Source organism: Arachis ipaensis, chromosome B7 (assembly GCF_059453495.1).
Source record: "Arachis ipaensis isolate K30076 ecotype BB chromosome B7, ASM5945349v1, whole genome shotgun sequence".
NCBI classification, from domain to species: domain Eukaryota; kingdom Viridiplantae; phylum Streptophyta; class Magnoliopsida; order Fabales; family Fabaceae; genus Arachis; species Arachis ipaensis.
Window position 1 is genome coordinate 136,270,765 of NC_142442.1, and position 70,253 is coordinate 136,341,017.

General features: G+C 32.1%; 10 protein-coding genes and 3 pseudogenes across 10 annotated transcripts in view; 2 read left to right on the plus strand and 11 right to left on the minus strand.

Moving 5' to 3' along the window:
- Window positions 1–15,334: 15,334 nt before the first annotated feature.
- LOC110264394 (ferredoxin-dependent glutamate synthase, chloroplastic-like) lies at window positions 15,335–16,083 on the plus strand. Its single transcript, XM_088492698.1, has 3 exons — window positions 15,335–15,460; window positions 15,765–15,823; window positions 15,963–16,083. Exons 1-3 carry the CDS (start codon window positions 15,401–15,403, stop codon window positions 16,081–16,083), a joined length of 240 nt encoding a protein of 79 aa, XP_088348824.1. The 5' UTR covers window positions 15,335–15,400.
- Window positions 16,084–18,686: 2,603 nt separating this feature from the next.
- LOC148554287 (uncharacterized) lies at window positions 18,687–23,709 on the minus strand (annotated as a pseudogene).
- LOC107607829 (putative serine carboxypeptidase-like 52) lies at window positions 22,508–25,258 on the minus strand. The gene is made up of 5 exons (XM_021107974.2): window positions 25,149–25,258; window positions 25,001–25,046; window positions 24,871–24,920; window positions 24,447–24,758; window positions 22,508–22,532 (listed from the first exon to the last, which is right to left on the minus strand). The coding sequence occupies exons 1-4, from the start codon at window positions 25,247–25,249 to the stop codon at window positions 24,599–24,601; spliced, it is 357 nt and encodes a 118-aa protein (XP_020963633.2). The 5' UTR covers window positions 25,250–25,258; the 3' UTR covers window positions 22,508–22,532; window positions 24,447–24,598.
- A 250-nt stretch (window positions 25,259–25,508) lies between these two features.
- LOC148554288 (serine carboxypeptidase-like 9) lies at window positions 25,509–26,462 on the minus strand. Its single transcript, XM_088495078.1, has 5 exons — window positions 26,319–26,462; window positions 26,141–26,225; window positions 26,009–26,043; window positions 25,754–25,828; window positions 25,509–25,622 (listed from the first exon to the last, which is right to left on the minus strand). The coding sequence occupies exons 1-5, from the start codon at window positions 26,460–26,462 to the stop codon at window positions 25,509–25,511; spliced, it is 453 nt and encodes a 150-aa protein (XP_088351204.1).
- Window positions 26,463–27,571: 1,109 nt separating this feature from the next.
- On the plus strand, window positions 27,572–28,127 carry LOC148554289 (kinesin-like protein KIN-14R pseudogene; annotated as a pseudogene).
- A 651-nt stretch (window positions 28,128–28,778) lies between these two features.
- On the minus strand, window positions 28,779–31,618 carry LOC107607830 (WAT1-related protein At4g08290-like). The gene is made up of 6 exons (XM_016309731.3): window positions 31,481–31,618; window positions 31,266–31,328; window positions 30,420–30,536; window positions 29,914–30,322; window positions 29,575–29,726; window positions 28,779–29,376 (listed from the first exon to the last, which is right to left on the minus strand). Exons 1-6 carry the CDS (start codon window positions 31,603–31,605, stop codon window positions 29,208–29,210), a joined length of 1,035 nt encoding a protein of 344 aa, XP_016165217.2. The 5' UTR covers window positions 31,606–31,618; the 3' UTR covers window positions 28,779–29,207.
- Window positions 31,619–33,040: 1,422 nt separating this feature from the next.
- LOC107606073 (WAT1-related protein At4g08290-like) lies at window positions 33,041–37,086 on the minus strand. The gene is made up of 7 exons (XM_016308037.3): window positions 36,792–37,086; window positions 36,283–36,345; window positions 35,923–36,039; window positions 34,237–34,483; window positions 33,886–34,044; window positions 33,513–33,664; window positions 33,041–33,415 (listed from the first exon to the last, which is right to left on the minus strand). The coding sequence occupies exons 1-7, from the start codon at window positions 36,977–36,979 to the stop codon at window positions 33,241–33,243; spliced, it is 1,101 nt and encodes a 366-aa protein (XP_016163523.1). The 5' UTR covers window positions 36,980–37,086; the 3' UTR covers window positions 33,041–33,240.
- An 11,881-nt stretch (window positions 37,087–48,967) lies between these two features.
- On the minus strand, window positions 48,968–50,745 carry LOC148554290 (uric acid degradation bifunctional protein TTL-like). Its single transcript, XM_088495079.1, has 4 exons — window positions 50,587–50,745; window positions 50,395–50,496; window positions 49,322–49,415; window positions 48,968–49,221 (listed from the first exon to the last, which is right to left on the minus strand). Exons 1-4 carry the CDS (start codon window positions 50,743–50,745, stop codon window positions 48,968–48,970), a joined length of 609 nt encoding a protein of 202 aa, XP_088351205.1.
- Window positions 50,746–53,077: 2,332 nt separating this feature from the next.
- LOC107607831 (uncharacterized) lies at window positions 53,078–54,676 on the minus strand. Its single transcript, XM_016309732.1, has one exon. It carries the CDS (start codon window positions 54,674–54,676, stop codon window positions 53,078–53,080), a length of 1,599 nt encoding a protein of 532 aa, XP_016165218.1.
- A 6,394-nt stretch (window positions 54,677–61,070) lies between these two features.
- Window positions 61,071–61,508, minus strand: LOC107607832 (uncharacterized). The gene has a single exon (XM_016309733.1). The coding sequence runs from the start codon at window positions 61,506–61,508 to the stop codon at window positions 61,071–61,073; it is 438 nt and encodes a 145-aa protein (XP_016165219.1).
- A 1,349-nt stretch (window positions 61,509–62,857) lies between these two features.
- Window positions 62,858–63,649, minus strand: LOC148554291 (uncharacterized; annotated as a pseudogene).
- Window positions 63,650–66,953: 3,304 nt separating this feature from the next.
- Window positions 66,954–69,191, minus strand: LOC107607833 (Thioredoxin superfamily protein). Its single transcript, XM_016309734.3, has 3 exons — window positions 68,865–69,191; window positions 68,688–68,777; window positions 66,954–67,178 (listed from the first exon to the last, which is right to left on the minus strand). The coding sequence occupies exons 1-3, from the start codon at window positions 69,126–69,128 to the stop codon at window positions 67,101–67,103; spliced, it is 432 nt and encodes a 143-aa protein (XP_016165220.2). The 5' UTR covers window positions 69,129–69,191; the 3' UTR covers window positions 66,954–67,100.
- Window positions 69,192–69,615: 424 nt separating this feature from the next.
- LOC107606074 (transmembrane emp24 domain-containing protein p24delta3) overlaps window positions 69,616–70,253 on the minus strand; it is a 1,982-nt gene continuing 1,344 nt past the window's right edge. Inside the window, exon 4 of the mRNA XM_016308038.3 lies at window positions 69,616–70,088. Coding sequence (XP_016163524.1) covers window positions 69,944–70,088 — 145 coding nt within the window. The 3' untranslated portion in view covers window positions 69,616–69,943. The remainder of the gene's footprint in view (window positions 70,089–70,253) is intronic.

A 70,253-nucleotide genomic window follows, 5' to 3' on the forward strand; every position in this document is an offset into this window, starting at 1 on the left:
CAAAATGTAACAAGTTGTGTTCACAACTTCAACCCAAAGAAATTTAGGAATATCATTTTCACAAAGTATTGCCCTAGCCATTTCTTGAAGGCTTCTATTTCATCTTTCAACAAGCCCATTTTGTTGAGGTGTTCTAGGACATAAAAAGTTATGTGAAATAAAAATTCATCACAAAATACTTCAAAATCTTGATTTTCAAACTCTTTTCCATGATCGTTTCTCATTGAAACTATTTTCAAATCCTTTTCATTTTAGATATTTTTGCATAGAGTTGAAAAAGCAATGAAAGCATCATTCTTATGAGCTAAGAAAAGAACTCATCCAAACCTAGTATAGTCATAAACTATCACTAGGCCATAGTGCTTACCACCAAGACTTTGAGTCCTTGTAGGACCAAAAAGATCAATATGTAGCATTTTCAATAGTCTTTTGGTTGAGATGTCATCCTTGGGTTTGAAAGAATTTTTAGTTTGTTTACCCAATTGACAAGCATCGCAAGTGATGTTTTTGTTAAATTTTATTTTAGGAAGACCTCTAACCAAATTCCTTTTCACAAGCTTAGAAATTTAAAACATGCTTGCATGTCTCAATTTCTTATGCCATAACCATTTTCTAGATTCTATGGAAGTAAAACAAGCTACATTTTATTCTTTTAGTTCCTCTAAGGTTAGTCCATATACATTATTGCATCTTTTAGTTTCAAACAAAATTTTACCAGATTTTTTACACACAACCAAGTATTCTAATTTCTTGAAAATAACCAAATAACCTAAACCACACAATTGGCTAATGCTTAGAAGATTATGTTTCAAACCATCAACGAGAAATACATCATTGATGAAAGATGATAAACTCTTACCAACCTTACCTACGACCACAATTTTTTCTTTACCATTGTCACCGAAAGTCACAAAGACTCCATCATATTTGTCAAGCTTGATGAAGAATGTGGACTTTTCGGTCATGTGCCTAGAGCATCCACTATCCAAATACCACATGCCATTCTTTTTCTTGGATGCTAGGCAAAACTGCACAAAGCTTTTAAGTGACCTAAGGTATCCAAATCTTTTTGGATCCTTTAATGTTAAACCATCTTCGTTGACCAAGAGCATTATATTTTTCAACTATTTTGTAATTTCCATCACTAATTTTTCTTTCAAAAATGAAACATTGAATAGGAAAATAATCATCTCTATTGCATATATATGTGACAAAATTTATTTTTTAAGAGGATTTGGGTTTTGAAATCTTTTATCTTTGGAAGTGGAAGCTTCATTTTCAAATTGTAAATTTTTTAAAACAGATTCTGATTTTTCACAATAACCCAATCCATCCTTTTCAAAAAGAGGTCTTTGACTTGCCAACAATTTATCTAAATTTTTAGAACTTTGAGCAAATTTGGCTATGTCTAATTTTAAATTCTTAACCTCTTTATACAACCTTATATTCTCTTCAAAGCAATATAAGTATGCAATAACATAGTGCTGTCTATCACAACTATCGAGTTCAGCCTTAAGCCATTTGTTTTCTTCAACAAGATCAATAGTGATTTCGGCTTTCCTCAATTTTTCTTTGAAAAAGGCATTTTCAGCTTTTAATATGTCATTTTCATATTCAAGTTCATGACATTGGTTCAGAAAATTTCTTAATTTTTCAGTGAGATGATCAATCATAAGATGAAGGTCTTCATTAGAAGATTCAATAAAGATTACTTATTATTTTGGCTGTGGTCGGCCATAAGGTAGGCTTGAGAATTGTTGTCTGAATCTTCATCTTCTTCAGAGTTATTTTCTAAATCTTTCCAAGATGCCATAAGTCCATTCTTCTTGTCTTTTCAAGACTTGTCATCTTTCTTCAGCTTAGGACAGTCATATTCGTAGTGTCCAGCTTCTTTACAGTTGTGACAAATGACCTTACTTAGATCCTTATTTGGTCCCTTTGAGCTGTTTTTCTTGCTTCTTCCTCTTATCTCATCATCCTTCTGAATTTTCTAGCAAAAAATACAAACTTGTCATCTAATAAACAATCACTGGACTTATCATCCAATGATTCAGTACAAGATTTAAGAGTCATTTCTTTCTTTTTTGTATCATTTTTTATGTGAGTGATTTCATGTGCTAGCAACTTTCCTCTCAGCTCATCATAGGTCATTTGACTAAGGTTACTGCTTTTAGAGATAACAGTAGCCTTGGTTTCCCACTCTTTAGTCAGAATTCTCAAGACTTTCATCACCATTACTTATTCGGAATGAGTAATCCCCATAGCATCTAAGCTATTAATGATGATAGAGAACCTTTCGAACATATCATCAATTGATTCTCCTTCCTTCATAGAGAACATCTCATACTCTTTACCCAGCATGTCAATTCTGGTTTCTTTCACTTGTGTGGTGCCCTCATGTGTGACCTGGAGCTTATCCCAGATTTTCTGTGCTGTTTTGCATCTTAAAATCTTTCATTATTCTTCGAAACTGATTGCACAGTTCAGTATGTTGACAACTTTGGCATTGAGTTCCACCTTCTTCCTATCATCTTCATTCCATTCTACTTCGGTTTTGGGAGTGACAGCACCATCAGCACTAGTTTTGGTAGAGATTTGAGGATCGTTCATAATTATCTTTCACAGGTTGTAATTCACTGACTAAACAAAGATCTTTATTCTTTCTTTTCAGTAGTTGCAGTTTTTCCATTGAAAAATGGAGGTTTGTTGTTGGATTGTGCTTCTGTCAGTGTATAAGCCACTGTGTTGGAGCCAATATTATTTGCCATCAGGATCTTTCCTGCAAGCTGCAAAGCTTGATCTCTTTGAGACCAAGTTCTGATACCAATTGATGATAATCAGTGGCTAAGAGAAGGAAGGGTTGAATCTTTGCCTTCTTTTAATTTTACTTGTAACCTTGCATTCTGTTGATGGAATACATGAGAGATTTTAATTTTGTCTCCTGACGTGGTAGGAGCTAGAATAGTATCACTTGCAAGGAGTGTTGTGATGAAATGAAGCTTCGTGAATAATTCAGGAGATACTTTGTTTTTGTCTCCTTTAGTGCAGAACCAGATATAGCGAAGAGAGTAGAGAATGACACACAGATATATCCTTGAGTCATTGTTTCTTGGGCCAGTTTTAGTATATATTATTTTTTGTACACTAAACAAAATTAATCACACAAATAATTGATAATTAACCCAATAATATTTATTCATCATCTTAATCATGATTTAGTTTACTAAACTCAACAATAATAATCTAAATATTCTAATAAAAGTTTAGAACAAGGAAGCTTCTGGGGTGGTGAAAGTATTTTAAGGTCCTTAAAGGACCAGGATATGTTAAGGAATTGTGAAAAATTTAGGGGTTGATTTATAAATATGACAATTTAGCATTAGCCTCCGTTATTGTTGATGTGGACCAAAAATTATAGCCTTAATTCCAATTAACATTAATGTGACCAGAAATATTAAAATCAATGAAAGCAATAAGCAGCGTTATTTCGTTTTAGTTTCAATTGCAATGCTCGCGGTTTAGCCACCGCAGAGCTAAGGACCCAGAGTAGTAAATCAGCTTTACCCACTTCCACTTCCGATCAACAGTGAAAGCCGATAAAGGATCTCCTCTTTAAACGAAAAACAACCCAATCAATGGCAGTGTTTAACGACACACTAACGCTCTCATTTTTCATCCCTTACCAACAACAAATGATGAGATTGGTAAAAGTCTTCTTCGTTAATTTTTGTAGGATATTGGGATCAGAAGTTTGAGGCAGCAAACGGAAAGGCGGAAATATAGCTGGAAAAGAAAGCGAGGCCGGTCAACTTAATGGAGTCCTAAATTGAAGAACGGCCCAGAGGAAGTCATCATCATACCAGCAGAGAAAATTTCTCTCAACCAAAACTCAAAGCGACCTCCTTTCGAGGTCATCAACAGGAGAGGATGGAAGGAAGATGTATTTGAATTTATTCTCCTTCTGTTAGTAGTTAGAGTTTAGGTGAGAGAAGTAAAGTATTATGTTGAGATAATTGCTTTGGGTGTAGTGTTCTTTTTTTGTGTTCTTCGAAAGTATGGTATTCTGGGTTTAGTTGGCGTGGTGCACTCCAATCCAAAAAAAAAAAAAACTTTTAATCCAAGTAGCATTAACCATAAATTATGGTAAAAAAAAAATCATGCCCAGCGCAATTTTTAACAATTGTTGGAAAATAAATTTAAAATAATTCTATATATGTACGGCTTGCTTCTCATCCACTTATATAGCATCTTTTACTTTGGACCTTAAAGGTCCAACTTTTACTTTTGCCTATCATCGACAATTTCTTAGAATAAAGGGGAGTTCTATGATGTGAATGGGATTAAACATCCACACATGTGGATATTATGTGGACACCTTATTCGATGAACACGTTTTGGTTGTTCATGCTCACAGGTTCGGCTCATGGAAAAGCATGTCGGGGAGTAGCAGTGGTTTTGCAGATGTACTACACAATGTAGAAAAATTAATAAGTGTAATGAGATGCTAATTATTTTTTGATAAGTTGGGGCTAATGGGCAAGTTGTATTTTTTTTTTTTTTTTGGTATGTGGCTATGACTGAATTTTGGACTTGGGTCACCATTTTTATGCAACTGTGCAGAAATAAGTTTTCTTGTGGTTAAAAACAAGTCAAAGATAGCATTAAAAAGGAAATGGGCTAATATGTTTTTGGATTTGTTTGGGTAATCTGATTTTTTAATTTTTAGAAAATGTGGCTAAGCTTCTCTAACTTTTTTTTTGTCATGGTGTTTTCATATAATGAAAGGAATTGTATATTGTTAAATGAATAAAGAAAATAAAAGGATGCAGTGCATTATTTTGATATTTAACATAAATAAATAAATAAATATGTGATGTATGTTACTAATAAGACAGAAAAATAATATTTAAGACAAAAAAAATATTTTTATTATTTTTTTAATGTTATCCGTTATTATATTGTTATTGGTAGTTATTTATATAGGTTAAATTTTCCTAATTTCAGTGAACTATAAAAGTAGAAAATTCTTTTTAAACATTAGATATGTCATATTAATAATGTAAATCAAATCTTTATGAGTACGAAATTTATTATAATATTTATGAAAGACGTTAAAAAAATAAATAAAGATATTTAACACTTTTTTTATTTATATTTTTATTCATCTGAATAAAGATATTAGTTTGTATATTATTTTGTATGTTATTGTTCTTATTTTTATTAATATTTTTAATATTTACAATTACTATATTATTGTGTACAGAAGTGGACATTCACATGAGATGTGGGTGCAATTCGTGCGAATGTGGAGATGTATCTTACAGGGATGGTATATAAAATGGCTTTATAATGAATTAGGGTCAGATGTGAGAGAAGATATTAGTGGTATCAGTGTTGCTTCCTCCCCTCTTCTTCGAATATACATTTTTTTTTCTGGAAGCTTAGCCACATTCTCTGGAAATTAAAAAACCAGATTACCCAAACAAATCCAAAAATACATTAGCTCATTTCTTTTTTAATACTATCTTTGACTTGTTTTTAACCACAAGAAAACTTATTTCTGCAGAGTTGCATAAAAATGGTGGCTCAAACCCAAAATTCAGTTATGGTTACGTACAAAAAAAAAATACAACTTGTTCATTAGTCCCAACTTGCCAAAAAATAATTAGCATCTCATTACACTTATTAATTTTTTTTACATTGTGCAGTACATCTGCAAAACCACTACTACTCCCTGCTTTTCCATCAGCTGAACCTGTGAGCATGGACAACAAAAACGTGTTCATCGAACAAGGTGTACACATAATATCCACAGGTGTGGATGTTTAATAGGACTCCCTTTTCCCTAGAACAAATGCATAAGTTGTTTCTTAAATACTAGGGGTGCACATGAGTCGGGTGAAGTCGAGTTTGATGTGACCCAAACTCGACCCGAAATATACACCAGTTCTATTTATTAGACCCAAATCCGACCCTAAACCCGATGAAACCAATACACTTTCGGGCCACAATTATACCTGGTGAAAATCGGGTCGTTAACATTACATTACATTGATACCTTCTTGTAAGCTAGCATGTAAAAATATCTAAATTTCCAAGACTCCAACCATTATTTGACATGGTAAAATTCACTTAGAAAAATATAACAAGAACCAACCCTTCTTTAAAATTAAAGCATAACCACAATCAATATTAAAGCATAACCACAATCAATATTAATATATTCTAATAACACTAAATATTTAAATCAATACAAATAACAAAATATTATGCATTAGTCTAAAGTCTTATGCATTCTAAACATAAAACATTAACTTATAGTCTTATAATGACTAATAACACAAAATATTAAAGTTTACAATATTTAAATTCCACATAAGAATAGCCATGATCCATCACTAATAACACAAAATATTAATTGTATATAATAACCGGACCACCGGGCCGAGTTCGGGTGATCCGAGCTATGGCCCGAACCCGACCCAAAATAATGACCGGGTCTATTTTTAAGACCCTTTCCCGACCGTAAACCCGGTAAAATCATACCAAATTAACTCCTAAAGTGTTCGGAGCCGGGTCGGATCTTCGGGTCGGGCGGTCCATGTGTGCCCCTATTAAATACAAAAGTTATTGGTAATTTATAAAAATATGATCTTTTTGTTTCTTATATTTGTTTTCTCTTGGTAGAGAATCGGCAATCTTGCAAGCCCATGAAATCGGGCTTCAAATCCAAATTTTCTACATCTTCAATAATATATTTGTCTGGCTTCTTTCTTTTTATTGGGATAGAACTTTTGTCCAATACAAGATGGTCAAACCAGAGTTTGTAAGGGCCCAACCATAGTATGTATTCAATGTTATTTGACTTATGTCTTTTTAATGTTTTCTTTTTTCTTTTTCTTTTTCTGTTTTACTTTTTTTCTCTTTTATTTTATATACGTATGATCATATAAAAAAATACTTTAGTTGTTATAATAACACCTAATTGGATTTTAAAAAATGATTTCTATCAAGAATACATAAAAACTAAATTATTTTAAAATTTATTCATTTTAAAATAATAAGATATTAAGCAAATTTATTAAAGTGGGTATGTGTGTATATCTTAGAGAAACTTATATATATTATTATAGTATTGTTATGCTATATTTTTTATAATATGATAAAAGGATAAAAGTAGATATTTACTCTAAAGGAAAACCAAAAAAAGAATAACTTTGATATAAATAGAGGGTTTTAAAAGTATTTTTTAAGTTATGAATAATACTAAAATTATAAAACTATTATTTTTAAGAAAATATTTCTATTCTGATAGTGCAATTGTTAACATTTTTTTAATAAAAAGACAAATCATTATATTTTTTAATGATTGTATTTTAAAAGATTTTTTAAAAAAATAAAAGTAATGTGATGTTTGGATCTTTTATATAAAAATATTTTTTATTTATTAATTATATTTGAATATAATTATTATATTAAAATATTATTTCTCTAAAAAAATCTTTTTAAAAAAATTAGAGTTGTATATTTTTCAAAAGATATTTTTATTTTTACTTAAAAAATTTACTAAATACACTAAATTAAAAAAAAATAAAAAAATTCTTACCACTTAATAACATACAAGCACACACAAATTTCAATTTTTTTTATTAAACTCAAGGACAATCACACACACACACACACATATATATATATAGAGAATAGAAAAATGTTAAATGATTAATTTATTTATTAATTTTTACTTTGTATTTGAAGCAACACTAATCATTCTCTATTATTTTATGTTAAAAATATTGACTCCTCGCATTCTCCTATAAAATATATAAAAGATTTAATTTTTAGACAAATATATAAAAGATTTCATTAGTTAGCTGATAAGTCAAATTAGCTAAAGATAGTTGTAGATATTTTTAGAAAGCTGTTAAGTTGGTTGAGAGTGAACACTTAGCTCATGCACGTATATATATAACAGGAAAACTTTTAAGTGTACTATTTATTTTATTGGTATTATTCTGGTGAGATATCTTTTTTTTTTTTTGGTCCAGAATTGAGCCATTTTGGTAAGCGTGTGATTGTTTATTGGACTCAAAAAGTTCACTTGATGACCCTTTTAGCATGCAGTCCGGTTAGTTGTTGGATCTTTTAATCCGGTTGAAAAAAAATTTGCATTCTTGGTTTGTTGAAAGACGTGAAAAAATAAAAAAGATCATATTTATAAATTATTGTTTAATTTTGACATTAAAAAGGGGTAATATTTTAAATAACTAGTGAAGAAACAAAATTAACTATCCTAGCATTTTTATTAGTTTAAAAATTTATGGTTGGATTTTTATGGTAAATAAAAAATTTGTAATTAAATTTGTACTAGTTATTTTTTTAGCAAAATACAAAATATTAAAAAATTTACCCTATAGAATATTTTATAATAAGTTTTACATCAAATACAAAAATAAAATTTTTAAAATATTTGTATTTTTTAATAAAAAATAGCTTGAAGAAACTTAATTTATAATTTTTATCTAAGGTAAAGTAATAAATTAGTCCTCTATGTTTGGACCTAATCATGTTTTAATATATAAAGTTTAAAGGGTCCTATTTGAATACAAAAAAGTTTCATTTAACTTCAATTTAGTCCTACCATAAAGTTAATGTTAAATAATTAATGAAACATTAGATTTCAAATATGAAAACTTATATAACCAAATTTTTTGAGGGGTTCCCTGCGGTAGAGGTGATAATAGCCTTGTTCTTATTCCCCGCGAAAAGCGAGTTCTCGACAATATTCTCCATGTGCTTGACCCAAGACTAGTGGCTCGTAGTGATATATCTTATTCTGATCCTATGCCTCTCAAGTTTGTACCTCTTCTTCACGAAAGAAGAAATTAAGGTTTGGTAGAACGGTGAGGTTAATTATTTAACATTAACTTCGCAGTAGGACATTGAAGCTAAATGAAATTTTTTGGGATTCAAATAGGACACTTTAAATTTTAGGGACCAAAACAGAATTAGACCCAAATGTAAGAGACCAATTTAGTATTTTATCTTTTTATCTAATATAAAAATTCAATTATAAATTTTTAAATTATAAAAATTTAATTAAACATTTAATAAAAATATAACAACAAACAGAATAATAAAACCATACACTAAAGTTAAAATAAAAATACTGTAAATTTTTGAAAAAATTAATAGCAATTACTAATTACAGATTAAAAATTTGGTCCCTCTAATATTAAGTTCTGGAATCAGGTCCATTTGTTGTGTGTGGAATCATTTTGCTCGTCCATAATATAACTAAAATAACAAAATAAAATAAAGGATAATACACATTAATAAATCAACATTCATCTAATTTTACGCGAATCATCTAAAATAAAAAACGTATTGTGAATCACCCCAATCACATCTCTATACAAATCGAATATGCCAGATTAGATTTTGCTTTCTATATAAATCGAAAAAATCTGGTTCAATTTATACATATTTGCATGTTGTATTAATAAATCTAATCAGGCTGTTTCAATTTATGCATGCATGCTATTTTAGTAAATCTAAATAGAGTAATTAGATTTACAAGGACAACATGCATACATACATAAATCGAAATAGGGTGATTAGATTTACATAGAGAGCTAAATCTGGTTTGACTCATTCGATTTACATAGAGAAGTGATTGGGGAGATCGATGCAACGTTTTTTAATAACCATAATTTTTTATTCATTTGATAATTTAAATAATTATCAATAACTATACACTACTCACATACGATTTCTACCTACTTCAATTCTCCATATTTATGGTGGCACTAAATTCTCGTATTCATTTTTTTTCGTTTTAGTTAAATTTAAAATTTTAAACATTATTATAGATTAGTAGTGTATACGAACGAAAAATTACTAATTTCTAAAAAAAAATGATGTGATTTAAAATTGTTTATTTGAAACTAACACATTATTTTTATAAAAACCAACACATTTAAATTAGTATTCAAACAAAAAAATTAGTATTCAAAAAGAATAAAAACTTATAAAAAAATTAAAAATTTTGATAAATTTTATTTGAACATATATAATTAAAAATTCAAATGTGTTGGTTTATAGAAATATAATGAGCTGGTTTTAAATGGATAATTTTAAATTGCTACTTTTACGTAAATTTATATATTTTTCTAAAAATTAGTGATTTTTTACGTGTACGCTAGTAATTTAAAACTAATCATCTATCTCTACTGTTATTTGAAACTATCTATTTTAAATAGTTCAGTACAAACAAACATAAAAAAGTTATTAATTTAAAATTTTAAATATAGATGAGATATAATTTAATTAAAGTCGATTTAGTAACAAAATATATCAATTTTTTTAAATTGGTCTAAATTAAATTATTAATATTATTTTATTATTTTCAAAAATTATTTTTATTTTTATAAAAATTATATTTTTATATTTATAACTTTATATATCTCGTTATGTGTATTTTTTTTTTAAATTTTATTATCTCGTTTGCAAACGAGATAATGCCAAATAAAATAGTATCTTATCTTGTTTACCATGTAAACAAGATATAAGTAATTTTAATATGTTTACACGGTAAACGGAATATGTAAAAAAAAAAAAAATTGGTAAATATGTTACAAATTATCTATATTCGTAAATAAAATATTTATTTAAAAAATCCTAATGTATGTCTTTGTATAGTGTATCGATATTTTAAAGAAATCATTTTTATACTTAATTTCATAAATTAAATGATAATTTTGTTGATATAGTATTTTAATTATTTTTCTCAAATTACATATTGTAGATCGAAACAGTCTGGTTCGATTTATACATATTTATATGATTTCCTAATAAATCTAAATTAGATTTAAGGGTATGATATTAAATTAGTTAAATGAAAAATATTAGTGACTTCAACAACTGACATATAAATCTATCAAATAATGAAAAATAATACATATAAAACTACTAAATTATACAATATTTTTTTATTTCTTTGAGCACATATCTTATGCATAAATATAGTTCTTTAAGATTTGGGGGTGGGAAGGGAGTCGAAGGCTCGAAGCCACTATTCGTCCCCTTCTAAGTTCGTCCCTGCCACCTTGAGTATTATTTTCTCCAAGAGAACCCTAATTATTTTATTTAATGGGATCGAATATTACTTTGGTTTTCAATGTTTTGGCCAAATTCTAATTTGATCCTAACATTTCAAATGTCATACTTCAATCCAAAAAAAAAAAAAATTAAATCTCCTATTTCAATCCCAAAAAATATTTAAGTAGGTTTAATGTTGTACCACAATTAAATTTGATATAAGCAATTCGCATATTGAATAGCTAATAACATTCGATTTTAGTATGTAAATAATATCGATCACTAAATAAAAATTTTTCTTTTGATCTTTGAAGCGTTCATGATTGATTTTTAGGATTTAAGTACAAAAAAATGAAAAAAAATGTTATAAAAATATTTTAACTATATTTTTTTAATATATAAAAAAAGTCAAAAAGATATGACTTAGTAACGTTATTAAAAATAGTATTTAAGAAGGAAGTCTCTTTTGTTCTCGTGAGATTCTTTCATATGGGCCTAGCCCTTTCTCTTTGTCTGACATCTGACCCAAAAACAAAAGCAAATGAAAATGATACACAACAAAATTTCCCCCCCAAAAAAAAAAAAAGAATGAGACAATGGAGAAACTTAAGAAAAACCTAACGTTTACAAATTGGTTTATCATCCTATTCATGAACCATGCATAACAGAAGAAAAGGGTTTATAATTCTTCGAGTAAAGTATCGTTTTTGTCCCTAATATTTGAATCGTCCTATTTAAGTCCTTAATGTTTTAAAATTAATTCAATGTTGTCCTGCCGTTAGGAATCTATTAACAGAATTGACGGCAAGACAAAATTGAGACGATTTAGAGACTTAAATAGAACAAAAAGTTGGGGACAAAAATGATACATAAAAATAAATTTTAATGTTATCTTTCACTAACATTAATCTTTTATGGTACATAGTTATTCAATTATTTTTAATCTCATTTAAATAAATTACACTTAATCACATTATTTTGATTCTAAATAAATTTATTTTTTTTATAATTTTATTCTTAAAGATTTTTACACATCATGAAATGTTTATAAAATAACTAGAATCACATTACTTTATTGTATATTTATCATTTTTTTCTCCACAAGTTTATGTACTAGTCATTCTACAAATATTTTATGATGAGTAAAAATTTTTAATAATAAAATTATAAGAAAATAAATTTATTTAGAATAACATTAATGTGATTAAGTATAATTTACTTATATGTGATTAAAAAATAATTGAATAATTATGTATCGTAAAAAATTAATATTATTGAAGGATAAAATTTAAATTTATTTCTATGTAGCGTTTTTGTCCCCAATGTGTTCATTCTATTTAAGTCCCAAACGTTTCAAAATCGTCTCAATTTTGTCCTGTCGTTAATTTCGTTAACAGATTCTTAACGGCAGGACAACATTGAGTCAATTTTGAAACGTAAGGACTTAAATAGAACGATTCAAATGTTAGAAACAACTTTAAAACTTACCTCAAACGTTGAGAACAAAAACGATATTTTACTCGTAATACTTGATATTTTCCTAAAAGAAGGCATTCAACACAAGTTACAAGACAATTGAAAATTTGGGATATTTAGACATGGACCTAGCATGCAACTAGCTAATAATACAATTTGCTAATAATATATGATATTATAGATCGAATATAGAAAGTCTAAATATGGTGTTTGAGTTAAAGTAATTCTATAGACCAAACCAAAAATTATTATTAAGGTGTTTGTTTCGGTATGTTTGATAAATTTATACGTATCGATATATTTAAAATATAGACAAATAATAATTAATCATATAAAATTTATTTTTAACATTAGCATTTATTTTTTTTAAATATATATTATATCACCACTTTTACTATAATACTAGGGGTGAGCACGAATTGAATTGATTCAGGTTTAGGGTGAAATTAGAACCGAACCAATTGAATTGTAATTGGTTCGGTTTAGTTTGAATTTACATTTTTTGGTGTATGTATCCGAACTAAACCAAATCGATTAAAAACGAATTAGTTCGATTCGGGTAATTGGGTACCCGATGAAACAAAAATTCATACAAAAAAAACGAGGTAAAAATTCTGTAAGTACAATAAACGTAAAATTAATAAAAATAATCTAAACATATTAAACACCAAACACATTAAAAATTAAACACATTAAAATCCAAACATATTAAATAATAAACACATTAAAAGCTAAATACAAAAGTGCAATAGAGAGAAACTCAAAATCATTAAAAGACATATATATTTTAAATTTATTTTTGTTTAATTAATAAATGATCGGATCTATAGGTTAGTTCGGATTCCGCACCTCTAAAACCATAATATTTGGTTATTATTATTATTATTATTATTATTATTATTATTAAGTTCATATACTATATAAAAAAATTAATCATCCTCATCATTATATAATGCTTATTTTTATTGTTGTCAAATAATCAAATATTACGTGAGAAAAGGTGTATTGAAGAATTAGCGAATTTAAGAATTTAACGATTACATAGTAATAAAATTAGAAGAGTACATAAAAATATACAAAAATAAAAAATATTATTATGCATTTTTAATTAAAAAATTATAAAAAAAAAGTTTAAATATATAGATTTAAATTATAATTAAATTTGTGTATTTTATTGAACCAAACTTATGGATTCTGTTGAACTAAAAATAAAACGAAAAGAATATTGAAAGTGCAAGAAATTAAATCAACACGTCACTTCTATAGTTTGAAAACCACAGATGATCGTAGCTTGTTAAATAAATTATTATTAGTAAGTTCATATACTATATATAAAAATTAACCATCATAATTATATATTCTACTGTTATCAAATAACTGATAACAAAAGATGCATTTACAGATTGCTAATTATTATTATTAAGTTTATATACTATATAAAAAAATTTAATCATTGTCATTATATAATATTTATGTTTACTGTTGTTAAATAACCAAATAATACGTAAGAGAAAATGTTGCATTAAAGAATTAGCGGCGAAAAAATGAAAATTTTTTAAGAATTCAATTATCATACAATAATAAAATTAAAAGAGTACGTAAAGAATACATGAAAAATATATAAAAATAAAAAATATTATGTATTTTTTATTAAAAAATTATAAAAATAAAATGTATAAACTAAAATTATAACTATTTTACTAAATTAAATTTATAAATCGTAAAATTTTTTTATTATTATTATCATAAACTAAAATAAATAATAATAATAATAATAATAATAATAACTAAATTTACAAATTTAGTTATTATTATTATTATTATTAGGTTTATATACTATATAAAAAATTAATTATCATTCGTGGTGGTGTCAAAAGCTAAAGTTGAAAACGTTAAGGAGGCCTGGGATGTACTGCAAGCTGGGAGCAAAGCTAGAGAGCAGTGGAAAGTAATAATGTTAATAAGCAAAGCATAATAATAATAATAATAATAATAATAATAATAATAATAATAATAATAATAAAAAAGTGGTGCAAAAAAGGTATAAATTTGCTGTTACCATTTTCCAGCGAGACCGGAGTTGATCTGAGTAACTATCATAGGACAGTTACAGTTACTGTTGAATAGTGTATAAATGTGGAGTAACTGTGTGTAACTGAATATCTAAGGTGATGCATTGTATCTGATGCTTTTTGTTTTGGTCATCATAAGATTATACTATTCTCTCTTTGAGCTACTGTTTGTTCTAAAGCAGAGGGTTTCATTCATGTAGCTGATATTCACTTCCACAGACATTCATCAGTTTCTAATACCAATTAGAAACAACTGAGTACATTAGCATTGGGTCTTGTTGGACGGCTCTGACTAGATATGATTACATATAGTTGTAAATGGCACTTCTTCATTCTGGAAATGAAGATATGTAAGCAGATATGATTAAGTCTCCTGTTTTCATATTGTTTTTTTTTTTTTATCTTAAATTGGACTAGTGTTCTATTATCTATTTTTCATTTTTTGTCTTAGCTTATTAGTTTGCCAATTATAACACAGTTGTATTCTCACCCTTGTCAAGAAGCCAATTCTCATTTAAACTGGAACAAAACTGAGTTTTTGGTTTTCCCATGAACCACTGTTTGCAGGTGTGACTATAGATAGATCCACTTTGCGTGAGTTGTTGGCAGCAGTGGAAACTGTGAACCATTTCGCTTGCCTCTATCTTATTGAGCACTTCATGATGTTTCTAATTTCATTTTTTAGTGCTGTCTGTCCATACTTGGCATTGGAGACATGTCGACAGTGGCGTTTGAGTAACAAAACTGTAGACCTGATGAGGAATGGAAAGATGCCTACTGTCTCAATTGAGCAGGCCCAGAATAATTACACCAAAGTTATTGATCATCTTCAAACTGAAAGACTACTTAAGATATGATGTGGGTTGATACAATATTGTCCTAATACACTTATATATACCAATAATCTAGGTCAAGTATAGTACCAACTGCCATTAGCCAGTCAAGGCTGCTAACATAATGAGTCTCAAAAAACAAGAATATCAAAATTCTAACCTTGATGTTTAAGAGAAGAAATTTTCTTCTGCTTCATGGTGACATTTCCTTCTTTCTGTTAATTAGTTCTTAATAAAAGAATGTGATCTCTGATAGCAAATTATCTTGCATTTGTATGAATTTTAGGCTGTAAAAGCGGGTCTTCTTAAAATCCTTTCCAAAATGGGGATCTCATTGCTTTCAAGGTATGTGATTTATGTTAAAGAGCTGAAGGGTCAAAAGAAAATAGTATTTTCTTGTGTTTTTATTCTTTTCCTTCTTTAAGGATGTCATGCTTATGCTTTTTTTGACAAGTCAATTTGTTAATTACTTCCATGTATGCAGTTACTGCGGTGCACAGATTTTTGAAATCTATGGATTAGGAAAGGAAGTTGTCGATCTTGCATTCAGAGGAAGTATGTCAAAAATTGGGAGATTAAATGGCACTTCTTCATTCTGGAAATGAAGATATGTAGGCAGATAGCTATTGAAGATACAAAAGCTAACTTTGCTCCGTTGAAAGGCTTTATATTCTATATTCTGTGAAAAACATGGTTTCCTCAAGATCTATGTTTAACGCAATGCCATATACTAACATCATTAGGCACCCTTTTAAGAGTTACAGTGAAAAAATAAATAAATTGCTCGAGTGGTTTTCAGCTTTGTTCATCGAAGTTCCTCTGCTACATAATTACATAATTTTTGTATCGTGGCACTATTTCTATCCAATATACACTGCCTAGTTTCATAACAATTGGGTAAATCCTATGCCACAATTGTGTGATATCTATGTACTTATGCCATAGCTCGTGGTTGTCATAATCGTCGGGCTTTGAAGATGGAGAAGACAAGAACACAGAACTGAGGAGAAGAGAACAAAGTGAGCATTATGGCCTTCAAATTTGGGGATTAGGATTTTAACTTCAACTGAGAGACCAAATTGATGCGGGAGAGTTTTCTTTGCCACATCAGCTAGCCGTTGTAAAGCCCACGTGTCACGAAGGCTGCCAGCTCAGTTTCCAGTTGCGTCAGGTGTCCAGAAATTGTCGGAAGGACAACTTTGAGTCCCAGAGTGCAAGTTCGGGGATGACTTTGAGGAACTTTTAAGTTCAGGGACTACTATGAGGCTCGAGTACAACTTCAGAGACTACATTAAGACTTATCTCGGTTTATAGAGGAGTATAAACATGATTAATTGTACATGAATGATCAATCAGATATTCTTTTATTTTAAAATTATTTAAATTTATAAATATAAGTTAGCTCAATTTTAAAATTTGATTAATTTAAAGAGATACATTTTGTCCAATATAAAAAAAGATATAAGTCTTTTTATAAAATTAAATAAAAAATATTTTTTATTTTTATTTAATTAAAAAGGTATTATAATAAAAAAAGTGATATAATATATATTATTAAAAAAAATTAAATGCTGATGTGGAAAATAAATTTCACATAATTAGTTATTATTTGTTTATATTTTAAATATATCGGTACATATAAATTTATTATCGTACTGAAGTAAACACTTAAAATCAAACATTAATATAAAATACATATTAAAAATAGATTAAATTATAGGTATATTTATATGTAAATACATCATAAATTCATAACCGATTTCAGTAGTTGATTTCAATATAAAAATAGCATTTTTATTTACGTATATACCAACGTGCGACGGCTTTAGACAAGCTAATTAGCAAACCTCCACAACTTGTTTAAGTTTAGTTACACTCACTTAGCTTCTCCATTGACATTACGTAAATTATACTTAGCACCCATTCTAGTTTTCATATTTACATAAACTGTTTAATGGCTTAGTTTTATATTTACATACAAAGTTAGCGTCCGAATGTGCAAAACAAAAAAAAAATTATATGTATATTAAAAATCCACTATTATATATTTATATATATTTATAAATATAAATTTATAGTTTTTAATTAAATAATTAGTCAATAAAATAATTAAATTTATCATATAATATAGAAGAATATTCAAATTTGTAATAAGTAACTAATCAATTTTTTACAATAGCATAATAAAAAAAATTATAAATTACTAAATATGTATTTTTATAGAGGATTTGTGTTGAAATTCAGACGAGAGTTGAAATTTGGAAGGATTTGGTTTTGAAACTAAGAGAAATTAAGGCATTTCGGAAAAAAAATTAAGAAAAACAGAGAATTGAAAAAGAGAGTGAAAGCATACCTTCTCTTCTTCCTCCAAACCTCAAACCTTCTTCTTTCCACCAGTGGTGCGCTTCTTGTGCAAAGAATTCCTAGAAATATCTGAAACACAACAAATAAATGCATTAGATACGGTATTGCAATTGAATTATGTGAAAGCATCAAAAAATTTGGCAGGTGCAGTGGAAGCTCCACTAGAAAAGGGCTTCTTCTTCCTCTTTCACAAATAACAGGTTATTAGTATACAAAGGTGAGTATAAATATCACATCTCAATTGTTATTAGTATCTATTACAAAGAATATAATAAAAATCAAACAGTTGTAAAAAAGATTAACCAAAGAATTGTTTAGATTAGCATTCTTTCAATGTACTGTTCTTGCAACCAAATATGGCACCACCAAGTTGATTCTTCCTTAGATTTCGACAGAATGGAAAACTGGCCTCTTATTCTGGTGGGCAATAGGCTGTGTTTTCCTACTAGGAGGAGAAAAGATTTTTTCCACTAACAAGAATCAATGGCATAATCAAGTGCACAAAAGATATGTATCATTCAAATGAACAAAAGTTCAAACACCTTCAGTGCATTATGTAAGTGTAAGTTATCAATTATCAATAATCATCTTGTGGCTGTTGACCACTTTGTGATTGTTCCATCTTTAACATACAACAAAAAAAAATTATGGACAAAATTAACTCAGGAAAAAATATTGAACAGAATCATTCAGCAACTCACAACTCAGATATTCAATAAACCACTAAATTCAGTATTATTATTAACAAAACTACACAGTATTATACTATTTCAATATCGAGCTAATCAGCAACTCAATTATTAACAACAGTAAAACCAGCAAAAATAATTTCAGGTCACAGTGTTTACCGGCGGCGAAGAGGAAGGGAAGTGACGGCGATGACAGAAGAGACGGCGACGACAGAGGAGACGGCGACACCGGCAAACACAGAGAAAGCCAGCTCGAACAGAGGAGAACGAAGCTTCCACACAGAGAGATAGCTCGAATACCGCAGAACAGTGCTTACCGACGGAGCTTCCACCCGCGACGGAGCTTCCAACGCGATGGAGCTTCCACACGCGACGCCTATACCCAGCCGGGAAGAGTTCGGTGATGACAACGAAGCGTGGTTGCGGGGCTAGGGTGGTTATTATAATTAAAATATAATTAATTTGAAAAAGAGAAAAAACAAAAATTAATTTAAATTAAATATTTATGTACACTATATAATTAATAATTGTCACACATAGTGGTAAGAATAGCAATGACCAAGTGGCAAGGGGTGGTTGCTTTTGTTCAGAGGTTCTTGGTGGAGACATTTTAAAAGATTTTTCAAGCAGATCGATTTGCACCGGTTCTTGTCGGTTTGATCCGATTCTTACCGGTCCACACCGATTTTTTTGAACGGTCCAAAGAATAAATCGAACTAAATTAGGATCCGGTCACCGGTTTTTTCAAGACCTGGTAGAGACATTTTAAAAAAATTTTAAACAGATCGATTCGATTAGACCGATTTGTACCAGTTCTTGTCGGTTTGATCCGGTTCTTACCGATCCACACCGATTTTTCTTAAACAATCCAAAGAATAAATCCAACCAAATTAGAATCCGTTCACCGATTTTTTTTGGCAAATCAACCGGTCCGGTTCGATTTTTATAACTATGATTCAAACTTTAGTGGAAGATTAGTATATATTATTTATAAATTGAATATTTAATAGGAAATTTTGATTTATTCTCTCCACCCCCATCCAAAAAAATAAGGTGTTTGTTTAGGTATGATAATAAATTTATACGTATCGATACGATAAAAATATAAATAAATTATGTCATCATTTAAATTTTTTTAAAAAAATATATACCATATCATTATTTTTATTAAAACATCCTTATAATTTAAAAAAAATAAAAAAAAATTTATATAATTATACAAAAAAATTTAAATACCCTTCTTTTTATATTGGACATGAGCTATCTTTAAATTAATTAAAATTTAAAATTCAATTAACTTTAATTTATATTTTTAAATTTTAAATAATTTATAAAAACAAAACAAAAACATATGAAAAAGATAAAAAAAGAAGTTCATCTAGGTTCGTGTTCTTTGTCTCTTCCCTCCTCTTTCTTCTCTCTGCTAAAGGAGAAGAAGAAAAAGAAGCCCTCTAACCCTAAACTTTTTTTTTTCGAGCTCCAATCATCACTGTTTCTGTTGGATTTGATAAAGACGGCGACGCCGGGCTCTTCTGCTTCCTCTCTTTTGTCAGAGCTGCTCACCATCTCCTCTCTTTTGCCAAAAATCTGTAATATAGTGAACTTTTTGGGTTCATGGATGCTTACCTTTTGTCATATTTTAATAAGTATTTATGTGCTTAGAAGAGCAATTGACCCTGTGGTTGCAATTCGGATTGTTGGTGGAAGGAACACAAATTGGTGCTGGTTTTTTAGTTGTTGGTGGACTAGCCTAGCTTGCTGGATTGATTAATTAATTAATAGAAGAGAGTGGTGTCATAATCTGTATTGACTCTGAAACAAGAAGTGATGTCTCGGTTTCTTCAGTTTCTTGTATGGTTGGCGAACTAAGATGAAAACGATTCTTTAGAAGGCCATTTTATTGTTCTGTACTAATTACTAGAGATTGCTTTTACTTATTTTGGGTTCATGGCTTGATGTTTTGAACTCATGAAAAAAAAAAAAACTTATAAGAGGTTTGCTTCTAAATATCTTTCTTTTGTTCTATGATTTTAAAATGTTATGATAAAATTTTCAAGTGGTACAAGGCTTTTAATTAAAACATTATGATAAATTTTATGATAAACTCCCATCCTTTTCGATTATTGGTATTGTTAGTTCTACAATACAAAATTTCAATGTTGCAGTTATCATGAAAGGTTTTTTCTGTTTTGAATAAATGATTGGAAAAGTAGAGCTTCTATAGTTTTATGTAAGTAGTAATTTTTTTATCAAGTCTCTGGTTCAAGTAGGACAGGTTAACTAGTGAGTAAAGGTAGAGGTGAGTACGGGTAGCGGGTACTCAATTACCCGTTCGAACTCGAACCAAACCAATTAAATTGGTTTTGGAAATGGAACCAACGGGTAAGTGGGTCTAACCCGAACTAAACTGATGATCTTTGTTAGTGATTGGTTCAGGTATCGGTTTTGGGGATGCGGAACCCGAACTAACTCGCGAACCCGATCATATATTAATTAAATAAAAAAATAAAAAATATATATGACATTTTCATTAGACAAAAATTATTCACTATTAGTATGTTTAGATTTTAATGAGTTTAGTTTTTAATGTATTTGATATTTAACATGTTTGGATTATTTCTATTGATGTTACATGTTTATTGTACTTGTTGAATTTTTTTTTTTTATGAATTTCAAAGTCATCGGGTATCCAATTACCCAAACCAAACCAATCCGTTCTTAATCGGCTTGATTTGGTTCGGATACATATACAAAAAAACATTTATTCGAACCAAACCAAATCAATTACATTTTGATCGGTTCGGTTCTAATTTTACTATAAACCCGAACCAAAGTGACCCGTGCCCACCCCTAAGTAAAGGTAAAAATCTCTTTGAATGTCATTTTAAGGTTTATTGTTAATCCGTCAAGCTCCCCCGTCCTAATTAGCCAGGTTGCGATTTTAACCATTATCGCTTATAGATTTTGTAAATTGTATTCAAGAATAACGAGGAAGATTCGTTCCTGCTCATTTTTTAGAAAGTGCCATTTAAAGTGATATATAGAGATAATTAGATGAAGTTTCTCTCTTCACCATACATTATTTTATATTTTTCAACATTATAGTCTGATTGTATTTCGATCATTTTGCACATATGTATTACACGTATATCCAAAACATTTAGTTTCATTTCATATTGGAATTATATATTTTGAGAACATTACACCAAATACAAGGCATATTTAATTTCATTCCAAGTTTAATTATTCTTTGTGAAATGTGAAGAACGGCAAAGGAAAGAAAATGATAAAGCAGTACTTAAACCCCCTGTTTTGAGGAAATAACAAATTTAGTAAAAATTTTGAAGAGTAAACAAAATTTCTAAAATAATTTCGTCCCAAATAAGATTCTTCTTGATTCTTAAATAAAAGTTATGCATTTTCGTGTTACAAAATCCCTTGTAGGAACCAAAACTTGGAGTGTCATCAAATTTAAAATTTCATTACTAAGACTATAGAGCAATTATAGAATTACACATGTAATGTAACCAAATTAAAAGTCTCAAATAAAATAAAACCATAACTATCGAAATTACGATAGGTCAAATGAAATCCTCATGCAAGATTTCTTCTTATCTTTGATTTCCAGTTTTCTTGAATCCAAAGGCATGGTCTCTAATGTAACAAGTCCCTTCTATCTTTAATTCTGAGTTATCTTGGCCTCAACCAAGATTAGGAAACTATTCACTTTTTCTTAACTTGTTAACATTGTTGGATTTCAAGCAAAAAATCATTATAAATGCATACTCATTATAGCCATTGTTACTGCTTCATGGTTTCCTGCTAGAATCAAAGCTTCAAGCTAAGATCAAAGGCCGTGGCATCTTGCTTCGCGTCGCACGTGATGTGATCCAGGTGTATCCTTGCCCCACTTCTGGATCCTTAACTTCTAAGAAGTTATAGAAAGGCTTATTGTCTGATGCATTTGATCCTGAACGATGGTTTGAGTCCTCGGTAGTATCCTATAAAGTTTCGAAATCAAATGTATAGTTAGATATGCAAACTATAATTAAGAAAAATTGTCCTTATTATTCTAAACCTTTGGATAGATAGAAAATGTACAAATTTTATCTTATGCGAGGATCATTTGTTTAATTATTTGCTTTATTCCTAAAAAAGATTGATACAGTTACTAAACGGAACCAAAGAGTTAAGAATATTGACCTTCTGAAATTTCTTGCAACTTACTTTCATGACTTGGTTGTAAGTTAGCATAGTGTCCTTGGAAAGAACACCTTGAAACAAATGAATAGATGGTGGTGGTGGATGAACATCACGATGAGTTGCAAATGATGGAAAATTTGTTTGGCCATGTACGTCAATGTCAAAATTGAACAAGTTAAATCCCAAAGTAGTCCCTGAGATTTACGAAATGCACTGATTTGATCCCTGACTTTCCAATTGCACTATTTATGTCCTCGAGATTGGAAAAAATGCACCTATTTGGTCCCTTTCCGTTTTTCCGTCCAAACTGCTCCCCGACGGCAGTGATATGTGACAATGGATTACCACGCTAGTACTCAATGACGCCGTTCTTTTCAAACTACTAAATTCATTCAAAGCAGCCTCCACCAGATTGCATTGTTTCCATCAACAAAAGCAGCAATATCTTCAAAGAAAGAAGAAGAAGAACGGTTACTCTTTTTTCTCATGGCCTTCATGTTCCTCTGCTGATTTTCAGAGTGCTTTCTTCTTGTTTCCAACCTCCTCATCGTCTGCAACTCCTTCCTCTTCCTCCACTCCTCCTCCTGTCTCCGTTGGAAGGGAACATGTTCTTATCAGATTTGTTGTGCAAGGCATTGGTATGTTATTAGAGTAACCCCCAATATCTTAATTATTATTATTGCTGTTGTTATTATCTTCATCTCTGATGAGGGGGCTTTGAGAATGAGAATTTGGGTATTGATGTTGTTCTCTTGATCTTCTTCGCTGTTGGGTCCACATCAAAACGACCATTCATTGAAAGACCAAGGCTCAGCTCAATCTCTTGTTCTGCATCTCCATCATCATGGTGATGTTGTTGTTGTTGTAGCTCATATGGTGATGATGGTTCACGGACATGAACCTTTTTAGCAGATCTCTTGGGAAATCACTCATGCGAGTTCTGCTATTTTCTCTTTCCTCAACAACTTGTGCCATTGAAGAATTTGAGATTGAAACAACAAAAAAGAAGAAAAAAGATTACCTAAGCTTTTTCAGGGAAGTAAGAATACCCAGATGGCTCATAATTCACGAGGACTTGAAAATTGAAATTTGTTTTTGGTAGGTAACCAAAGATTGGTGATGAACCAGAAGAGAAACAAGGTCGAACCAAATGATTTTTGTACCCATGCAGTGAGTGAAAACGAACAGGGAAGAAAACAAACAGAGAAGAAGAAGAAGAAAAAGTTCTGCGGTTAGGGTTAAAAAGGGGTTTAGGGACCACATTGGGTTAAACACTTTCAATTGACACTCTAGCATGGCAATTTATTGCCACATCACTGCCGCCGGGAAGCAGTCTGGACGGAAAAACGGGAAGGGACTAAATAGGTGCATTTTTTCCAATCTCGAGGACATAAATAGTGCAATTGGAAAGTCAGGGATCAAATCGGTACATTTCGTGAATTTCAGGGACTACTTTGGGGTTTAACTCAAATTGAACCTTTTGTTGTTGAGATCCAACAAAAAAAATCAATAGCCAAGAACTAAATCAATAGCTCGACAAAGAAATTTGCCAGCAAATTCTTTTTGAAAAATCAATAGCTAAGCTGAATCAATCATTGATCATAATAGCATCAAGGCATCACCTATAACAAATCAAATGCCTATATGAAATTAAAGTATAATATGCCTTACAAAACCTACTCAACCAGAAGAAAAAGTCAAGAAAGCATTACATGTGTGTTTGTAATAAGAACTTTTGTTTGAACGGAGTTCTATATGATTGTGCAGTCCAAGTGGCAATGATCCTGAAGAGTCAAGGATACCACCTCTAAGAAATTGATTCATCTGCAAGCATAGGTTTAAATTACACATGATACTTTCAAGTTTAATAGAGTAGCAAATAACTAGGAAAGCTTTCAAAGGATTTGGTGAAATGGAAAAAGAATATGCCAAGATATATAGGTATGATCTGCACTTTTGTCCATGAGTGTGGCCTCAAGACCAAATTTGGCAGGCTTCCATTGAATTCCTCAATGTAATTGGACCTGAAACACTCAAAATATAATTAACATTTAAATCATAGGACAAAGAATGAGTACGGATTTGACTTCTCAAAAGTGCCTAAGTTGGTAAAGCGATAAAGAGATTAATTGATACATGTGAAGGCATTCTTCAAGCTTGTATTCTGGTGCTGTGTGTCCTCCACCCTGCAACCATATCCGTCATTATAAAACAAGTAACTCATCTTATCACCATTTGTGTCCAAAAAGAGAGATATAGATCTTGCCTTGACAGTTGCAAATGTCATTGCATTGGAGTAAGTCCTTGTGTATCTGCTTAAGTGGGAAAAGATTTAAATAAACAATAAATGTAAAAGAGAAAAGAAAAAGCATCAACTGCATAATATAGCTTTCTAGAGTTAAAGGAATGAATACCCTGCAACTTGGCCATTAGTATACCATGGCCTCCAATCGTCGACAATGGAGTAGTTTAACGATCTTATCCATGCTTGAGTTGCCAAGAAAGGAACAACCATGTCATGATCCCCACTGTTATCAATACAACAAATTTATTTTCCATTAAAATGTGGGCCATATTGATATCTGATGTGATCTGCAGATACGGTTTTCAGGCTATAAATCAAGCTAATGAAAAATTAAAAGAAGATAATAGGGGCAATAAAACGAAAATTGATTTGCATACCTCATAATAGGACTCTAGATATCTTGAACACAAAATATTTCTTACAACACTCATGCATAGACACTCTTACAACACCAGAGTATGAATCTTTGCTATCCAATACCTTTTAAAATTTCGTGAGCAATTATAGGAATAAGAATACCAGAGTATGAATCACCACCAATGTAAACTTTGTTTTTGAGAAATGCTGGATGATCCATTAACCACTACAAAGATATTTATACATAATATTAACATTTTAACGGATTGATCAAAATAACTGCAAACAAAGGAGCCAATTCATGAATGTAAAGTTGAGTATACCTTCCTAAAAAATTCATAGGCTTGATTGACTGACAAGTGAAGCATATTCTGTTCTAGCATATGAAAAGCCAGTATTAACAGGCAAATCTACAAATATAATGCTACTTTCCTGCCACAAAAATTGCAACAAATAACCTTTAGAAACACAAGAAACTAACTATTAACCCTAAAGCTAAAGGAATCTAAAAGGATCTGATGAAATGAATAAAATCAAAGCTATAATTATACATTTAAACCAACAAAAATGTAGATAATTGTCTCCACCTTAGTCCATGAGTATGGCCTATACCCCATCATATTCATCAACTTGAAATGCAAGTGGTCCTGCAATGCATCATAAGATAGACTATCTTAAGGATTAAAAGAATGGTTCTTATTTGTACTTTCTGATATTGAGCAATGATGCTAAATTGCCACTAACCTATTTCATCCTCTCTTGGATTGTTCTCTGACTCAATGAAATAGTAGAAACTCTGTACATCATCATTTTCCCCTACTCTATGTACCTATCAAAACATATGATAATATCATTATCATGCATGAATGCAAAATGGCACAAAAGTAAGAAAGCATAGGCCATAGGCCATAGAATATGTTACTGACCCAGTTTCAAGCACAAAAGGAAGGTACTTCACTATGTTGCCACAGTTTGCATGTTGAGCTGAAAACTGTACTGATAATAAAAGAATGTGAAGTAGCATCCCATGGCAAATGTGACAACTTGAATAAGTAAACCTTGCCATTTTCAATGGCCTCTCCACTGTATCTGCTATGCCTTTTGGTTGGATCTTCTTATACTCCTTATGATTTCTTTAACCACTGACCTAATAACAGTAATAGAAGAATGGAATCATATGAAGTCACTTGGCTTAATGGTCTCTCTTTGCTGTTTGAGTACGTCAGTGTCACTCTAATTGGAGCTTCCAAATCCAAGTACTCGTGATACCCGTCCGGAATTGTATTGAATAATTATACTAGACTAATGGTTGCAATTAAAAAAACACTAGTAATTAATTAATATAATAAGCACGTTTTATAGATGTGATTTGCCTAATCGAAAAATGGTGTGCTCTATATATCATATCATATTAGTCTTGGGTTGCAACTTGCATCTTGCATGTGGAAGGTCACATAATTTGAATGATTCACAAAGTTTATCTTTTTTCTTAATCAATTAAATCACCGAAAAGGAAGAAAAGGTATTTTTCCTACGAATTTAGTTTGTATTGAATATATGCTACACTGGAATTTATTGTCACTTATGATTACTCAGCATTCTCTTTCCCGGGTATGTAACGGGATTCTTATGTTCATTATTCAGATCAAGGAGCTCGAGAGAAAAGTAAAAGAGCAGGAACAGAGCTCAGCTTTGCTTCGTCAACAGGTAATTTTTATCTGTTAGTGTACTTGAGGTTTATAATGAACAAAGCAGAGGCTTATTGGCTACAGGATCAACATCAAAAAGGTAAATTAACTGCTCTATAATAATGCTTTGCAAGTATGATAAACTGCCATAACATTGAAAACTGTTTCTCCTGAATTGGTGTTCAGGTTGGAGATAAAATAAGCCTCTAAAGGATCTCATCACATTCTTGGTGGTGTCGTAGAAGCTAAAGTTGAAAACGTTAAAGAGGCCTGGGATGTACTGCAAGCTGGAAGCAAAGCTAGAGCAGTGGGAAGTAATAATATTAATCAGCATAGTAGTAGATCTCATTGGTACCAAGCTTTTGCATTCTATAAGAAGCTCTCTAGTATATATGTCTTCTCTTCATCAAAATGAAATTTCTTCTTTGAATACTTTAATGATTGCTTGTTTCTTACTTCCTTTTCCAGCATACTTTGTATAATGGTAATGGCTAAAAATTTGCTAAATGGTGAGTGTACCAAGAGCAAGCTTTGGCTTGTGGATTTGGCAGGTAGTGAGAGACTTACAAGGACTAATGTGCAAAGGGAGCGGCTTAAGGAAGCACAAAATATCAACCGATTTCTTTCGGCTCTTGGCATTGTTATATCTGCTTTAGCAGCCAAGAGTAGTTACATTCCTGTAGGTATAACATCATTATTCTTAATAAATATTTAGTGATATTTTCTTTTGGGATTTTCAAGAACTCAAAATTGACACATTTATTTAAGACTCTTTAAGTATGTCTACTTCTTTTCATTTTGTTTTTTACATGAGAACACCCAACTTCTGCAGGCATGTATTGATAATGCTCTTCCCTAACATGTAGGGGGTGACGCTAAAACTGATGTTCGTGCAAATCAGTCCATCGGACAAGGACTTGGATGAAACTCTTAGCTCACTTAATTTCGCAACTAGAGTCAGGGGTGTTGTGTTGGTTCCGTTACGATGCAAGTTGACACAAGTGAACTTCAAAAGACAAAAGCAATGTAAGTTGCTGGTGTAATACATCAAAAATAATTTATTATTTCACGGTTATATGCAAATAATGTTTTCTTTCTTGCTTTTACACTTTGGTATAGCTTGAAGACCAGATTGAGTTGAAGACATCCATGCAAAACCAGTCAGAAAAACAAATTTTTCAGTTGTCGGAAAAATTGAAAATAAAAGAAGAGACCAAATTAAGATTTATCCCAAATACAAAAGACCAAAATACTACTTTATGAAAAAAGGAGAGTGTAGCAAGGTTCTTTACTATTTTATGTTAATAGATATGTAAAGCTTAGTTTCATTTATTGTCTGCGGGTCAAGTTTCTCAGCCCAAAGCATGAACCAAAAACTAATAAAAAAGGATGTCAAATTTAATAATTTAGTTCCACAGTTTGTAATCCCATAAAATAATGATGGTAAAAAATCATACAAAAATGATGCACCCAAAAATCATTCATTACCCTAAAATTAATACAAGAAAAATTATGCATCAAAAAGGTCCATTAGTCGTGCAATAAGAGAAGCAATCAAACCAAAACAAAAGGTTATGACAAAAAAACAAAAACTAAAGGTAAGCCATCCAAGGAACCAGCGACCAAGCCACCAAGGGAATTGTGCCAAGGGATAGCAGGATGTAATCTTCAATTCTTCATACAATCATATCTCGTGGAACGCAAAATTTGGTACACACCTCATGATGCTCTTCGTTATAAATACATGTTACATAAAAAATCTCATCCATCCATATTTTTAAATTAACATTTTAACGGATTTAATATACACCAGTGTGCCAGTGCACAGGTGAAATTCTTCTATATAACATTTTGGTAACTAACTAACTGTAATTTGCTACATTTTATCAATCTCAACCTTTCACATTCTCTCTGCTCTTCACTTTCTTCCTTCGATTGAAGCGAATTCTTGATTCACAGCATGGATCCATGGATGTTCATCAATTCACAGAGCTGCAAGCTCAGATCGCAAAAGCTGGTTCGAGATCAACTACTAACTACTTCTACTCTAGAGTACGTATCACATTGTAGCTGATCGGCATGGAATCAAGAACAATAGACGATTATGACGCGTCTAATTTGTGCTAACTTGATGGTTTGTTAGTCGTTGAAGAATCATCATTTGCAGCAGCCGTAGTTGTTATTGGCAATGACTTATTTGTGTCCTCATCAGCTTCTTCGTGTTTGTGATCCTTAGCTTTGCCCCACACAACTGAGTAAAGTCCTAATGTGATGATGATGCTTCCAATAATACTGTAATCCACACATACAATTTCATTTCGTCAAGCAATCCAATGAAGATTTTATAATTGTCGATTTGATGATAAATTTTAGAATTTGATTTTCACATGCTATAAAAGTATTATCTTTGTTTAAAGTGTGGCAAAATAAATAAGTTATACTTTTTAACATTTTTATTAGAGTAGTTGTGATAGATGTATATATAACTACCTTCCAAGATAGACTCGTTCTCGTAAGAAGAAGGAACCCAAAGCAGCAACAATCACCATGCAAAGAGGATTGAAAGCTGTTGTGAACACTGGACCTCTCATTTTCATAACCAATCCTTGTATGTAGTATGCAATTCCTGAACTAACCACTCCCTAAATAAACAAACAACATTAGCATCAGTGATTCCTATATATGGTGGAATAAAAATACACATTAAAAATAAATTAAATAATACATATATTCGTACACGTACAAGATGAGATTATTGTATCCACAACATAACAGAGTCAATCAATTTATTAGTTATTGATAAATGATGAAGTTGAAAAGTGAAGAAACCGTGTAAAGAGGAGCAAAGAGCCTCATGTCCCAACCAATGGCCCAAGGCTTAGAACCAGAGTGACGCTCTGCTACAAGTGCGACTATTGTAGTTTGCAGTGTTCCTGCCATGCATATCCATGTGGCCAATGATAACTCTGCTCTGTACTTTGCTACCGTTATGCTCTGCAATATGTAGAAAGAAGACAACGCCACACAACCGATGAGAATGTAAAGAGCTCCAACAGTTTGGTGTTTGTGTGAAGCGAGTCCTGCATCTCCATTGTTCTGCGTTGTTGCTGCTGCAGAATGAAAAATGTTGAATCCAGGACCTTTGTAAAGTGCCATTGCCACTGCTCCTCCAAATGTTACTAACGTTCCAATCACTTTTGCTTGACTCCTTACATCTCTTATTTTTACACGCTCCAACCTTCTCATATATATATAATTAAATTAGTATAATTCATCTGCAGTTACACAAAACAAAAATGCTACGTGCACACTAAAATCAGATATTATATATTTACCCTGTAAGAACTGCAAGTACAAAGGTGATGGAGGGTGCTGCATTGGTAATAGCAGATGTGAATGAAGCAGAAGTGTACTTCATTCCCAAATATGCGAAGCTCTGGTTGAGAACTGGCCTATTCAAATTAAACACTTATCAAAATTAGAAGGTTAATACTTTAGGAAACATTTCAAATGCACTGGGAGTACGGTGTCCAGTTATTTAATTGAAATCAACGGTTAAAATAACTAGTACACCGAAGAATATCAGTGCACTTAAAATGTTTCTAATACTTTAGTATTCTTTCTCCATGATGTGCATGAATGCCATAAGCAAAAAAATTAGTTAAAAAAAGTTTTATATATACAAAATCAATCCTATATGTGTATAAATATATGTTATTTAATTTATTTTTAATATACATACTTGATATAATTATTATGTATCTCTTTTTATTAACTTAATCTTTTAAGGAATTAATGATTTTATGATATCATATTAAAATTTTTATGATAAAAAATTTTAAAACTTGATATTTATTGATCTCAAAAAAAAAAAATTGGTGCAAATAAAAATTGAAAGAAGACATACTAAATTTAACTAACTTTTTTAATTCGTTTAAGTCGTTAGAATAAATAATTTTATAATATATGCATGCTAAACTTAAATAAAAAGTGATGTATTGGAGGATGTGTATCACTGTATGTGATATTATTATATAAATTATGTTCACATTAATTTGAGTTAATTTTTCAATAGATGAATTTAACTTTAAAATCAGACTTATCATTGTAAATATATATATGCTTGATATTACTTGTCATACATATATATATAGCAGGTAAGGTTTGAGATCTATCATTACTCAAGAAGTCCCAAGATCATTATTTGCAGAAAAACTGGGAGTGTCATTTTGGGCCTACGTTTCCTGAAAAAAATTAAAGAAGAAAGAAAGAAAGAAAGTAGAATTATTTAATTAGGAAATGCAATGTGAAAATTGAGAATTAATGATTTTGAATTAGATAGTTATGTTATTATTATTATTATAGAAAGAATGAATGTGAAATAAAAGGAGAGCACCTTTCAATGATTAATGCAAAGGGAGCAAGCACAAGTGTAGCCATGGCATTGCGATAGAAAATGAACACAAAACGACTCATCCCATGATTAAGCACGTCTTTGCCGAAGATGTAATTTCCTGCCATACCAAATTGCAAGCCAATCATTAATAGATATGGCTTTGTTTTTCTCCAAATGAGCCCTAATTTGCCGCACTCATTTTCAGAACTCATAACAATAATTATGCTCAGTGATCAGTGATTGTTTGAAGAGGTTTCGTTTTCTTGTATTTCCTTCCTTTTTATATGCATAAACAAAAGTGTAAACGTTATAATAGCAATTAATGCCACTGTCACATCTTTTCACTGCTTTTAGCTCACACTTTTTTTTATTTAATCTAGTTATTCCATGTAACATAGTACAGATTGAAGTTGGGCAAAAAAAAAAAAAAATTTCCACTTTCAACCACAAATTGGTATTCAAGAAGATCGGAAATAGCTATTACTGAGATCAATTTTTGACGTGAGAAAAAAAGGGTAAACTTTCTTTATTTTTCTTTTGTTAACAACCCTCACACTAAAAAAGATTTCCATGTGTAGGGGTGTCCGCGGATCGGATCGGATATGATATCTGCGCTTTTTAGTGCCAGATCCGATCCGATCCGATCCGCAAATATGCGGATCGGATATCGGATATCGGATAGATCCGCATAATTAAACCTTCTCTTTTTAATCATATTTTTATATAAAAAAATTCAATAAAAATATTTCTTTTATACTTTTCAACTTATTTATTCCTAAAATATTTTTAATCAAACTCTTTCTAACGCTTTTGATTTTTTATATGGAAAAGAGAATGTAGCAATACAACAATGTGGAAAAGAGAGATGTTTTATATATATATATATGGTGTTAGCAGAAAACGGACCCTCCGTTTTGAGTTTGAAAAAAAAATAAAAAAAGTTAAAAATTCTAATCGGATGGTCCGTTTTGATTTAAAAAGGAAAAAAAAAAAACAAAACTAATCGGACGGTCCGATTTGTAATTTCGAAAATAAAAAAATTTTAATGTTGAAATCGGACCGTCCGATTTTCATTTTAACAAATTAAAAAAAATAAAAAATACATATCGGACCCTCCGATTTGGTGTTTATTTTCTTCTTCAAGCAAATCAGACCCTTCGATTTGTAGTTTATTTTTTTTTATCAAACAAATCGGACCGTCCGATTTGAATAAAACACCATATAAAAAAACACCTAATTTTCTAATAACAATGTATTACACATATATTTAACCAATATAAAAAAAATTAGCCTCTTTCTAAATGACAAAAATAAAATAATACAATATATGAATAATAATTACTAACTAAAACATACAAACAAGTAAATATAATACCAAACATATATATTTATTTATTTTTAATTATTATTGTGCGGATCCGATACGAGCAGATATCCGCAATCTGATCCGATTAATTTGCGGATCGGATCGTATACGCAATTTTTGAATCGCAGATATTTACCGCGAATCTGCGGATACCATCCGATCCATGAACACCCCTAACCATGTGCACAAGATTCTAGTCAAAATTATAAGAAGGCACTTTTTATACATCATACATAGTGTACAAAATTACAAGGAAGACATACATGGATATATATATGCATCAATGCATGCTCACACACACATACACATTCTTTTCACATTGAGATTTGATTACACACGCAAATTTCCCCATGATTCACTCGCTATAATCGTCATAATGTATTTTCCTACATTATTATTTTATGTTGGACTCGTCTAATTTGTGCTCGTTTCCAATAATATCAATTTTTGAATCATTGGTTACTGTAATTGGAAGTGATTTTAAATTTATTGTTTCCTCTCTATGGTCCTTGGCTTTGCCCCACACAACCAAGTAAAGGCCCATTGTAATAATGATGCTTCCAATAATACTGTAATAATAAAAAATATAAAATGAAAACAGAGTATATAGTAGTGTAGACCAAGAAAAACTAAATAAATTAGATATAGTAACATATAGTAATGTACCTTCCAAGATAAAGTCTTTCTCCTAAAAAGAGGGAACCCAAAGCAGCAACAATAATCATACAAAGAGGATTGAAAGCTGTTGTAAATACAGGGCCTCTCATTTTCATAACCATTCCTTGAACATAGTATGCAATTGCTGAGCTAACCAATCCCTAATAACATCATATCACAAATTAACACAATACTAATAAGAAAAATTCTAAGAAAAAGATTCATTTTCATTCCTGCTCAATAAATTACTACATATATAAGACGAAATTCGATTCTTTAACACTTGTGTGATCGGATGAGGAAGCTGACTACTCGATTAACTCAAACTGAATTGTAATTAATGTATATTGATTGACACAAATATAAGTTAATGTTTACAAACCGTATAAAGAGGAGCATAGAGCCTGTAGTCCCAACCAAGAGCCCAAGCTTGAGAGTGATGCTCAGCTACAAGTGCAACCACCGTAGCTTGCCCTGTTCCCGCCAAACATATTAAGGTCGCCAATGAGAGCTCCGCCGGGTACTTCTTCAGGGTGATCGACTGCGAGTAGCTACTTATCATATATCAGAATCATTTTCTTTTAATAAAAATACACTACATCCTAATTTAATGCTACTAATTAAATTTAAGATTAATTTATTCTTTTAACCTTATTAATTCATATTGTTTACACATTATTCAAAAATATTGTTGGTTACCTATACTTTTTTTATTATTAATTAAGAAATTGACCTGTAATATGTAGAAAGAAGATAAGGCGACACAACCCATGAAAATGTAAAGAGCTCCGGCGATTTGGTGGTGGTTGTGTGATGAGGAAGGGTCTCCACCACCACCATGATGTTGTTGTGTTCTAGAATGAAAAAGGTTGAATCCAGGACCTTTGTAAATTCCCATTAACACAGCACCTCCAAATGTTACTAAGGTTCCAATCACTTTGGCTTGACTTCTAACCTCTTTTAATTTTACATGCTCCATCCTGTCCCAAATACAAAGCTAATTAGATAATTATTTTGAATGTAACTCTTACTTTCTGGTAACAAAAAGTAGAGTTAAAGATTAGGTTTATTATTTAAGATTTAGAGTTAAAGATTTATGTTTTAGAATCTAAAATTTAATACAAATAAAATCATTTTAAAAAGTTGGTTAATATTTACCTAAAAAAATTAGTTAATGCTAGCTAACTAAAAGTTGATTTCAGTATTTTTTTTTTCTAACTCCACGAAGACCATCTCCAGTAGGAACTCATTTCAATTTCTATTTATGCCCTACTTATCATAAAAAGTAACTCCACATCAGTTTTTATGTAATAAACAGTAAATAGAAACTCAGTATTTTTTTCTTCTCCATTAAGAAGAATTAACTTTAGTTTCATTGTGATCCCACTTAATTAATTAATTAAAATTAATATAGTTACTATTTTTTGTAATAATATTATTAAAATTTATAAATTTAAAAATAATTTACTATTAAAAATATTAATATTAAAAAAAATTAATAACTTCATATATAACAATAGTACACTATATATAATTCGAGATTAAACTAATTTGTAAAATACGCAATATAAAAAAAATATAGTGGAACTAGATAGTTAATGCCAAGTATCGTAAAATTGTCATATGTGTTTGGTTAAGTCTTCTTTCATCGGTCGATGCTACCGCATATTCCGAAATCTTCCTCTCTTAACTGAGGTAATTACTATAAATTATTAATTGAATAAATATATAATTATTTAATATAATTAATTATTATAATTATTAATAAATTAAATAAAATTTAATTATTTAATGTAATTATGAATTTATATAATTATTTATTTTTATAATAACTTGCCACCTGACAAGTTATTATTGAATGATGAAAGTCCTGTTCAGAGGGACTCTCTTCTCTTAAAAATCACGCTGGAATTCCTTTTTTTTCTTCTTCAATGGTTGGCCTATACTTTTGTCAAAAAATAGGGCCTCATATTATGAAAGTCCCTGTTTAGAGGGACTCTCTTCTTTTAAAAATCACGCTGTAACCCATTTTTTTTCTTCTTCAATGGTTGGCTTCTATTTTTGTGGCCTCATATTTTGGCCATTGAAGTTACTCTAAAGAATCAATTAAGGGTGTAACCAACTAGGTACAAATTCGGCCCAACATAAAAAATAAAAAAAATTCACCCGAAAAATTAACCTAATTTCACTTTAATCCTATTAATAATACACAGTAAAAATAATAACCACGCAAACTCTAATTGATCATTGATTATACAAAGTACTCTAAATATGTGTGAACACGAACAGAATATAACACTTTTAGCGGTTTTTTTTTTACTTTTTTTTTAAATTGAGTTAGGAGAGAGTTGGCGACCTAGTTGGTTCTTGTACTTTTTCTTTTCCAAAATTGAAATGTGATGTTTAAAAATAAATTTACCGAGTAAGAAGTGCAAGAAGAAAGGTAATGGATGGGACGGCATTCATAATTGCAGAAGTGAATGAAGCCGAAGTATATTTCATTCCTAAGTAATTGAAGCTTTGATTGAAAACTGGCCTGTTCAAAATTAACAAGGTAGGTTACCATGTAAAATCTATTGAAAAGAAACAGAGAATGCAGAGAAAGAGAAAGAGAAATCTAACTGCCTTAACTGTTATTAAGTTATTATTCCTCAAATAGGCATAGACTTATTAAGGAATATAATATATGTGCTAGTATTCCTATAATTATTATGCATGCATGCATATGTATATATGTGATATCTGAGTGTTTATATGAGTAAGGTTTTCGATTTATTACTCAAGAAATCCAAGGACCATAATCCGAAGAAAGATTGCAAGTGTCATCTTGGGCCTGCTTTTCCTACAAAAACAATAAAAAAGAAAAAAAAAGTTATAAGAAAGTCAACGTGAGATTGACTTAATTAAATTCTAAAGTATCTCTTAAAATCAGTTGTGAGTATTAGAATCATCTTTATAATTTTAATTGCACCAATTATATTCCTGAGATTAGTAAAATACATCAAGTTCTTCATTAGTGTGATGAGTTACTTAATGAAAAAATTAAAGAATTAATATGATATACGTATATTTTTATAGATCTCAGAAATATAATTAGTGTAATTAAAAATTTAAAAACTATTGTAGTACAGGTGGCCATGATGGATTATAAAGATACATGGTGGAATTGAACTTACTTCTTTTTTTAATAAAAAAGACTAGTTAGATACTAATGTTAAAGGAACGAATAAAGTATAATATAGAAGCTTAGTGAGGGACACATGCATATATGATGATATGCAATGAGACCTTTCAAAAATGAAGGCCAAAGGGGAAAGTGCAGCAGCAGCCATGGCATTACGATACACAATGAACACAAAACGGTTCATTCCATGATTAAGAATGTCTTTGCCGAAGATGTAATTTCCGGCCATACCAAATTGCAAGCCTATCATTAATAGGTATGGCTTTGCCTTACTCATCATTACACAACTCATCCTTTACTTTGAGCGAGACAAGGTTATGGAAACCAGAGATTAATAATGCTAGCTAGCTATATGGTTTGTTACAAACGCATAGTTTGTGTGACCATCTTCATGATCATGATGGTTACGTTCGTCTTCCTTTTATATAACCAAAAAGCAAAGCCTCTATAATAATAGTAACATACTTTCACTCACAAATATCTCTCATTTAAAAAATAAACAAAAAAATACTATGTAGATATTAAAAATGAATAACCTTTTAATTATCCGTACATACACATATTATATATATATAATATTATGAGTGTATTAAAATTAATCACTAAATTCATAGTTGTCATATATTTGTGTATTTTATATTTTAATATATATTTATACAAATATAATAATTAATTTTAATAATCAATTTTAATATACATAATACATCTAGCATAATTATATATATACGAATAATTTTTTATTTTTTTTAGTAATTAACTATTTTATTAAAAAATATATCTAAATACCTACAAATATATAATCTTTGTTTTCTAGTGTTTGTAAGTTACTTTTATCACAAATGTTATGAATGTGCTTGCATTCATTTTGCTTCATATATGATAAATTGAATATAAAATATACATCATGCATATTAAGTATATAGATTAAAAATGAATTAAACATTATATATATTTATATATAAATATATAATAATTAATTTAATTATTAATTTTTTGTGTATACATAAATTTTTTTAAAATATATAAAATATGAATCTGTTATATATCCGTTATCTAATTAAAAAAGATTGTGTATTATTAACTTAGTATATAATAAGACAAAAGTAAATAGTTCTGTAACAATTTTATTGGCAAAGCTAGCAAAAAGCATGGGTTCTTCAATTTCAAAACCCTTTTTATAATATTGATCTCTCCGTTCAATCGTATACACACATTTGTGGGCATCACAATGTTAATTTTAGGTATCAATAATTATCATCACAAAAATCACTACTTACATGACATCAAACCTAGTTTAGGATGAACTTGGACCAAAAGTGGGTCACAGCTATGACTTAAAAAATCAACTTTTGATCTGGAAATAACTTCTTTAATTTTTCAAAAAAAAATAATAATAAAATAAAAAATAAAATGAGAGATTACATAAGATCTTAGAATTCTCATTTCTCTCACTGGTTGAGTGTGGAACTAAATCTGGTTAACCGCTAACATGAATTCCAAAACGCATGATCATCACAAAGTTGCTATAAAAATCGTCTTTAAGACTTATAATCTGTTTCTTTCTTCTTCTTCTCCTTTTTTTTAGAACTAGAAACGATTTATAATTATATTACGTGTACACTAAAATTAGTTAATAATATAAAATATATATTAAAATATAAATATATATTAAAAATAAATTACATTATATAAATATTTATATATAAATATATTAATAATTAATTTTAATATATAAATAATATCTTTGAGCTATTTAATAATAATAATAATAATAATAATAATAATAATAATAATAATAATAAAAAAGTGGAATGGATGTAACAAAAATGACCTAAAAATTATAGATAATAATTATATGTATATATAATAAAAAAAAGCTTTATAAATAGGGCTAGCTTGAAAGTAAATAAAGGATTTCATAATATTTTGTTTTGTGCCCTTTTTGACTTGTTATTGTTTTTTTCATTGTCCCATTATTTTGGAAGGCACGCAAAAGGAAATATATATTACAAACCAAAACTGCTATATGAGCACAAAAAAAAAGTATATATATATATTATTTAGTTCATTCTTAATGCATATTTTATATTTTAATATATAAAATATATTAAAATATATTTTTAATATATAAAAAGTATATTTTATATTTTATATTGATAACTGTTTTGATGGTTAATTTTTTATATATATTTAAAAATATATAAATATAAATAGAAAAATATATGAATAAATAATTTAAATTGCCCATTAGTTTTACATTACATGTCACTTTGAAATAAATGTTTTGATTGAAATTGAACACATTATTTGCAACCTGGAAAAATAAGTAAATGATAACTATGTAAAAATATTGAAAATGAATTAAATTAGAGAGATATAATCGATAATAAATTAAAATGAGCCACGATCGAACAAAGGAAATTTATTAGTTATATATGAAGAAAATGATAACGAGATTTCAAAAGAAAAGTTCAAGTTAGGTAGCGAGCTAAAAGTGTACCAACTTTTTTTTTTTTTTGTTTATCTAGTTTCTTTTTATGTAAGTGGAGTAGTGGATATCACATTATTTTTAAAGAAGATCAAAATTATCGAAAAGAGTTGCTTCTCTTGAGCAGAGATCACTGCATGGATTGTTTATATCCATGGATTATTTTTATGTCAAAAATTGTGAAAATTAATGGAATTATAATTTATGTATGCATGATACATTATGGATTATATTTAATAAGTGGAAAGATGTAGGATTATTAAGACTAGAGAAAAATTGTGAGTAGCCAGTTTTTTTTATTATTATTGTTTAGAATATTTGAAAACTAAGAAATAGAGTAGTTTTTGAAGAATATAAATCAAATAATTTTGCTAGGTGCATACCTTTTTAATTGACACCATTCTAACACTATTATAAAAATATGTAGAATCCATCATAATAATATTCATGAAAAAACAAATTCTTTTTTTTTTTTTTTTGGCATAGGAATCACTCTCATTTTTTAAATCAAATCAAAATCAAAATTTAAAAAGTTCAAAATTAAAAATTGAATTTCAATCAAACATTATGAGAACACAATAAATCTAGAAATTAAATCTAACAAACTCACAAATCAAATTCCCAAAAACTATCATCAAATCCATAATTTGTACAAAAATAAACCTTATAAAATTTTGTACAAAATTTTCTAATCAACTCTCAATTAAATCTCCTATTAAAATCTAATAAATTCAGAAATCAAACGCTAATAAATTCACAAATCAAAATCCAAAAGATCTACTATCAAACTCATGATTCACATTATTGATCAAACCCAACAAAATTTCTATCAAATACTAATAAACACACAAATCAAACTCTACAAAATCTTCTAACAAATTCACGAATAATTAAATTTCAACTAAACCCTCGATTGAAATCCAATAAACTCAAGAGACCAACTCTAACACACTCTCAAATCATATATTTACAAAACTTACTATTAAACTCATGAAATGAGTGTGAGTAGGTTATGAAAATAAATTTTTGAGCTGAGTAGTTTTATGTCAATAACAATACTGAAAAAAAGAATATGGTATCATAAAATAAAGACTGATCTAATTAAAATATTTAATAAGTTTTGTTTATAATATGAGATAGAAATATGTTGATTCACTCTTCATCATTTATTTAACAAGCTAAGATCTAAATTTAATATTAAATGGGATTTATAAAGTAAATTATATATATATAAACGAATCTTTGCTAGTGATACAATATAGTAAACAAAAGATTATGTAGAAGTATTATATACTTTTTCCATGTCACTAAACCATGGTCATCAAATATAAATATTTCATTAACAATTGTTGGGGATAAGCCGGTAAAATTGAGCGCCACGTACGTAGGAGACACATATATTCGTCAAAGTTTTATTTATTATTATAAATTTAATTTTAATGCACTGTAAAATAGTTTAATACGTGTATTTAATTATATAATGTTACATACACAAAAATAATTATTTTTCATATTAACGGTATAAATAATTATTTAAAAGAATGGATATATATAATTGTACGATTGTATAAAATATTTTACACTATTAATACATTAAAATTAAACTGTTATTATTATTACAAGAAGTTAATTTATTTATTTGTTATTATTAGTTGGCTGTCCTTTTTTCCCTCTAAAGGCCACTAATAATATTAGTTGGTTAATTACATATTTATGCATTATTTAGTAAATATAATCATATATCATCATATACAGTACTTAGCAACTTAGCATTTGATGATTGTTGTTTCCAGTTCAGCATGCATGTATATATATGAATTTATTTGCATGCTTGATGAGGACGGGTCCAGAAGAGAACAATGATGGAGTGCCTTTCATTTTCTTCTTATTATCTTTAATTTCTTTTTCCTTACTTTAATTAATTAATTATATATATCCATCTATTTATCTATCCAAAGTGCGAGGTCGTACTACAAAAATAACATGCTAGATAATAGCCTAGGGTTTAATTAGTAGATGTAAGTGGAAAAAAAATTTCGCCTTAAGTTATGGAAACGACGTGTGTTTGAATACTTTGCACTTGGTACTAAAAAATAGAAAGAAAAAAAAAGTCGTTTAATATTAACTGTGATGACGAAATTAAAAAAAAGAGAGTGGTACAGCTCAACTATCATAATGGACAATGAGTTTAGATAGAAAAAGGAACTGAAAATATTCGTCACAAAATTTATTTTTGGACAAACAAAGGAAGAGTAAACCGTGTTGGAGGTATAATTATTTATATATATATATATATATTTTATTAATTTAATATTTTATGATAAATATTTAGAATTTAATATTAATTATTTTAAAAGAAAATAATTTTGATATTAGGACAAAAAAAAACTTATATAAAAATTTACATAAATCTAAAATAAATTCTTGTATAAAATTAAATAATATATTAAAAATATAATTATTTATATATTTTTTATTAACTTAAATTTTTGAGATAATAAAATAAGTAATTTTATAAGGAGCGTTCAGATTACTATATTCTATTTTTTTTATTTGGATACTTTAAATTTTGGATTTCATTTGAGAAGGTAAAGTGTAATTTTTTATCATTTATTTTATAAGTAAGATAAAAAAAACATAAAAAAAAATATTTATGAGTGAGAAATTATATTTTATTCTCTCAAGTAAAAATTTAAAATTTAGAAAATTCAAATTCTTCTTCTGTCAATAATGGGACGTGCAAGAATGACCAATACAAAATCTAGATACCTTGGCAAAATTAAGAAAAAGGCCAAAACTAATTAACACCTTTAATTTTTGCTAATTGATGATGTGGTTTGCTTTTTTGAAATTCGAAGATTAATAAATTGATCTTGTGGGACAAGAAATTAGAACCTAGGTGTACAAGAAATCTACTTTAATTAGCATATATTGATTTTGGGGGAAGATCTACCACTCACATATCTATCACCAAATACAAACTTGACATAAGGAAACATTGCAAAATTAGATAAATAAGAAGAATGGCAATCGCCTAGTTAATAATCATATCTTTCAACTTGTTATATATATATAAGGATAAAACACTTGTATAAACACTACAGTAGAGGCGGAGTTTAGCGGCGCTTTTTTCTCTCTTTAGCGGCAGTTTTAAACCGCCGCAAAATATGTTGTCGGCGGCTATAGTGACCGCCCTCGTTATGAGCGCTGGGAGTGAGTTCAACGGCGGTTACCAGCAACCGCTGGTATAATCGCCGCTAAATATGCATTTCGCAGCATGCGTTAAAAAAACCGCTGTAAAATTTGAATTCTACAATTGGCTTCTTGGTTACTAGTGGTTTTAAAACTGCCGCCAATCAATTAAGTTTTTGCAAGTTTGAATGAATTTTGCGGCTATGTTACAACCGCCGCAGTTAAGGACTGGTTTGTGTATATCTTTATAGGCGGTTTCAAACCGCCGCAATCCCCGATACAGCTGTCCTATTTTTTTAGTCTTTTTGGCGGTTTAGAACCGCCGCCAAGTTCAGAAAAAAAAAAAGAGACGCAAAATTTGGGTTTTTATTTATGAAATCACATAAAATTTAAAAATAATATCATCAAGTTTTGTTCCTTGGATTTCTAATTATTTTAGGAGTGATTGTATTCACGGATAGAATCTAAACTTGTGACAAAACCAGAAAAATATCCACAAAGCACAATGTATTTATCAAAATATCAACAAAATAGATCTCTTGCTAAGAGTTGCATAGTCTACTTAAAAAAAAAAAGTATGCATTAATCTAAAATAATTTCAATCCTAAAGTACTATTTTCTACTATATCATTCCATTGAACACATCCCTGCAGCAATCTCTGGTGGCAGCTCCTCACCCTGCCGTTGAAAAAGATAAATCAAATTAAAGCACTCTCTATTACCTTTATCCTTTTCTTGTCTGCTGCTGCTTCATCTTCCATCACCTTCCTTTTCAACTTCTCGGCTTCCAGTTCTGTCTGTAGTTCATTCAGCTTCCTTTGCGTCTCCTCTACTTGTACTCTGTTTACTGACGGTTGCAAATTTGTACCAAATAGTTGACTAGGAGTCGGTCCAAAACCCACTCCACGCACTCTACCCGGTTTCTCTCTTCCGAAAACCTGAGCAATCATTTTGGGACAACACTCTAGATGACTCATCCTATTGCTCAATCTCTAGAAGTATTTTCTACAGACATAAAACAACAATATGGATCCGATTCAAGAACATTCAACTTAATTAAAACTTAAACTGAGTTTATATTTGAGGCACACGATGAGCATAAGCATGCATAGGGATATACATCTGAAGTGAGAGTAGAGAATACTTTTGAATGGATTGGATTCCAGTTCTGTCACAAAATCAATTTGAGCAACCACAAGACACCCAAGTACGCTATAGTTTTCATCATTCAGAACTCCTTGGATTCCAAGACTTATACTGTTCTTCCTCTATTACTAAACTTGGATTCCAAACTTCTACTGTTCTCGCTCTATTACTAAACTTAATACCTATTACATGCTCTCTGAATATTGCTCATTTAAGTAAATGTATAAATACATAAATAAATAAATAAAATGGGCAAAGAAATAAGTCAATACTAGTATTCTAGTAATTTTGACTAATTGCTCCTAATCATGTGTTACATATATATTTTGAGACAAATAATTAGAGTTGTTAAAACATCATTATTCATAAAGCAATTAACAAAATTTCTGCCCAAATAAAGAACCTTTTCGGTCATACAGATATTTTGTAAATTAATTGAATCCTTCACATGTAACAACTTTATATCATAGTATAAGCGTTGGAACCAAAAACTTATTTGTAGACATTGAATGAAAAGAAACCCACAACTTATTTTCAACTCAGCAGACAAGGAATGGGCAACTAAAAAGCAGCAATGAACTATGTATGCATTAGATATCATAATTTTGATGATTAATCATATTATGTTGTACTTACACCAATTTCTCTTGCCTCATCATTAATATAAGAGTCATCCCTTCTTTTATGAACCTTGATCCATAACTCCCCTCTACCGACTATCCTTCCTTCTTGTTCTGACTGAAATAATAAAGTTTAATCCATCACCGAAATCGACAAATCAGGGAGAATGTAGACACAGAGATAGTCCAAGGATTGAATTTTGCAGAGCAGTACAAAACCGAAAAGTGAATAAAAAAGTACACTACCTCTTCTTCCCTCCACCGAGCCAGGCTTTTCGAACCACCAGTGTGGATATACAGCTGTTTTGATCGATTTATCATATTTTTCCTGTACTTCTCTTATTGGTCCATCAGAGATAAACGAGGATTAGAAACTGTTTTAAAAAAGACACAATGCAAAAGTGATTGTACTATATTATACTAATATAAATACTATTTTTACCTTCATCTCAGGTTTGACGCGATAATCAAGGTACCATCTCCAGTGATCTCGATCAATTCCCGGCGGACGGTTCTCGATATTTTCTTCAGTCGACAATGTTGGCTCGTAGTAATCATCATACAACCTCAGCCTTGTATCTTTCCAGGACTTCCCCATACTTTTCAAAATATTTTTTTATAACTCCGTCACTATCTTCATCAAACTCAAAGATTTGCTGCATAAATGACACGATTTGTTAAAAATATTTGCTGGAATACTCCCTGGTCAAGGAGCAGGTCAAAGGTAGCCATCCATTACAAAAACATCTTTTAGCAATAAAGAATAAATCGAAGAAGCTGCACCAACCGACGTGAACCTAAAAAAATGGAGTAAAAGATGTCTATTGACTCAAATATAATACTGATTAAAAAAATACACAAAGAATTGAAAATTGTATAATGTCATTAACAGCAATCCATAAGCCAACAAATTAAAAAGAAAAAATGCCAACTCATATCTTAAGAGTACACAGAAGTTTGTGAATAAAATCGGTGCATTCATGAACACTTTATATACAAACACTTTGTGTTATATTTAAGTTATTTTTAATTTAAGAATAAATTACTATTCCTAAAATAATCAATTCTAATCATGAATAAGTAGATGTAACTTAGATCGGATATAAACTCTTACCTTGATACATTCGAAATAAACTTTGTCTTTAGTGGTAACGTGATGCCAACTTTCCTCGCAGATAGGAAATTTACCGTAGTCAGATCCAAGCATACCAAGAACGCCACTCAACAGGCCAGCTTCGTCTCCAACTGGCTGCTTTTCATTGTTGAACCTAAGCATGATCCTTCTACCATTGGGCTGTTTCATAGCCTCCCTCACACTCAGTTTAGCCGGCTTGATTGTGCCATTGGAATTTACACTCCAATTATAAACCTTTATATATGTCTCCGTTGTAGATCGTTTGCACGAAGAAAATTAAATAACACATACTATAGCATAAATTGAAGAGGGTAAATCCAATAGAAAGTTACCGATGGTCTTAACCGTCCAATACTCTGTGGTCTTCCGTCCTTTGCAACTCTGAGCTCTAGAAGCAACAAAGCGGTCGTCAACATCTTGATCAATAGAATCCACTTCATGAGCATTGGCGTCCAAGTGTACGTGTCCCGGCTCCGAGTTCTGACTGCTATAAGTGCGCGTCTGTGGAGCAGGCCTTGGTTCACTACGCGGTGGACGGAATGGGCGTACGGTTGTATGGACACTACCACAGCTTGCTTGGGAAATTTCAGAGTCATCTTGGTGGAGAGCCGAAGTCGGAGACAGAGCCGGAGCCGGTGCCTTTTGAGACCACTGGCATGCTGGTCCTGATTTAGCCTTTTTGGTAAACCGGCCTTTTCTAGCCATCTTAAATTCATAATAACATGATGCAGGCCAAAAATCATCACATTAACTCCAGCAACATATAATGCGGGTAAATTTTGTTTATATATACTAGAACCCAAAAAATTAACTTGTATACAATGCGAGGAGTTACTCAGCACAAGACATGGTTATAAACTAAAATACTCTACTTGTTATTTATAAGCGAGATTCATCATTACAAAAGCAAATCATGAACCTTTAAGGCCAAAAATAAGTTATAACACCAAATGAAACCAAAATAAACAAATGAAGTAACGTGTTCACAGGAGGGAAGTTACAACACATAACACGCCTACTATGCTAACTAAGTAACTATGTATATACCATGATATGAATATATCAAATGCACATGGAAGGATCACAGCCGTTGGTGCTTCGTGAGTGCTGTTTCTCTTTATGTAATAACGAAGAACCTTGTTTTAGCATTTTTCCTTATGAAGTTATGATAATTTCATTGCTATAAGAAATTAAGTTTGGTTAGATTAATAATTAGTTCATTCATTTATCTAAAAAAATATTAGAATTTGATTTTTATTTTGTGTATATAATAATTGGTTAATAACAAAATTTCGAACTATAACTGTGTGTTCTTAATCCTCCAAATCCCTACCCTTCATCCTTTCTTTCCAATTAGATTAAACTTCCAAGCGTACCCTAAGAGCATATTGATACAGTAAGGAAAAGCCATCTCAATATCAACACATAGATGGAATAATGATATGAAGAACTCCTAAACTCTAGCACTACTCATGAAAACATCAGCAATATAAAAAGCTTTAAGATTTAAAATACACTCATGAGAATCAAATTCATTCAATGCCCTCTAGAACACCTACTGCAATCACATTAGAACATCACAAATGTTATTGGAGGAAATAGGGGTGGTTACCAGAACAGAGAGGGCGGGCCTACCAGCAATCCCAAACCCACGACTACCAAAATAATAGAGAGAGTGACGTGACCGGCAGGTTCTGGAAGCTGAAAATCAAGGATACAGATGAGCAGTTCTCCTCGGCGACAACAAAGACAGGCCAGATTAGTGAGCTAAGGCTGCGTGGGTTATAAAGTGTTTAAGGAGTGAGGAGAAGAGGTAGGGCGCAGCAGTTGGGAATTTTGAAATTGGGTTGAAACAGATCCAAAATTTGTTATAATGAGTAACTATTGCCGAAAAAAAAAGAAATTGAGACACGGGAATGATTATAGTGGGAGGAAACTAAAATATTAAAAATTGAATAGAACATAAATTTATTACTGATTCTTTAATTTTGAACAACAACAACAACAACAACAACAATAATAATAATAATAATAATAATCAGTGGCAGATTCAGAAATCTTATAAAGAAGGGACCAAAAACATAAAATTGAAAGTATCATATTGAAATTCAAAGTTAAAAAAAATACTTTTTTTAATATTATTTTAAACTAAAATTAATTTTAAAAAAATTATTTCTATCAAAATTTTTTTCATAAAATTCTAATTTTTATCCAAATTATAAAAGATATAAGTCATATAACGTAAATAATATAAATTTGTTTCTCTAAGACTTTTAATATATGTATTTAAAATAAATTAATAAATATAATATATAAGATATATTTATATTAATAAATAATTCACTTAATATATTTTGATTTTAATATTATAAAAAATAAAATTTAATCTAATATATTATGTATATATTTTCTTACATTCATTTAGAAATTATTATAAAAACTAAAGTATTTTTATATAATAATAAATAGAAGAATTACAAAAAAAAAATTGAAAGAACAAAAGCAAATAAATTTAAAATGAATGAAATGGGGTTTGAACTTTGAACCCATACTTTGAAGTATAAAATGTCTTCCTTTAACCATTGAATTAAAAAGTATATTATAAAAATTTTAGACATTATATTGATAATATTTTAAGTTTTGAAAATTTAGGAGGGCCATGGCCATGCTGGTCCCTTCCTAAATTCGTCTCTGATGATAATAATAATAATAATAATAATAATAATAATAATAATAATAATAATAATAATAATAGGGTAAAAGAAACAATAATAACAGTAAGCACATCGGACACTTTTCATTCAAAACTGAAACATATTATCATATTAAAGTTCATATATATCTTATATATATCATATTATAGTTAATCTATTATACAATATTTGGCAATTGACATCACAAATGAGAAGCTACATATCCTAATATAAGATTACTTGATACTTTGGATTTTTGTTGGGGTAAAACAAACCAAAATTGCTTCTGGTTTCAACAGGGCCTTTAAGAACTTCGTCAAACATGGTAAACAAATAAATTTAAATTCGACTCTTGCCTTTCCGCTGTTGATAATTTATGTTAGAGGCTTGCAATTTTTATTATTAAGTGCAAATTCTGTTGATGCTTCAAAGCAACGGATTTTTGTAAAAGGTATGCAAATATTTTATATTTGCATGTCTTTTGAAGACTTCATTGTATACTTTTGTGCCTTATCTTTTTCCTCCCACATTTTACAGGTAATCTGTTACATTCAGCATTTTGGTATGGTAGCATTGTCCATTTCAGGATCTATCTATTGTCCAGGTTCTTGATCCAAATTTCTTCCCATCCTATTGTCCATTTCATGGTAAAGCTGGTTCTTATTTTATTGTTTTGCAAAGGATTTGTCATTCCGTCTATTTGCTCAGACTGTAGCATTTGTAGCATTTAACAGGGTTGTATATTCTATGCAAAACAGAGCAGGAATCATAGCAAAATAGGTCACTGATTGTCCCAAAAAATTTATATTAATCAGCATCTTGAAATAGTCAAGATAAAAAATTGCCAAAATAGGTAAAACAGTAGACCAAGGGCATTCAATGCAGCATACTAACAATCCCTAGAAGCAATATAAAGAGTTATAAAGTCACGACAACTTCAACACACAAGTCTTGGGCATCCTATAAATCCAAAACCAAATTATTTAATTATACTATTGCAATATCTTCAAAGGTTCAGGTATCGTGTCGCCCGCATAGTTTGGTGCCACGCATTCTTCTTATCAGGAGACATTCTACTATATGGATATTCATTCTCGTCCGGCATTTTATTGAGGTCATATGACAGCATCGAGGCCTTTTGTTCAGCAGGATCAGCCTCTTCAGAGCTTTCGGAAGAGACAACGGCCTCTTTCTCCACTGAATCTGGTACCACCTCCCCCGTTTCTTCGGATGCCTCCTGAATCTGGGTTCGAGATAACCCTGACAGGTACATCATAGCCAAATATAGGTGTAGAATATTAGGAATTAGTGTATGAACATAATTATATTAATTCAACAACCAAAAAGTTGATAATCTTACGTTCCCATAGTCGTTCAAGTCCATGTTCTATGAGTTTGAATTCCTTTCGTGCTGCAATATCCAGTTCAACAACAAGAGTATTTTCATAGCGTACCTGCACAACACACCACCCAAATAATGTAGAAACATTTTTTGTAAAAACCTGGGACAATGTAATCCCTTACAATATATGATATATATAATTATTCACATCATTCCGAACCTAAAAATTATCATACTGGTGACTCGTCAGTTTATTACTATACATTTTTTTTATATAGTAAACAGATTAGATCGCAAAAAGGATATGGCATTAAAGAAAGAGTACACAAGTAACAGTAGCAAAATTTGGAATCTTTGGGTTCGCTCCTACTCAAGTCAGAATTAAAAAATTTACCTCATGCACACAGTTCAGTTTACGAAGTAAAATTAAAAGATATACCACCTTCAGCAATATCCGTTAATGATATATATATATATATATAAAGAAGCAAAGGTTAATCGCATGCATTCGAGCCCTTCTAGAAGACTCAACCATTTGTACTTTATAAGAGAAATTACTATTAAATAGAATAAGGATAATAAGCCTAAATAATCCCAGAATCCAGCTTCATAACAGGGTTGAGAATTTTCCATTATATATATATAATAGTTTTCATCATGACTTTATCTTCAGATAGTTTCAGAATTTCCTTTCATTTATTACACCCGCATAGATTAGAAAAGGTTTTTGGGTGCAATTTGACAATTTCTTAAGAAGAAAGACTTAAGAGAATATAATATCATAACCATCTAGCTAAACATAGCTTCTACTATAACTGGGCATTTTGAAACCACAAAAGGGTCAATATTATATGCTTGAGTACGACAACAGGGTCTATATTATATGCTATTAAGTTTCTTCTAGTCCACATATCTCATCAAGTTTATCTTGCTATACAAATTACAATTAAACTCCCCAGCCTCAATAGTGATTCGGCTTAATGAACCAAATTTAATTATAATTTTAGAAAGCAAATAATATGGTTTAGATATCTAGATAGAGAACTATTATATACGTTGATAAATAGCAAGGAAAAACACCACTATTTTACCTTCACCTCGTCAAGTATTTTCTGTGACTCCCACATTTTCGTACTTGTTATAAACTCAAACCAAAATTTGACCCGGTACTTTCGGTCCCAATGAAGCAATTCCTAGCATTTAAACATAACCATGTGAATATGGGTTTCATTAACAAATAAGAAAAGGATTTACAAAATTAAATTGGGCAGCAGCAAACAAACCCTCATCATTGAAGCCGGGGCATAATGAATGGCTCGAAAGAAGCGACTGTGTCCAGAGAAGGCATCCAACCATGATTGTATACGGGACTCTTTGAACCACAATTGCCTTGCAAATGAGGTTGCGACCTCCAACGAAGAGAAAGGAGACGCATCTATCATCTTCTCTGCGAACCAACGGCTTCTGGAAATGAGAAAGAAGTCTCTGCTCTCTAATTTCCCTGAAAGTCAACAGAGATAGAAAGAATGTCCAAGGACAGTATAAAAATGTGATTGTAGGATGACTTGAAGGAGAGGTTACAGTATTGTGAAGACCCAGTTAAATAACAGAGGTTTATATGAGAGGATAAGTTTAAAAAATCTAAGAAGTCTCAATCAATTCGACCTATTGTCTAACGATATGACTAACATACAATCCACTAAATACAACCCACTCTTTTAGGAATCGGTTGCCTCATCACAATCTTCAACCCCGTCGGTAATGGACTCCTCTAAATCGCTGTCTCTTGTCAACCGCAGGCCTTCGACATCAAATTCAGGCAAGCTAGTCATACAGGACTGTGGATGAAGGTCGACCTCGCAATGTTCATAGTCTTCCCCTATGTCAAACAAATCTCTTGGTTTCACATGGACTACTACACTCTATCCGCTCTCCACCTCATCCTCCACGTAGAACACAAGACACTCCTCAGATGCCAAAATGTACGGCTCATCGTCTTCTCGATCACCGGTGTGAATCGGTGTGGCAAAATTGACACAAGTGTGGCCGAAAATATCCTGTCGGATGCCTCTCCTCGACGTGGTATCCGCCCAAAGACACTTGAACAAGACTACATTGAATTGACCACTGTAATTTAGCTCGATGATGTCTACTAATCTCCTGTAATACGAGACACCGCCAACATCAACATTGGCATCCCATTTACTTGCATAACTTCTAGTATCCGAAGTGACATAAACCATGCTATTCTGTGTTTTCATTCCTTCCTCCCTCGACATGGTCCTAAATTTAAATCCGTTGACATTGTACACCTGATAGCGTTTGGCCTGAGCAATCGGACCGCAGGCAAGCCACTGCAACTCGTTCGAATGATTGGTGCTTCCAAATGTGACCTGGCATTGAACCATTAGAGGCAAGAAAGCATCAAAGGGTAGTAGGATCCTGGGATATTAAGATTACTATATGCCTGAGTCAGTTCGAAAATTCTCTGTGCACAACATTATCTATGTGAGACTGGGACCTTGTTTTACTTCACAATTTTCTCTTTGTGATGGCTCTGTACTCACTGTGCACACAAAAAGATACTTCAAGTTCAGTACTATCAATACCGAATTGGCTCACGGTATAATTTTGGAACTCAGGCTCTGTACGTACTCCAATAATTTCTCTACAGCAATGCAATTGACCAGTACATGACAATGTGCTTGAAGCTTTTCGGTTGGTGTTAGTGTGAAAAATGAAGCTGCCCCGACCGCCTTTCCAACCTCTAGGAACATGTTGGCAATCTCACTCGGCGGAGCATCGCTCGGCCGGTCGTCAACGCACGTCGGTCGGTTGATCCTAGTCTCGACGTTATCTAAGTATCTTGAACAGAATGTGAGGATCTCCTCGGATAGGTAGCCCTCTGCTATCGATCCTTCCGGTTGTGCCCTGTTACGCACGTACTGCTTGAGATGATATAGGTACCTTTGAGAATGTAACATATAAATTACTAGGTGACAGCTATCCTAATAAAATAGGCTGAGAAAGCTTAAGAAGATCGTTACCTCTCGATTGGGTACATCCACCGGTAGTGCACTGGGCCACCGAGACGTACCTCCTCGACCAAATGCACCATTAGATGAACCATGACTGTGAAGAATGAAAGTGGAAATATCATCTCCATGTGGCACAGAGTATGGACCACACGATCCTGAAGGAGAGGTGTTGATGATCTATGAATTTACTGCATATTAGTCGGAAAAAGGCTGATAAATCAGCCAAGACGGCGGACACTGGGGTGGGCAATACGTGTTTTGACGCAATTGGCAATAGATGTTCCATTAGAACATGGCAGTCATGACTCTTCAAACCAAATAACTTGCGTTGTTTTAAGTCAACACAGCGAGAGATGTTGCTAGAGTACCCGTCTGGAAAGACCACATTCTTGATGGTCCTAAGAAAGACATCCTTCTGTGAGTTCGACAGGGTAAAGACTGCAGCGGGATACTTTCCACCTTCAAGTGGCCACATATCATGCCTGATTCCCATCAACTAGAGATCTTTACGAGCTTTCAGGTGGTCTTTGGATTTACCGCTCTCGTTCAACATGGTGAATACAATGTTATCGCACACATTCTTCTCTATGTACATGACGTCAAGGTTGTGACGTAATTCGTTGTTCTCCTAGTATGGTAGATCAAAGAATACACTCCTCTTCTTCCAGGGTGACTCGTCTTGCATCACGATCTGCTGGCCACGTCTTCTTTTACTGCCCACCGCTTGCACCTTGCCCTATGAGACGGGCACACCCTCCAATTGTCTCAGGATATCCCTGCCAGTCAATTTGGTAGGTGGGGATCTATCCTCTACTTTACCATTAAATCTAATCCGGTCTTGTCTATATCTGTGATCACGATTCAAGAAGCACCGATGACCCATATAACACCATTTCTGACTGAAGGTAAGTCGCATAGTCTCGGCGTCCAAATTACACATGGGGCAGGCTCTCCCGCCGTACGTATTCCAACCAGATAAATTACCCAAGCCAGAAAAATCGCTGATAGTCCACATCAACGCAGCACGCATCTTGAATGTTTTCTTCTCACTGGCGTCGTAGGTATCAACACCGGCCCACAACTGCTTCAACTCATCGATCAGGGGCTGTAGGTATACATCTATGTCATTGCCAGGCATTTTAGGACCGGGAATAATCATAGAGAATATAAAGTTGGTTTGTTTCATGCAAATCCATGGGGGTAAGTTGTATGGAATAAGAATCACTGGCCATATTGAGTACTTTGAACTGAGGTTTCCATAAGTATTGAAGCCATCACTGGCCAAGCCTAAGCGAACACTACGCGGATCACCAGAAAAGTCAGTATATCTCATGTCAAATGCTTTCCAATCCTCGCCATCTCTGGGATGCCTCAAGAAACCGTCAGAGTTGGTGCCTCTCTTGTGCCACAACATGTCCACAGCTGTCTTGCTGGACATGAATAACCGCTGCAACTGTGGAATCAGAGGAAAATAATGAAGAACTTTCGCCGCCTGAGGTTTACCATTCTTCTTGACAACGGCGTTGATCCTTACTACAGAATTCTTCCTGGTCTTCTGCTTCCACCTAGATGCTTCACACCGTTTGCATCTAGACAGGTCGTGGTCGGAACCCTGGTATAGCATGCAGTCATTCGGACATGCATCTATCTTCTTGTACTCAATACCTAGCTTCCTTATGATCCTCTTGGCATCGTGCAAGGTCTTCGGAATCTGTTCATGCTCAAAGGCATCCCCCAATAGCTCTAGAATCAATCCAAAAGCCTTGTTTCTCACTCCACACATGCACTTTATATGGTACAGCCTCACCAGGAAAGACATCTTCGAGAATCTTGAACATCCCGGATATAATTCCTGCTCACCGTCCTTAAGCAAGTCTTGAAAGGCACGAGCCTCGTGACTAGGTTCATCAGATAAGTACGGCAACCCATCAGCAACGTCTCCAGCATGCCCATCCATGGGATCTTCATCCTCACTCTGCAGTCCCGGCAAATTGAATGCGTCGTGGATCATGTCATGCATTTGATCTCCTGAATTTATAGTGGGATCTAGTTCTTCCCTATCGCTGGGCCTCTCGTCTACGATCCTCTCACCGTGATGTAACCAAAAGGTATAGTTAGAGGGAAATGGTTTCATCAAAAGATGATCGTATGCATCTTCTCTAGTCTGGAAAAACGGGAACCCACACATAGGGCATGGACAATGTATCATCCCATCGGATGATGCATTGGAAAATGCGAAGTCTAGGAATATATTCAGTCCATCCCTATATTCTACACTACCTCGTGGCTTTGTAATCCAGCTCTTATCAATGTCTAAGTAAATGAAATAGCACATACAACTAGATAATTACTAAAAAAATACATAGAACTAAAAAAAACAAATAAAAAATGGGGTGTGTCAGGTGAACCAATAACAGTCTATCACAATTATGATATGGGAGAATACCATACGTAATAAACTCGACAATATATTACAAGTAAAACCATGTAGGGAGCAACGCAATAACTCTAAACGGAAACAGAAACAAAGTTGAGTGCATCCCAGATAACATGAAGAACATGAAAGGTATTGGGAAGGAAGCTTACTCATGTTTAAAATTCTGTGCTTTCTTAAAAGAATACTGGTAGAAAGAATTGTTGGTTCCAAGTCCAAAAAATGAAAAGATAAAGAAAAGCTACCTTAAAAATTGAAAAAGAAACCAAGAATAACTGTTAAAATTAAAAAATAAATAGGTCAACAAACATAACTAAACAATGATCATGTACAGTGAATAGAATCTTTAAAATATCTCAAAAATGGAAGACAAAACAGTATTAAAAGTTAGAATTAAAAGAAAGTTAATAAAAAAGGGTTAAAATAACAACAATAACAGATGGAGGATAGATTCATAAAATTTAAGGATATATTACTCCTTGTATGCTTATAAGAAGGTCTTATTATAGTTCCCCTGCCATAATTGTCTTCGACCGTGTAAATAGAATAAATGAGTTTCAGTGAAAAAGAATAAATTATTAACCCCTCAACTCAATTTTAATATATCGAAAAAATCACTTGTAGCAGGTTTTGAGAAATCAATATTGTTCCTTTACTTGGAAAAAAAAAGGGCAAACAAGAAAATTTGGTTTTGAGCCATGGTAAGGGAGATGCTATAACATTAATAATTGTAGTAATAATAATAAAGAATATAGTTGAGTTCATTTGATATTTTGGCTTCATTTGCCCTGTAATAGAAAACTGTATTACCCAAGCAGGAAGTAGAAAGAGGATACTATGGTCAAGCGAAATAAATTGAAGTCAATAAAAAAAATGAAACTTTATAAGTAAACACGCAGAGTCCATAATATTTTCATTATTTTTCATACCTGGAAAAATACCCAAAATCCTATCTTATGTAAACCAAGTTCTCTATCAATAATTAGTATATAAACCAGCCAAGCTAGCTAGCTGCGGAAACTAGTTAAGCACTACTTTCAAGTTTCACATAAATAATAATACAAAGGAAACCTCTATATTCTGTTGCAATTTGTTGAACGTAATAGGTACCAATCAGTCAAACTAAAAATGGAATAGAGACTCATGTATCTATATGTTTGTTAGAACTTAGTAACTCCTCTTGACTTCAACATTTCATTCATTAGTCAAAGTTTTTAGAAATTAGAAAATGTCACCAAATATACTATATTATCAATTATCCAACAATATCCAAAACTCACATAATATTGCTTATTTCACTTTAATATTACTAATAATAAGCAAAAGATGCAGTGGTGAGAAGTTGTCAATGCAGGTAAGTATTGGTTATAACACATTTACAATATTATGGCTACATCAGGCTCAAATCCTTGTTATTATAACCCTTTTCCTAACTAGGAGAATGATCAATTCCACTACTCACATATGCAAAAGATGAATGGATGCAATATTAATAAATCAAATTTATCATAGTGAATTCAAATTTTTAAGCTTAGAGGCAGACCATAGATGCAGGATAGAATGCAAAGAGCACAATGGAGATCATTATGAAAAATGTAGCGTTTGTATGTCGCATAGTTCTGTACACGCACCTAAAAGGAATGATGACAACCACTTTGCATCTATATAGCAGGATTAGTCCAGAACCTTGTAACTAGATTAGTCTATTTTAATTTCACACTTTAAAAGCAACATACACAGGGAGGGGGTTCAGTGATGGCTCAAAGGCTAATGGGATTTTCTTTTCTCTCATCCAAACTATTGCTTGATTCAATCCAACTCACACGATTACCCTTCAAGTTCAACTAACTATATAAATTTGATGATCCATCGTAAGAAAAAGGGGAGGAAAAAAGCAACAATGAACAATCGATTGAGCATTAAAGAATTTGTAAAATTAAATCAATCCAATGGTATCAACATGCTTTTTTGTTCACTCAAACCACCCAACCTTGTTTCTCAGCTCCACACTCATCACACAAAGCGAAAAGTACTCTATCTGTCTACACAATAAGAGATTCACTCAAGGGTGAGAGATAGACGATATTAACGTGAACCAATCAAGTCTCAATACTGAATATAAAAATTAACAGAGCAATTCATCCTTGATGATCATGGACAGATGTATTATACTCTAATATTTGTGATCTTTTGGAAGATAAACTTGCAACCTGCTAATTAATCGTACTGAATGAAATCCCTAACTCGAAACAGCTTCAATTAACCAAAATTTATAGAACATATAGACAAATACATGTTCAGAACTCTGAACCAATAATGAAAACCAGAAGAAAAGCTCAATGTGGAAGAACAAACCAGTGAAAGGGGGAGGCAGCGATAGCTAGGATTTGCTCACGGTGGAGGATGGTGTCGCAGTTTCACGCACTACCGATGAGATGCTCAACTTCGTCGCCGGTGATAGAACCACGGTTGGCCGCTGCGCGATTCGACAGCCAAGACGGAAGCGCCGGGTGGAGCAGATGGTACGCCGCTCTGCTCCCGCTCGTGTTTGGCGCGCTACCAAAATCAAGTGACGGGTTTCTGCAAAATTGGGGGGAGGGGATTTCAATTAATGGCAGTAAGGTAAAAGGGGGAATTGAATTAAGGAATTGAAACTCACCTAGCGGCGTTTCTGGGTGTACTCGCGGGTAGGTTGCGCCAGATTTAGGTTGGGTGCTCTTCGCGCCTCTGCTCGTGCTTTCGTTCGCGCCAAGAGGTTAGGTAAAATAAGGAGGGTTGAAGATATATACACCAAATTCGCAGTGGTTCGGACTGCACGGCCACTATCTAGGGGCGTTTTGCGGTACCTGCCAGACCGCCGCTGACCTCTGCCGGGATCTTCTCAACTAGCAGCATTTTTGGCTAGGGCCGCTGTTTCTCCGCCGCTAGGCTCCACCTCTGCTGTAGTGAAACCAAAGACAACTTAATATTACATAAATCACTCAACAGAAAATATTACGTAAATGTCTTTATACATATTATTATATAAATCGAATTAGCTAAAGTCGAATTATAAATTATAGTAGTAAATTGAATTAGCATATATCGACTTAGTAGAGTAGTAGCTTCGATTTATTATGGGACGCACATTGTTTTGAGATAACCCATTGTAAATCGATATAACCTTTATTGATTTAGTCCATAGTTTTGGCACATAGTAAATCAACACACTCTAATTCGATTTATATATATATGTCCTTTCAATGTAAATCTACACACTTTAATTGGATTTACGTGCAAACCTCTATATATAGAATTTGAATTTACTTGTTTCAAATTACATTACACCACCCCTTCACAACGAAAAATCCAGAGGAACTAAGGCAATCTATAGTAGAAGAGTGACACTGCAAAAATGGAAGACAACCCAAATTGAATCTATTGGTTGGATGAAATCACTCATATTACTGGTAGCGTGCACAAAGAGGTTAGTAAATAAAATTTAAATTTTTTTATTTTCTTTAAGAAATAAAAAATTGTTAGTGATATAAAATCGCTTGGAACTTGATTATTAGAATTATTAAGATCTTTAAACTTCAAATAGTAGTTAGAAATGCATGTTGGATAAGGGGTTTCTAAGTATGTTGACGAGTAGATTTAACAGGTACGGTTAGGGTTTGTGAATTTTTATCGTTAGAAGTTTAACGAGGTTAGAAATTTTGTTAAAATTTAATTTAAATTAATTTGGTTATCAAGTATTAGATTAACCAGGCAGTAGAATATTAGCAAGAATTTAGAATGATTTAATTTATTTAAAAAATTGAATTATCAAATGTTAGATTAACGAGGCACTACAACTTTTGTTAAAAACTAAAGGGTTTAGTTTTCCGTCATAAATACTAGATTAATTATGTTCCGATAGAATTTAATTCAATTTTGGTTAAATTATTTTTTTATTAGAATTATCCAGTTTAGGTGATTTTTTTTTTTTGTAAAGTGTTATGGTTCTAAGAGAATTATTGCATTGTCATGCAACCCACTGTTGTATCACGAGCATGAGGAGGTAACATGCTATGCCCTTAGACGATAGGATCATGCCGTACCTGCAGATAGCTGGCCTGACTCATCTCGCGAGGCTCAACAACCACTGGTTTATGTTGGATGAGCCATCAGTGAGTGCATTTGTTGAGAGATAGTGTCCGGAGATGCATACATTCCACCTGCCGTCCGGGGGAGTGCACGATTATATTACAGGATGTAACGTATCAGCTAGGGCTCCAGATCTATGGACAGTACGTTAGTGGATGTTTGACGGACTTCGAGCGGTACATCGACGGCGGTCATCCAGCATTAGCATGGTTCGATGAGCTATTGGGTGTGTTGCCGCGGGCGGACTGCATCGACGAGTTTACTGTGAAGTGCACTAAGATGCAGGAGACATTCAGTTATCTTCCTGAGGATACAAACGAGGAGATAGTTAGGAGGTACACGAGAGCGTACATCATGATGCTATTATTGACGCAGCTCTTCGATAGTTATAGTTGGAGGACATGGATAGTTATAGCTGGAGATCCGCCGCTCTGTCGTAGTTAAACGGTGGTGATGGTGGAGGTGATAGAGGTGGTGGTAGAGGTTATGACAAAGGTGATGGGAGTGAACATGGAGGAGGGTACGGAGGCCATGGTGGTGGACACGATGGTGGTATGGGTGGTGGTAGTAGAGTGGGAAATGGTAGTGGTGGACGTGATGGTAGTTGGGTGGCGGTGGTGGAGTTGGTGATGGTGGTTATGGTTGCGGTGGATATGATAGTTACAGTGGTGGTAGATTATGTGGTGATGGAGGTGGCAGAGATCCCGGTGGAGGGTTTGGTGATTATTTTGTTGGGTGTCCTAGCAATAACACGGCAATGCATGATAGTAAGACGTACATTATCCCAAGTGAGATGCTATCCGACTTGCTTGGTAGTGAAGACCTTGACGCGGAGTTCTGAGGGTCACGCTTCTTTGAGGAGATTAGTGTCATCATGCAGGAGGATGATTTGGCACGACGCAAACCTCAGATAGGTGGATCCCAGACACCTCTAGATGTGGATCTCAATGAACCTCCTACTGGGCCTATCGATGACACATTTTCGTTGGGTGGGACCCCGCCCTCTGCATTCGCTACACATACACCAAGGCATCTCGGTGTGTCAACGTCACATGAGTGCATACCAGATGAGATGGAGCATGACGGCGACAGAGGCGAGGATGAGGTACCTCTAGCGCAGAGTCTACGGCAAATCAGGCGCCCCCGCCGTTGCTTCATAGGATCGCATCTCTGTTGACTGCTTCATGTTAGGTCATTCGTCTTGGAACATGTTATTAGATTTTATTGTTTAGTATATATAGTTTTCAAATTGTTAGTATTACATGTGTGTTCATGTTTCAATTAGAGTTACTTGTGTTACATGTTATTTACATTTCTTGGGTGCGCAAATAAGAATATTGAGAAGCACATGTATGTCAGTATGTTTACAAAGCACATGTATGTTGTATGATATTTACATAATGAATTATAATAACATGGTATCATAACACGAGTCAATAACACGCAACAATAATAAGACATAAAGCAACAACGACTAAACATTACACTAAACATCAAGGCTAAACATCAAGGCTAAACAACAACAATACTAGCATCAACAAGACAGTTACATTACACTGAACAAGACGACTAAACAACAATAAGACATTTCATGGTTACTAACATTAAACTAAATAAGCCCAACCCTAGACATAGGGCTGGCAATGGGTAGGGTAGGTTAGGGTTTGGACTCTACCCTAACCCTACCCTACCCGTGGGTTGAGAATCTCTCAACCCTAACCCTATCCGCACCCTAAAGTTCTAAACCCTACCTTACCCTACCTTACTCGCAGAAATATCAAATTTTATACATATTAATAACATAAAAAATAAAAAATTAATGCTCTAAATTACTAAATTAACTAACTAATTTAGTGGTTGATCACTTATTGTAAGTCATTATATAAGGGAGGTTGTGGGTTCAACTCTCACTTCCTTTACTATATACCTATTTTTTAATAAAATATGTGTTATATATGAGGTGCGAGTAGGGTAGGGTAGGGTACACCCTAAACCCGTACCCTACCCTACCCGCAGGCATACCCGGACTGTACCCTACCCTACCCGCAGCGGATCGGGTAGCCTACCCTACCCGAGCGGGTTGGACCGAATTGGGTACCCGCGGGTAGGGTATGAATTGCCAGCCCTAGACATTACTGGCGGAAGCAGAACCAAAACTAACTCCTCCCTATGGACACCTCATACGTGTGTGGCCAGGCTGTCCGCAAAGGCCGCACTTCTTGGGTCTGTTCGTGTCAGCCTCATCCATTGTGCTAGTAGTCCTGGGCCGCCCTTCAGACGCACGTCTATTGGCGGGATTAGGGATGACTTTTGGACCGTCATATAGTGGCCAAAACTCCTCTAGGATTGGAGGGGTGAACCCCATCCGATAGGCATTGAACACCGAGCTAAGGCGATACACCTGATGGACATAAATTGTCCAATCAAGATGTGAGTATGCACAACACGCTAAGGCATAGCAACATGAATAATGAAGTTCCTGGAAACACCCGCAATCACAGGTGTGGTCCCTGAGGGACACTCTGTAAGATCCAAGTAAGAAGCTCTTTGTTGGCGTGGTCTCCGCTGTAGTGAACTTAGAATTATCCCTATTATACAAAGTCATAGTGAAACACCTTGAGGCCTTCAGATTAGCCTCGATTGCCTATATCAGATGCTGACTAAACTGCTGCCCTGTTCCTAACTGTACCTCTGCCTCTCTTTCTTTGCGAACAAACAGTTCTGCCAATCTTTCATAGGTGGACTTTGCCAACGAACAAACTGGAAGATTCTTTACACCCTTCAGTATCGAGTTTACACACTTGGAGATGTTCGTAGTCATATGCCCGAACCTCCGACCTTCATCTCGATGCTGAGTCCACTGCGCATAGTCAATTTGATTAGTCCAGTTACACATTGCAGGGTCTTCAGAGCAGAGGATGTCAAACCAATAGCCAAACTCGACCTCAGTCTTTGCATAAGCAACATTCACTAGAAACCTCCTAGAATCCTTGCCCTTAAAACTCAGGGCAAAATTCGGTGTCATGTGTCGGATACAAAATACCCGGTATACAATATGTGGACATCAACCCCCATCAAGAGCCTCTAACGCAGCCTTGATACCATTGTGCCTATCTGATATGACTAGAATACCCGGTTGAGGCGTTATATGCTGCCGAAGGTGGGATAGGAAGAATGACCACGACTCTGCATTCTCACCCTCCACAAGTGCAAATGCGACAAGGATGATATTGGAATTGCTATCCTGAGCAATCGCAACAAGCAGTGTACCCCTGTATTTGTCGTACAAGTAAGTCCCATCGACACTAACCAACAGCTTATAATGTCTGAAGGTGGAAATAAGCATGCGACTCATCGACTTTCCCAATCACTCGCACAAGACTCATCCTCAACACTACCCGGCATCACCATCTGCACACCTAGTACCCATCGCGACAACTCATTATATGACTCTTCCCAATTTCTATAAATCTGAGACATGGCCTTCTGCTTAGCCAACCAAACCCTCCTTTAAGTCAGTCTAAAACCGAAATGTGCCTTTATCACATTCAGCAGTACCTTGATTGATACGACAGTATCAACTTTAATTATAGGCAGGATGAAGGCCCAGATCACATGGTCATCAAGCATCCTGTGATCACTCGATATTGACGTGGTCAGACAAGTATGAGGTCCATTATACCGTTTTACCTCCCAAATACCTCTGCGCTGGTGGAGACTGATACGAATCAACCATGTGCATATGTAGCCAAATTCCTTACACTTCCCATAGTACTTGTGATAATCGAATTCCAACACTTTGCACTCAACTCCACGATGGATGCTATAAGTCGTCACGCTTAAAACGGCCTCCTCTTTATCTTGAAACTACTGACCGACTTGGAACTCAGCTAGTCCTCATGTATCTTATATATCTATGGCCCCAAATCCAATAGGTACGCCAGCTATCCCCTACTATCTCATGGCATCCAAATCCAAAGTTGAAAAGTGTGAGGGGTATTGCTGAGTTCCTGAACTAGTCGTTCCACTAACCCCAACTGGATTACTCCTCGCTATGTCATCATCACTATCTTCAGCAATTATGGCGGGCTCCACATCATCATCATCGTCATCATCCATCAGTATATCTTCCACACCATTCGATGCTCCACCCTGTCCAAAAACTGGTACCACATCAGGAGTACCAGCCATCGCAATCGAAAGCACATCGAAGGGTCAAGTGTCACCTCTTTCTTTGTCACGATTACGGTTTAGATCAGCTGCAAAGGACGGGGGCAACCAAAACTGCCTCAGGTACAATCACGAGCACAGATGAAGAGGCACCAACAAACGTTGAACTAGAGCAGGAAGCTATTGCTGAAGGTTGAGGATTCCGGTTCGAACCTCCTGTACTGCAGACCACATCTACAAGCTTGGCCAACAGCTCAGGGGTCCTCGCCTCGGGAAACTGCCGACGACAATGGAACAGAACTTGCAAATCTTCGTCACTGCCTATGACGAATGAATCGTACTTCATATCATCTTGCAACACGGAAATTGGAATTGTATAGAATAACTTCTCCACCCGTTTCACGCCTTGTATTCCCAATTTTTGGATTATAGTATTCTAAAACTCGAGAAACTCGTTGAAGGTTTCAGAAAAATACTAAACGGATCCTTATCAGTAATTTTAATTCCAGAACGTGTTTTTTTCTCAATCGACTCTCTATACTGCACCAGAACTAAAAAACTATCATCACTAGTCATTGTGACTTCAACTCTAATGAATACGTAACGTTCTGATTATGGTTATATAGGAACCAATCCTTTGTAAATTGAATTAGCCGAATTCGATTTATATCACTTGTTGAGTATCATAGTAATTCGAATTAAGTTGACTCGATTTACTTTGGTTATTTCAAACAGTAAATTGAAATAAGGTGATTCGAATTACTTATTCATCCCTACTCCTTATAAATCGACCAAGTGATTTCGATTTACTAATAGTCTTAGTAAATCGAGTCTATCTCATTCGATTTACTTGCTTATTGGGTAATTCGATCTTACCTAATTCGATTTGTATTGTACACTTATTGATCAAGTTTTTCCGCTACCATTTATATAGATCTGATTCTAAAAAAGAATATGCATGTAACTTTTTGAGTGTTAGAATTTTAGTGTAATATTGAGTAACATTTATATTGTTTATGTGATTCACCCTATATATAACTAACCATAATGTCCCTCTTATTTTTTATAATATTATTTTTTTTTAATTTTCATTTAATTTTTGGTATTATATTTTAAAATATTTGTAGAAAAAAAGAATAACATTATCAAAATAGGAGTAAAATGATTATTTTCTTATTTTATTCTTTGATTTTTTTAATGTATTGATATAATAATATTTTTTAATAACCATGTTAAGTGTACATTAAAATTAAACATTATATAAAATATACATTGAAGTATAAAATACACAATAAAAATAAATTTAACTAAATATACATTTATATATAAATACACGGTGACTAATTTTTAATGTGCATATAACATTTTTACTTTTTTAGAACATTCTTGTCCAATCAAACTCCGCCAAATTAGTTATTATACTTGTTTTGATCGAAATCTTGAATAATTATACAAACAAAAAATTTGATTAGATGAAGGTGTGAAATTTGTTTACACTATCAATACATAGTAATAATTAAATTATTTTAATGTATGCTTTAATCAAATTGTCTGATTATTGTATCTAAAATTCTACCTACATAATGTCATAATCCAAAGTCATACCAGAATGTAACAAGGATATATAAAAAGAAACAGAGCAAACAATTTCATTTGCAAATTTGTTACTTTTGTGTGATAAAAATTATTAAATAATAACCACAACAAATAATATAAATCAATTTTACTGTATTATTGATACAAACATAAAAGAGTTGTGCTACATATAATTATCAACTACACTCACAGTAACCACATTGTAAAAGGTACTATACACTTACTTGGTAGGGTGAAAATGTTTATATGAACAGGGTAATGCTAGAAGACCAATACTTTTAGTGTAAAGAAGAGAGTTTGCTAGTATTAGTTTAAATGTAAAATAAAAATAAAGAAAAAATGTTAGTTGCTTAGAATTTCTCATATTAATAATACATCAAAATAAATTCTAAACATTATTTACATCAAAAAGATATGAAATTACACTTAAATATTATACAAATAAATCAGGGAAAATCACTTGCAACGAACTAAACTATCAAATATAAAATAAAAGGGAAAATGGATTAAACTTTAGTGTTACATAGAGTCAGAGACAGATCTATGTACATTGTTGTGGGGGTACAATTTGATAGTTTTTTTTTAATAGTATATGATAATAATATTTATGTGTCCTATTAAATTATTAAATTTAATCCCACAATAATTTTTTACTTAATTTTTGATATTTTATAGTCAATTTAAGAATTTTATATTAGATGTCTACTAGAATTATTAATTCTCAATTTAAATGAGATTGGTGTTCTTTCTTAGAAATCGACTCAAAAGAGTATTATCAATTAGCTTTAGTTTTTTCCATAGTAACTGTATTAATTAAAAGAACTTTTTCAACTATGGATATTAGTAAGAGTTGGCTTCTAATTGTATGAGAAGTAAATTTATAAATAATTGTTTAGTGATACATATAGAAAGAGAGATATTTCAATTTTATTATTTAAAAAAATATTCAATTTTTTCAAAATATAAAACCTAATAGAATTCTAAATTATATGTTATTATTTAAATTACTATTTTAGTGTTTTAATTTGTAAATTAGTTATTTTGAAGACTAATCATATATTCATATTTTACAATAACAAAATATAATTATAACAATAATCATATTATATGTACATAAAAAATAACCACTTGTATAAAATACATATTAAAATATAAAATATACATTAAAATAAATTAAATAACACATATATTTACACACAAATATATAAAAATTAATAAATAATTTGATAGTTAATTTTTATGTACACATAATATTTTTATTATAAAAATTATTATTATGTTATATATATTTTACTCCTATTATCAAAATTTTTTAAATCCGTCGCTAGACAGAATAATGCTAAATGGATCCCTCCTCTTATTCTTACGGTAATATTATTGCTTTGGTTCTGTAAAGTGTCAAAGTAAATTTAAACTACAAAGATGCCAAAATATTAATCAAGACAAGCAAAAGAACACTTTTGTCTTAATGTCTCCCCATTCCGCTCCAATTTTAAGAACACTAATTAAACTAAATTAATTAATATTTAGATATAGAGAGAAGCACGTTTAACATTTGAGCCATAGTGTAGGGCGAAAAAGCACGATCAAAGTTGATAGATAAATATAGGGAGGAGTTGAGTGTTTGAATTTGCCAGAAAATCTAGTCGAACTATGTCACAAACTTTTAAGTGTAGAACTTCACCATATATACAATCATCCTTTATTTTATTTGTATATTTTACTCATCAGTTCATAATTTTAACACGGGCAAAATATTAAAGTAAAGGCTAATAATCCATGGTGTAATAAGAAAGTGATGGCTATTTCAGCTCAACTTTTATCATTGGTCCTAGCAAAATTAGGTCACACTTTATATAAAATTATAGGATTTTGCGTGGACTAGCTTCTATTCTCTTTAGATCTCAAAATTTGACAAGAAAAAGAAAATGGAAATCATAATCAAAATTAAAATCCAACGTGTTGCATGCGAGTACTTAAGCATGCAGATATTATTCCATAAATAAAATAAATACAAAGAAAATAACGGATAAAAAGCTACATGCAAGATACATATCAGCAATTCAGCATACTTTGTCTTAGATTTGTCAAGATTACATAATTCTTTTTTCTAATTTAAAAAATAACACAAAACTGTCTTAGTTTTAATTTCCTTCACAATAATAAGGACTTTTATTCACCCTACATTCCAAACTCACGCCAAAAAAGGTTTCCATAATTGTGTGATATTCTTTTTCATATCATCAAAAGTGGTTGGTTTTCATGTGATTTACTCGGATCGATGTATAATACTTCACAAATATTAGTTGAGCTCTGAAAATATATTTCTTTTGTCATTTTAGAAAAATAAGTTGGTGTTAACTGAGAGATTAGTGCAAGTCATAAATAAACTAATATTAATTGAGAACACCTCAACCTCAAGGGTAATCTCTCATTCTCTCATAGCAGCGGCTATCTTCTTCTGGACAAGTTCCACTCCTAGACGCGGAGACAATCGCGGGAGCGTTTCCTGCAAAACATGGCAATACTATAAGATATAAGCCCCTTTTTCCTCTTTTATATTTGAATTTTAGAGTCTCTTTTATTTTATTTTCATTTATCATATCTAGTGATTATCAAGATAACGAGAGGAATGCTAAAACAAGATGGAAGTATCTTCAAAAGAAAAAAATCAAGCAAATCAAACTTGGATCCTAAAACTATGACAAACTAATAGGTAGAGATACTTCGCAAGAACTGGTTTCTTTCCATGAATACATGTGGAGTACCTACAAAGCAGGAATTACTCTCTTTTTTTTTTCTTTCACTTCATAAGGTAACTGTGATTTCGCACAATTGAATCTATAGCTACATAAGCCTAAGTTCTAGAATGAAACAGAAGACTCCATAGCTACATGACACTCCTGGCTTGCTCAGACAACTCATATTGTGTATTTTGCACCAGGATGTTGCCATGTAAAGTTTTGGAGACATGTTTTCTAACTACAAGGAGAAACTTAAGTACAAGTCAATGAACATCATCAAAGCTTTATAGAGAATTGAGGATTTAAGTATTTCAATGTCACGTTTTGCACTCCATACATTGAGTTCTGTATTATGTCCAATTAACAACAACATTATTCTTGATTGTTTTGACTGTGAATTGTTTTTCTAATACAATATGCCCACAGTCTAGTATCTCCCTGTACAACGGATAATTGTTACCAAGAGTCCTTGTGAGAAATAGAGCCCCATATGCAGTGAACGACAAATTTAACTACGGAACAAAATTTAGCTGAAATGTCAAAGTAGCATGCAACTGAAAAAACTGAAACCTAAGAAATCTTATGATAAGCACCTAAGGATTATGGGAGACTATGCCCTGAAAGGCTAGAAATTAAAAGGGTAGAACCATTCTTCTTAAAATACAACACCAAGCATCCCAGTTGAATTTTGTACAACTCATACTGCAGAACAGTGAAAATTGTGTGATCCTAATGTGTAATGGCTTGACCCCATACTACTAATTACTGGTTTGCCTAGAAGCCTCAAATCATATGCAGATCCCATAAAAGAATGAGGTCATGACAAAATTTGTAAGCATCATATACCAGGTCTCCTAGTAATATCAAACTAATATTTTGCAAGCATCAAACTAAAATTGTTGAAGATGGTCACAAAAACTATGGAATAAGGAAAAGATGGTCATACACTTGTGTGCAGAAACACAAGTCCTTGATGATCGTCCATCGGCAGATGCTATCTTAATCACCAGCAAAATTCCTGGTCCTAGACTAGGAAAAGGGCAAGAAAAACACAGGGCAGTGCCAATTTCATCAAAAAGAAAAAAAGCTGCCAAGTGTGGAGAAGTTAGACTTGCTACATTACACACCTTGGTGCTACCTTTCTCTCTACTACATTCATAATACAAAGAATTTAAGCATTGCCCAAGTTGTAACCCTTCACCAACTAATCCTAAACATTTTGATTATGACATAATTATAGAGCCTCCATAGTTGAATTGAGCATTGAAGTATACCTCGGTGCCATCAGAGAGTACTTTAGCCAAGACAGGTATCTCGTATTGATAAGCTCTTTCCCATTGGGGATTGGTAGTTATATCCCTTATCTAATTCACAAAACCCAAAACACACACAATCAGAATGAGACAAAGATAATCATAACAAGAAGAAGAAGAAGAAGGAGGAGGAGGTACCTGGAGCTGAACATCGTGAAGGGAATCAGGGCCAGAGAGCAAGAACGCAGCTTGCAGCTTCTCTTTCAGACCTTCACACAAACAGCATCCGGGCTTTGAGTATAGAACCAATTTTCTTCCACAAGGTTCCGATGAAGATGATGACGAGCACCGAGATACTAAAGCCCACCTCAACGAAAGCCCGCTGGGCCTTTGTCCACTTCGGAGCAAAGCTGGGGAGGGTCTCACCGCTGCGAATGCCGCCGCCACACTCGCAACCGCCATTTTTCCGAGCCAACAAATAAAAACGTTAGCCTACGGATTGTGCTTTTATTAATTAATCAACCGCACGGTTATAACTTATAAATTAGGACTTAATTTAAATGTGTCATTTTATTATTTCTAAAATATAAAATTATATTTTTCTTAAAAATTTACAATAAAATTCTGATTAATACAACTCAGGATGAGTAGAGTAGGAGTGATTAATACAACTGAAATTGCTTTGAAATCTATTTATAATATAGTGCACTAATTTAAACTAGCACATAAAAATAAAAGCCGTTTTAATTTTAAAAATCGGTATAGAAGTTACAAGATCTTATACAAATAAATCTTTCTTTCCTCCCTTTTTTTTCTTTTTAGTTTTTCAAAGATGCACATCCAATCCATAAGTCAATGTTGTAGTTTGTCACTTTCTTGTTATTTTCTTACCATAAGACATCATCCTAAATTCTAGTCTATCCTTTTTTTTTAAGATAATACATGTTAATTTCCAGTCATGGGAAATTGCCCACAAACATTTTGAATTATGAATGAACCAAATTTCTCAGTCAAGTAAACAAAAGAAGGAATCCAACAAATACAAAAGTTGCTCAACTAGACAACTATCAAAACCAAACACCATTATTCCTTTTTTTTTTAGCTCCAACAATGTAAGCACAACTCTTCAATTTCTGCATAAAGACCACCAAAAACTCCCTTCAAGGGTAACCAACCCACTTAACCTTCAATTATAGTACATGAAAAGGATCCACAAGAGGAAAAACTATACAATCTGGTGTTGTGAAGTGTCACAAGTGTGTTAAAGGTAGAAATGTTTATATGAGCTTCTTCTTCCTAAAATATCGCTTCAGATACCACAGCTGCAAGGCTGCAACAATAATGCAGAGACCAAGAGACATGATACTGAACCAAGCCACTTTAGCATTCGTCGATTCGCTAACCTCCCTCATATCAGCTTCCCTGCAACGAGCAATGTCCAAGACAAAAGATGTTCCAATCAAAATGGCAATGAATTAACTAACCATTAACCAAGCTCAATGAATGGAATTTGGATCCTCTAAAGTGATAAAGTGAAGAGTTAATCAGCATTGACTTTATAACTTCCATGAAAAATGTGTACCTCAA

What these genes read in the sequence shown, in the direction of transcription:
- LOC110264394 (XM_088492698.1), top strand. Translation starts at nt 15,401, where the DNA reads ATGAGGAATGGAAAGATGCCTACTGTCTCAATTGAGCAGGCCCAGAAT. An exon ending in CCCAGAATAATTACACCAAA is followed by an intron (nt 15,461 to 15,764) that starts GTTATTGATCAT and finishes TATGAATTTTAG; the next exon opens with GCTGTAAAAGCGGGTCTTCT. An exon ending in GGGATCTCATTGCTTTCAAG is followed by an intron (nt 15,824 to 15,962) that starts GTATGTGATTTA and finishes CCATGTATGCAG; the next exon opens with TTACTGCGGTGCACAGATTT.
- LOC107607829 (XM_021107974.2), bottom strand. Translation starts at nt 25,249, where the DNA reads ATGGTTGTTCCTTTCTTGGCAACTCAAGCATGGATAAGATCGTTAAAC. An exon ending in ACTAATGGCCAAGTTGCAGG is followed by an intron (nt 25,047 to 25,148) that starts GTATTCATTCCT and finishes CCACTTAAGCAG; the next exon opens with ATACACAAGGACTTACTCCA. An exon ending in TGACATTTGCAACTGTCAAG is followed by an intron (nt 24,921 to 25,000) that starts GCAAGATCTATA and finishes ATATGGTTGCAG; the next exon opens with GGTGGAGGACACACAGCACC.
- LOC148554288 (XM_088495078.1), bottom strand. Translation starts at nt 26,462, where the DNA reads ATGGCAAGGTTTACTTATTCAAGTTGTCACATTTGCCATGGGATGCTA. An exon ending in TTGTGCTTGAAACTGGGTCA is followed by an intron (nt 26,226 to 26,318) that starts GTAACATATTCT and finishes ATGTTTTGATAG; the next exon opens with GTACATAGAGTAGGGGAAAA. An exon ending in TCCAAGAGAGGATGAAATAG is followed by an intron (nt 26,044 to 26,140) that starts GTTAGTGGCAAT and finishes GATGCATTGCAG; the next exon opens with GACCACTTGCATTTCAAGTT.
- LOC107607830 (XM_016309731.3), bottom strand. Translation starts at nt 31,605, where the DNA reads ATGGCAGGAAATTACATCTTCGGCAAAGACGTGCTTAATCATGGGATG. An exon ending in TTTGCATTAATCATTGAAAG is followed by an intron (nt 31,329 to 31,480) that starts GTGCTCTCCTTT and finishes AATTTTTTTCAG; the next exon opens with GAAACGTAGGCCCAAAATGA. An exon ending in GAACGAGTCTATCTTGGAAG is followed by an intron (nt 29,377 to 29,574) that starts GTAGTTATATAT and finishes TGTGGATTACAG; the next exon opens with TATTATTGGAAGCATCATCA.
- LOC107606073 (XM_016308037.3), bottom strand. Translation starts at nt 36,979, where the DNA reads ATGAGTTGTGTAATGATGAGTAAGGCAAAGCCATACCTATTAATGATA. An exon ending in ATGGTCCTTGGATTTCTTGA is followed by an intron (nt 36,040 to 36,282) that starts GTAATAAATCGA and finishes AATTTTGAACAG; the next exon opens with GCCAGTTTTCAATCAAAGCT. An exon ending in CTTCTTTCTACATATTACAG is followed by an intron (nt 34,045 to 34,236) that starts GTCAATTTCTTA and finishes AGCTACTCGCAG; the next exon opens with TCGATCACCCTGAAGAAGTA.
- LOC148554290 (XM_088495079.1), bottom strand. Translation starts at nt 50,745, where the DNA reads ATGATAGATGCGTCTCCTTTCTCTTCGTTGGAGGTCGCAACCTCATTT. An exon ending in CCCCGGCTTCAATGATGAGG is followed by an intron (nt 50,497 to 50,586) that starts GTTTGTTTGCTG and finishes TTTAAATGCTAG; the next exon opens with GAATTGCTTCATTGGGACCG. An exon ending in AAATACTTGACGAGGTGAAG is followed by an intron (nt 49,416 to 50,394) that starts GTAAAATAGTGG and finishes TGTGTTGTGCAG; the next exon opens with GTACGCTATGAAAATACTCT.
- LOC107607831 (XM_016309732.1), bottom strand. Translation starts at nt 54,676, where the DNA reads ATGTGCTATTTCATTTACTTAGACATTGATAAGAGCTGGATTACAAAG.
- LOC107607832 (XM_016309733.1), bottom strand. Translation starts at nt 61,508, where the DNA reads ATGACTTTGTATAATAGGGATAATTCTAAGTTCACTACAGCGGAGACC.
- LOC107607833 (XM_016309734.3), bottom strand. Translation starts at nt 69,128, where the DNA reads ATGGCGGTTGCGAGTGTGGCGGCGGCATTCGCAGCGGTGAGACCCTCC. An exon ending in TTCACGATGTTCAGCTCCAG is followed by an intron (nt 68,778 to 68,864) that starts GTACCTCCTCCT and finishes TTTGTGAATTAG; the next exon opens with ATAAGGGATATAACTACCAA. An exon ending in TACTCTCTGATGGCACCGAG is followed by an intron (nt 67,179 to 68,687) that starts GTATACTTCAAT and finishes CATGTTTTGCAG; the next exon opens with GAAACGCTCCCGCGATTGTC.